Here is a 72,089-nt window from a genome sequence, read left to right as displayed (position 1 = left end):
CTCGATTTTTGTCATAACTGAGTTTAAGGTAGTAATTTTATACAGTCACAGAAGAAGACGCGTATGAGCTCTAAGTACTCCAACCCTATTACGTACACAAAGTTAAGCTGGAGTAACGTTGTGGTTGATATTCGAATATCACAGAGAGAGGAACGTGGGCAAGCTTTCCAGTAGATATTTCAGTTACAGTGGCATGTAGAATAATTATTAAACTGTATTTTTATGTTACTTTAAACTGGATAAAACTGACGAATCACAGAAGATGATAATACTGCTTCACATTACCATAACCACTATAGCAGAGCAGCTGCTGTAAGCCAGCATATAACAATCACACCTAAATATTACAAAGTTTGATTCGTGAGGTATGTGATCAAACATTCTAATCTCTAATGCATGCTTTACTGGACTATCCAATGCTGATGTACCCAGATAGGACCATGTATTCTTGTTAGATACGAATGCATGAAATGGAGTCATGTTATTATAGTTATAAGATGGATAAATACGCACCATCATGTATGCTAGCTTTGTAATAATGGCTCATGAATGCAAGATGAAGCTCATCTAGCCTAGCTAGAGGACTATAGGTTGATGCTAACCTATGATAGTGATATTCTAAGATATTGGAGTCAATAGCTACTTCACATAGTGAACTAAGGCTTCCACATTTGCCAGAAGAATGATACATTCTAACACTGAACTTTAGTGCAAGGTTTGTTTATTTATTTGTCTAATTTCACACAAAACTACTTCAGGGTTATGCTAAACAACTTTGTTTCAGAACAATCAGGAAAAACTGCTGAATGATAGAAAAGGAAGTAAAGGACATGATGTACCTGTGTAAAGATTGGGCCTAGTTTAAGTGTATAATACCACGATGGATACAGTTTGAACTTGACTGAATTGTTCAACCCCACATGTGCCGGCAGTTTGATCTCTTGACGTACAGGTTACAGTAAATGCAAGATGCTTGAAGAGCATATCAATATGCTATCCCTATGAAACACTGATGAACCCTTGAAACATTGGATTGACCAGGAGATTTTATGTGACACCAATTAGTCAAAGAAGGGCAGGATGCAATCTCAAGCTCTACTTACTCGTCAAATATAGGAAAAGAACTATATGGTTCTCAGAGCATGCCAGATGAGAAAATTCTAGAGTTAGTGATCAAAATCAGTGATGTTGATCTTATTAATGTAGGTGGGACTAACCAAAACAAGAACTAGGAAAATTGCTGAGTGGATCGTTGAAAAAAAGAAATGTTTTTTCTATTTTATTTTCAGAGTTACTAGGTGGTACGATAAGATACAATTTATACACACTGTTGTGTTGTTAACATTCAGTTACTTACTTTGAACACAGCTGAAAGGAATATATCAACAGGTTGTACAACTGAAGATGGAAACTAAAAATTAAAAATTTAGTTAAATGAACGTTGCACCTTATAATATAGACTACATTTTTCCGTTTTTTATTTATTTTTCATCTTTTTATATTTATCTTTTCTTATTCTTATTTTAACTTGTGAGAGTCGTCACCTTCCCACAACTGCCTGCAGGCAGTGAAGGGTTGTGGGCTTTAGCACCCACATATCGCTCATCTTATTTCTAATTTTCTAATGTCAGACTAGCGAAGTTTTTTTGGAGGTAAGAAGCTTCATTTGTGGTGACAAAAGAGAGAGCTACATATAACATCATCAATGAATTTCATTGAGATGTATTCAGTATAGTTATATAGTTGCTATATATTTGATTTTCTTTGTTATTGAACAGTTTCTGCTTACATTGATATTTCTAACATATATTTAATTCTGAGTGTTAATTTTGTGTCAAATTAAATTATTTTATCTCACGCCCATAGGATTTTATTTTAACACTGGTTAAAGATGAAAGAAATATACGAAGAGGTATAGAAAACTGTGGCAGGTGAAACACTATTGAATAAATTGTGAAATAATTGGTTTGTACTTAATACATGACCGATTATTTTCTAAATATCATGTTTAAATAAGAAATCATATTTCCATATCCTCCGTTTTTAATAACGCTTTACGTTTGTTTTAATGTTTGAATATTTCTGACATGGTACGTAATTTTAGTTTAATATTCAAATACGGTTTTGTGTTCTGTTCTAAATCTTCTGTACAACGTTTGACGTATAGAGCAGATGTATATCTAATGTAGAAGTACTTTAATCCTCCTTTTTGTTCACAACTTTCCAAACAACTTGTTTTACGAGTCAGTGTACCATTTGTTGCCTTAATATAATAAAAGTTTACTGGTATTTCAATTCCATAGCTCTGTGCATATATTCAGCAAAGTATGAAATGCAGGTGTTCGTGTGGCTTACGTATAGAGACGCTATTCTATGAATTAACTATAGTTCTAATGACAAAATAAACAGTCACATATGATGTTTGTTTCCAATATTTCCTTTAGGTTCGTTTTTTGTGTAAGCCTCTAAAGCTGTGAAAGTACAATTTTTTGACATATTAAGTTATGACCAATTAAATAACACTCTAAACGTGAAATTTGCCTATTTCATTTAATACAAATCATGGTTTGTTCTGGTTGCACACAAAACCTCCTCTTGCTCTGAATCATATGGAAGCTAAGCAGTACTCGAATTGTACTATCTATACCGATTCGCTTAATACTCTGCTAGCCCTAGAATAGTTTGACGCTAGTTCACACCCTGTTCTCTCCAATATTCAAAACCGACTGGCCAATTTCTCTTTAAATCTACTTTTATCAAGTTCCACTAGAAACCAGCCACGTTGGCACTTTGGATAACAAGTTCGCTGACACCGCAATTAAGTCTATCTACACTAGCACTGTCACTGCTGTGTGCTGTGCCTGTTCCATATATGGATTATCTTCCTGTATTCAAGGCTCAGCTTCGTGCCAGTGTGCAGTCGACTTGAAATGAGCAACGTGAAATTAGTCTTTTCCAGATAAAAGCCTCTTTTAAACTTTACCCGTCTTCTCCCGAAAGTATCAGAAAGAGGAATTTGTCCTAACTTGACTGCTCATTGGCCATAATTTTTTAACTCATCGTTTTCTTTTCTCTGGGAGTTATGCACCAATATGTAGTTTGTGTAGTCATGACATAATAGTGCACATTTAACTATCATGCCGTCGTTACGATTCTCAACAACAGCACCATTTTAGACATGATTTGTCCCAAAGTTTACCTTTGACACTGGATTGTGTTATTGGCGATGGTGACACTGTCCACCCTACAAATGTTTTTAGTTTTGAAGGGCCATTGGCCTTTTTAACGCTACATAAATTTTCTAACCAAAGATTAGGCTTCGTTTTGTTGTAACATGATTCCTTTTTACGAATGTTAATTTTACTTTACTTTGAATATTTAATCGGTTTGTAGGCAAAGATAGCCTAGTTGCTTTGCTCCAAACAACCAAACATCTAACTGCAACGTTACTTACAATCCTGTACACGTTTACACTCTCATCCCCAAGACATGTATCCGGCACGGTAATTTGAAAACTCTCTCTTTTGTAATTCAAAACGTTTTTAGCTGCATTTATAAACTGAAATTCTTGATTGGAATTCAGTAGAAAAACTAAAATGTTAAGTTTTATTTGTAGTAATGGTGCTTTCAGGAAAAAGCATTGCACTTGCCGTATATCATGTTTTGTTCAAACAATTAATAATTAAACCATATTTAAATATCTTTTTGAAACTGTTCACACAATTTTATATAACTAAACTGTAATTTGACCTGTCATCTTAATGTAACGCCCTCTTTTTCCTGTTTCAGTTTACATTCTCGTCCTTAACCTGAAGACGACCTAACAAGATCAAAATGTTGTTCTCTGCTTTTATTTTATAAAAGTGTTAATACCCGTCCTAGCCGTTTTGAGAATGGATATTTAATCGTAGTTGGTATTAATATTGAATGTTATTGAAAATCCACTCAATAGAAAACAAAATTAATCTTCGGTAACTAAATACCTTATCAAGAAAATGAATTATTAAATGTTAAATGAAACCAACCATACTATTTTCTGCATCAGTTGAAATCAAAACACCACCTATTACAAAATATGTAAGAGAAGTTAAATGGTCACACTTATTACTACTTCTGCTGCACCATGTTGTGCTTCAGGATTACTAGTATTTTCCAATAGGTGTTAAATTTATGATTATATATGTACGAATTTTGATTAATGTTTAAAAGGAATGTCAATAGATATTACCTTAGAGATACAGCCACAAGTCAGGTATCAAAACGAAGCAACACGCAACTATCAATCATTTTCTCATACTTCACTATTTGTAAATAATTTGCTTGTCACTTGACCTCTGAACCCTCCATTTTGACAGTGATATGTCAGAAGTTTTATACGGCTAAAACCCGTGTTTCTATACCTGTGACGTAAATAACACAAATACCCTTTTTCTAGTTCTGTGTTTAATAAAAACAACAACTTGACCTCTGAGTTTCTGCGTATACCTTTATTTTGTATTTTATTTCTAAGTAAAATACATATTAAACAATAATAAATTCAAAGTTATTACTACTTAGTTTAGCAGAAATTTACGTAGCAGTTTATAATAAAACGCTCTAAATTCAAAACGATATAACTAAAGGAAAGATTGGAAACACACGCCGTATGTGACTGTTTATGTGGACAGGGTAGGCAATACATTATTTACACCCGCATCAGACATCTTGACTCGAATATCTTAGAAGAATCGCTATCATAGGTTTGCATCAACTTTGGGTACTACCTGTGCTATAGTCTTCTGGCAATGCTAGATGAGCTTCATCTTGCATTCATGAACCAATATTACAAGGTGTAATGATGCGTATTAATCCAATTCATAACTGCCGTAACTTGACTTCACTTCAGGTATCACACGCATTCGTATCCAACAAGAATGCATAGTCCTGTCTTGGGTACATCAGCATTGGATAGTCCAGTGAAACATGCATCAGAGATAAGAAGGTTTGATCACATACTTCATGTGTCAAACTTTGTACAATTTAGGTGCTATTGTTATATGCTGGCTTATAGTAGCTGCTCTGCCACAGTGGCTATGTAATCATGAGCATTCTAATCCTCTGTGATTCGACAGTTTTATAAAAGATATAGTTTATTAATTATTCTACATTCCACTGTAACTAAAATGTCTACTGTAAAGCTTACTCACGTTTCTCACTCTGTGTTATCCGAATAAACTAGCCAGAATCATCCAGACATCCAAGTCATTTCTTGCCTATCACCCTTTATAACTCTTGGTTAGGTCATCATCTTTAAACTCGCTCAATTTTTTGTGTTTTTTTTACCTTACCATTGACAATCTTGTACAGTATTAGAAATATCCAATATGAAAAGAAAGCTGTTAGTAGTTTAAATAACTGTATCTTAAGTTATAATTTTGAGGTATCTGAAACTTCTACAGTTTTTATGTAACTGTGGTATGACGTGTTTTCTTTCACCTCATTCAATGCCTTTAAAATTAATGTTACCACAAATAGAAAATTTAGCTTTTAAAATAATAAACAACAAATAGAAAAAAAGTTTATTCATGTTGTTCTTATGAACTTCAGGAGAAACTGTATATTACTATAGATTATCATGAAGTACAGGTTCCTACTCTCTCATATAATTATCCATTAAAGTAAAACTAAATACTCCTGTTAAAGCACTTGAATTCATAAATAGAAACATAAACTGGACGTAATATAAAGTATAAAGTACTTTATTATAACAAGAAAAACAAACACAGTGTTCGTACTTGCTTGCATGATAGACTGACACTTATATTTGATTGGAACTGTTTTCTTAAAACCCTCCTCAATGACAACTTCCACAAAACAATTTTAATTTAGCATTTCTTACTTAACAGATAATGTAGGATTGACCCAGAACAACTAATGCTACTCATGTGTTGCTAATTATTATATAAACATTCATTTAAAGCTATATACTTGAGATATCACCTGACCTACCACTTTCTGGCACAGTTATTTACTTTGTTACACGATGTTCAACATTAAAGCCGTAAAAGTCAAAAGAGCTTAACTGTTGTTATCTCTAAAGGACAATGAAGAAATTTAAAACAAATTTAATGAATTCTCTGAACAAGTTATATGTGCAAATTTCACATACTAGAATAAATAACTACCGTATTTTTCTGGTTATATGACGCGTCATTATTTTCAAAACTATCTTTATGGAAATAAATGTTTTCCAGTTATCATTATTTATTTGTTAAGCATCAGCATAATCTTTTATTATTCTTTAGAATACCTCAAAAGTGGTGTCCTTAATAAATAAAATATGGTTGTTTCATACTTTTACATCAAAACATTGTTCATTCATTGTGAAAAATTCCCAAATCTTCTTTTCTATCACTGAATTCACTGAAAACGAGCTCTGAAAGTTCACTCTAGACCAGCAGTCATCTTGGTGTGTGTACTCGTGTTAGCTGCCCATAAACAATTACTATCAATTTACAAATTTATATGTTTTTATTGCCTTATTTATGGATATGACTCTTCTATTGTTCTACAGTCATTTCTCATGATGACCCATTTTCTTTAGCCTATGAAAGAAAACAAGCACAGAGAAGTGAAGAGGTTGATCACGCTAGTTACTAGTCCATGCTGTACAAGATGCGCTATTCCTAGGCATAAGATTTATTACTTTCGGTGCATAGCATGCAGGGTGTTTTGGTATTTCTTTTTTAGAAAAAAAAGCCTCTCCTCACCGAAAAATACGGTAATTCAAAAATAATATTATATGGAAATATATACGTTTGTTTGTTTAGAATTAAATACAAAGTTATAGAATGGGCTATGTATGCTCCACCTACCGCGAGTATCAAAACCAACTTTTTAGCGATGTGAGTTTGCACACATACCACTCTGCCCCTGGAAAACATTGAAATTTGTTGTTTGAAAATATTTTATACGTTTATATACCACAATACTCAAGGTTAACTTTATATTTCACGTGGGAACATAAGTTCAATTTTTTATCCATAAATTCAATAACACCAATTTGTTAACACAACCATTTTCCGGTAGTAAGAGGGCATTTATCTCATGTATACTTGAAATATTAGTGTGTAGAAAGAGCTTATATTGATTTGACCTTGCAGATATAACTGATATTTATAATGTGCCCATTACAAAATTCTATTTTAAGTCATGTAATAAGTCATTTTGGTTCATAATTTCAAATCGTAATTACACCAAAAAAGTCTTAACTATGAGGATTATCGAATTTTGAGTAAATTTTAATTATTATAAATTTGGACGAAAAGCCTAAATATCTACAAATATAAGTAAGAAGAATATTATGTCAGAGAACAGGATATGTTCAAATGAAAATCGAGTGATCGTAAAATCTCTTAAGGGAAATGTTATTTTAAATACAGCTTAAATCGGGAGTTTTCTCACTGTGTGACTTGCATTAAGTGTGTTTAAGAAAACTATTAAATCAAAATGGTCAAAATAAAAAAAATCATTTTTTGTGACAAAACTGATTTTGTGAAACAGTTACAAATCTGACGACTTGAGGACCTAAATTACAAATATGTATAGTAGAAATGAAGATATATATCTATCAAAAATAAAACTAATTAAATCTCATTATTATGTTATGTATGCTGTTTCTTCTCTTCATAAAATAGTTGTGAAGTTACATTGTTTCACTTTGTACGGCCCCCAAGGTAGCTTTGTACTTAAGCAAAAACACAAATATGTACATACTATCAGGCATGTATTTTTGTGGTAATTATTGGGCATCTCCTTATGAGGGAGGACCATTATTCACATCAATGGTGAATAGTAAATATTACAAAAACATAAGCTTGGCATATGGCAAGTGATAATTACATTTAGGATCAAATATAATTAGTAAGTACACGCTTGGGAGCCTAGCTTACATTTTATGCTAAATTATGTGACTGGAGGTGAAAAGGCAAAGTGTGAAGCTTCACCACATATAACACATTACAACATTCATAGAATAATTGATTGATGAAATTAGCTTTCTGGTCCTTCTGATTATCTTCTAAAACTTCAATCTATATTATATAGTGCTCAATTAGAACTTCAGTGATATACGGTACCAATCTATTATACAAATGAGTTAGCCTCAGACCACTTCATGAACTAGCCAACATCAACAAACATGTGCCAGTGACCTCTTTCAGTCTCCAGGAGTGGGCCCAAGACTTCCTATGAGACTCAATAATTTTATAGGCTGGTTTTTCCTCTGGACAGCACTGATCATACACTACTCACGCTAGAAATGGGCATCTTGAGTTGAATGTACCAGTAGAACCACTCTTATTGTTTTATTTAAAGAATTGAGAACCTAAAATCTTTGAAGACTGCTATTTCAGCAAAGTCATTAACATTTTCTCACTTATCATATAGATGGATAGTTACAAATCCTTAAAAATACTGGCATCTATGTATAATTTGAAGTGAGAAACTTCCAATTTTCGTTTCAAAATCAAATAGAAATATCTGAAAGTTTAAATTTAAACAAAACATAAATAATATTATATTAGGCATTTAAAACTATGTTGAACAATTAAAACCGAGATATTATTTTTGCCTGTTGAAAACACTTCATTGAAATTTAGAATAAAGTTTTTTGTAAAATATAATCTAATAACAATAGTAATGATTCAGATAAAAACATAAGCAGTCTGTTACAAACACATTTCGTTATAATTTACTTTTACTATGTTTTCAATGTGTAGAAAGTTTACCTTTCTGAAATAATTGCACTCAGAAATTATGAGATTGGAAAAAGTTAAGCCAATATCAGATCTGTTATTTGAAATTGGTTGTCACTAGAGTCACGGTATGTACTATTTTTTGATTACATACAATTTTACTCAGCACAATACTTATCGTATGTGTGATAGCCAGAATAATGTTAAAAGAACCTATTGGTTTATTGCAAGCTGTGTCAGCAGTACTAACTGTAATAAGCGTTGCTCTTGTATCAAAGCTTCCTTTAGAACTTCAACAGACTAATGAGTTAAAGAGTGTAACTTTATTGAATCTGATTGAAGGAGTTTTGTTGCCCTTCAGTTTACAATATTCTGTGTCTTAAAGACAACTTCTACCTGCAGTATGAAATACAATATTATTTCTGTGATTTTGTTCAATAATGGATGAACTGTGTTACTATTAATTTAATCATTATACTGTGTGAAGAGTCATTTTTTTGTTATTTAATTGTTTTTTGTTCCTGTTCCCTGACTGCGACAACTGGATCAGCTTTAACCTATAAAGGCCTACAAACTGTAAGAGCCAGAGGAGTTTACACTGTTCAAACTTCCTCGTGTTATTTTTCTTTTCATCTAACAACTGTTTTTCTTCAGAGAAATTCCAAGCACTTCAAGTATATCAAGAGTAACAATAATTATTTTTTGGTATTTTTTGTATTATTTTGAGCAAATACTTCATTTCACTACCAATAGATGCACCAGTGTGGAAAATATTCGTGTTTCATATAAATATAGCTTTCAAAACTTTTCACTCGTATTGTATTTTCCATTATGATATTGATTAAATTGATGATAATGCTTTGAGATTATTTCAAGTTAATATCTAGAAATGTTTTAAATAATACGAAAGCATAATTACACTATCAGAGAAATTGTCTTGCTATTTCTTAATTTACACATAGAATGTCACATATTTTTAAGTATTCAAAACGTTTTAGAAATATCATAGTCAAATTTCTCTTTTCCTTCTAAAGTTATTTTTTGTAATATATATTTTATTTTATTTTTCTCTGGTAACCTTTCCCAATGTGGTGTGTCTTCGATCACACTCCCCATAAAGTTCGCTGATGATATAGCAATTTGGGAAAGTGCCCCTACACCAGGAATAGCGGCCACTAACTTACAACCACAACTAAACAGATTAATTGAATACTGCCAAAAACATTGAATTAAAATAAACACAGCGAAGACACAATTAGTGATATTTTCAAAATCAACAAAACATCAAAAAGTTCTACCCTAGATCTACATGAACGGAGAGCTTTTCCATACTGCTACATCTGCAGAATATTAAGAGTTAACATATGATTCTAAACTTACCTGGATACAACATGTAAATAAAATAAAAACAAAAATTTGGCGAAGAATAAACTATGCTAGGAGTTTAACTGGTAAAAGGTATGGAACAATACCAGAAAACATGATTAAAATATACATGACATACATTAGACCAGTAATAGACTATGCAGCTCCTGCATGGATTAATGTAAGTGAAAAATAATTACAAACCAAACTCTAAACATTACAGAATACACTAATTACATCAGCCACCTCCTCAAAGTTCATGCATAAATACTTAAATACACAAACAATACCAGATAGACTTCTACCCAGTACAAAAAAATATTTTGATAAAATTGGCGAAAAAAATGAGTTGTTATGCGAACTAGACAGATATTGCATATATGATAAATATAGACCTAAACACCTCTCCCTGTTAAACTTGTACATCAGATCTTTAAGATAAAATCAAATTTAAAATAATAATAACAATAAAATAGTGCTAAAATAAAACAGGCTTCCTACGTTCTAGACTTAATAAAACAAAAAATTGAAAAAACAATATAAATGGACATTGCCCTGAAAATGACCAGATTTAAAGTTATGCTATTACTCCAGCTCTTTGTATTTACTCTAAATGGATTAACGAGTCCATTCAAACAAAGTAATGAAAGGAGGAAGAGGTCTAGTGTACCTCACCCTCCTGGGTATACAAATATATATACCCAAATACCTAGAGAGAGAATAAGATCGCGTGGCTCAAACCTCTACACTGAAGTTTCATTCCTTGTGGAAGCTTCACTCTGTTATATTACATTATACATATTATAGGCCAGAAGCGTTGTTTGAAGATACGTCAACTAGAAGAAGTTAATACAGGCAACGGTGTAGTATTGTGGAAATGCGTTCCCATCTGTATACATATATATATTATTTTATCAGAGACGGAAAGCTGTTCCCTGATTATTTCGAGCAAACCCACCTTTACAAATCTCTAACTTCATAAAGTTTTTCCAACCCTTAGAAGAAAGAAAACAAATAATCATAAACTCTTTCATCCAAGCTGTAGGCAAGAAATCGAAGTATAATGACAGCAAAGTTTGCAAAGTATAACGGATACTTCTACTAATATTGAGTAAAAAGGTCCAAAAAAACTTATGGTCAGAGCTTATACTCTTCAATTTTCACAATAATTTTCTGTAGTCATGTTGTTCAGAGCTGACTTACAAACTCGAAGAAATAAAATGAACCGTATTGTTGAAAGTTTTGTGAGTACAGACGATGAACTTCCAAAGCAAATCTTTTGAGAATTTCCACTTCTAATTTTTTCACACCTCTTTTCTAGGTTTATTTTACATTAAGAGGCTGAACTAGAAACCTTTTCAAAATAAAGCAGTGAAATGCCACTACTTGATAGCAAATGAACTCATGCTGTTCAATTTCCGTCATCAGGTGGGGCAATGTTTATGAGCGTATTTGTAGCAAAGTGACTGTAATGAAAATTGTCTAAAGTACTATTTCTATATTTAATTAATCTGCGTTACTGATCCAGTTACATTTCTAGGCCCCCAGCTAGTACAGCGGTATGTATCCGGATTTACAACGCTAAAATCAGGGTTCGATTCCCTCGGTGGGCTGAGCAGGTAGCCCTTTGTGGCTTTGCTGTAAGAAAACACACATACATTTCTCGATTTCCGTCTATTGCCACTATTTTTCTGTAATTACACAGTTTCAAGTTCTGAAGGTATTATTATTTCTGTAAATTTGTTTTTTCTTTCAATTATTATATATTTACTAAATGAAGTAGTTTCAAAAAATAGTTTGTTAATTTTATATATAAGATTTGTAAAATCAAAGATTTCATGGTTATTGTTTTCTTGTTTTGAATTTCCCGCAAAGCTACTCGAGGGTTATCTGCACTAGCTGTCCCTAATTTAGCAGTGTAAGACTAGAGAGAAGGCAGCTAGTCATCACCACCCACCGCCAACTCTTGGGTTACTCTTTTACCAACGAAGAGTAGGATTCACGTCACATTATAACGCACGCACGACTGAAATGGCGGGCATGTTTGATGTAACCGGAATTCCATCCCGCGACCCTCGGATTACGAGGGTAACGCCTTAACACACTTGGCCATGCCGGGCTTTCATAGTTATAAATTCTGTTTGCAGATTCCTAAAATCGCATAAAATTTTTGTTACTTTAGCTTCCAATTCAGTAGAAACTCCTGCGAAACGTATTGCTGTTGTTTTATTTAAACTACGTTTCCTACATGCGGTAGTTATACATGTATGCCAGATTATAAAGAATAATAAAACTTAGGGTCATATTAGTTTTAAAATAATTTTACTGGTATGAGATACTTTTAAATATACATTACCTTACAATTATTAAATTTAACTAGTGTAATTATGTAGATATTAGACTCTTATTCCAGATTTTTTAACATTATCAGTTGCAGTTAGAGTTTTATTTAAGCAACTAACATCAGAGCAGGCTTCTATCTATCTATTTACCCACTCGATTCCATCAAGGAACATAGGGCCGCAATCTCTTGCGGCTTCATGAGCAAGTATTTAAGTGAGCAGGTTCTTAGCCCTTAGTACCGAGCCGTCCCTAATTTAGTTGTGTAAGATTAGAGGGAAGGCAGCTAGTCATCACCACTCACTACCAACTCTTGGGCTACTCTTTGTACCAACGAATAGTGGGATTGACCATTACATTATAACGCCCCCACGGCTGAGAGGGCGAGCATGTTTGGCACGACTTAGGCGCGAACCCGCCACCCTCAGATTACGAAACGCACGCCTTAACGCGTTAGGCCCTCAGAGCATGCTTGATTTGGTTTTATTCCCAACTGATTATGGGACGAAGCTGTGCAAGCAAATTTTCTGAATTTAAAACCACTGTACATCAATGTTTACATTTAAACTCCTTCAATGCTGGTCTTTTTACCACACATACTTTCTTAATAGGAGACAACAGCCCTGCCAATTCATGAAAATACTAATAAACACTTTAATAACATGATTTTAACAGTTTACTTTTATATTGATGAGTGTGTTTGTGTTTTAAGCCACATTAGGCTTCTATCTTCTGAGCCCACCGAGGGGAATCGAACCCCTGATTTTAGCGTTGCAAATTCGAAGATTTACCGCTACACTAGCGAGGGGCGTATTGCTGAGACCAATACATATATATACAATGCCATAGGTGATCTAACTTCTGTTATAGATGTGTGAGATGCTTTGATGTTGAAAGTAAATTAGTAATATCTAACCTTCTCTTTTAAAAATTGAAATTCGTATTAAGCTCAATAAATTTCAACAGGATAAAAGTCGTCTACAAGTTCTACGTTATTTATACGTCTCATGGAAAATGCACGAAAAATATTGTTTCCAAGCAACCGAAAACAAAAAAAGCATAAGCACGGTCTTACAAATATTTAATTTATAAAACTGTAGAGATTTGTCTATTAATGTGTTTAAAAGCAATACTTTAAGTATGATATATTAAACAAATCTGTTAAGGATGATATGGGCTGCAACGTTACTGCAGTGATGAAATACCTCGCTATATCTTGTATTTCAAGTAGGTAATTACTGTATTATTTATTTAATGAAAACAATGGGAAAATTCATGTTTCGCGTGCGATGTATTTTTATTATTCTGATATTTTGTATTTAAATGCATAAAATAAATGAAATATAAAGCAATGCTGTGTATTTGAAGTAATCAAAACAGTTAAATAACTTGCCTAAATTATTTACGTAACAGGTTAGATTTTATTTAGAGTTTTGAAGGAATTTGATGGCCGTGCGGGGCATCTCAATGATTGCGAAATAAACCATATTCCATCACATGTGATAACTATGAAACATCTCTTCTTTAAACTACACCTTGAGTCGAATCATGTGATGATAAAATAACAAACTGATGACACGTATAGTGAGAGACATCATAATTATATCAGTAGAATGTATTCTAGTATTATATCTATGAAATTACGTTTGATTGGTTTACTTAAATTGATTTCTTACGTTGTTAACATATTCATTGTTTTACAGCCAGATGGTATATTTAGACTTACTGCAGCAGCTGAATGTTCAGACCTACTCTAATATTTAAGCTCTAATAGGGAACTGAGAATTTTAAATCCAAAACAAAACACAAGTTTTTTTTATGTCACGTTAAACAGAATTAGAAAAATGCAATCTTACTTTCATTTTAATGAAGTATGGCGGTGATCAATAGTGTATTTGACTATTTTAATAACACTGCTGATACCTTGGATACCAGGATGTACCTATATGATTACAATGGGACGTCATCACTGTTCAATGTCTTTAACTAAACACTTGTACAATCAAAGTGTAGATTTCCATATTCAAACCACAAACAATTTATTAATATTTTGTATATTGTGTACTTACGGTTCAAATAAATTGTCAAGGAGAGAGTATGTTCTCTTTGGAGAAAAGGTAAGTTAATGTACTCCTTGATCAAGTCGTAAAAGTAAAAGCAACTTGCGTCAAATTTAAATTTAATTATGAGCTTGAGAACAAGACAGAAACAGAAGAAGGAGAAAAATTGTAACATACAAATATATGTTTTCTAATCGCTTTTAGTAATAAATCATTTTTTGACTTTTCGTTTTAAATAGTTTGCCCTTAATGTGTATTCTTGTATATAATGAGTTATTGTCTCAAGAAAGGTTCTCTCTTTTCATTTTACCTCCACAGAAATCCAAACACCCATTCAAGTGTTCGTCGATATTGGAATCTTCTGAAGAGAATAAGAGGATACTGTGAACTGATCACAATTCGACACATCACTTTGGCCTATAATTCTCGTAAATGAGAGTCTTTGGAGTGTCTTCTGTTGGTAAGGTTTAACTAAGGTGTTGATTTTGGGTACAGTACCAATGAATCCTAATGTAACTACAATGTCATTGTAGGAGTTCATCATATATTATGAATCAATAGTAGATTGAGCCAATGGCACTGAATGTTCTCCATTTTGTTGGGATTATATATTCAATTATCCCAAATAAAATGAAATAAACATATTTATAAGAAAGTGACTACGCGTAGAAGACTGATGAGCAGCCATCACCTCAATACTTTCCTTCATCTCGTTGTTTCCATTCTCCATACTTTGTTTGAGAAAGCATTATGACAAATGTCGCCCTTCTTCATGTAGATGGAATTGGAAGTGTATGCTGACACTCCAAAGTCAGTTAAGAAACAAATCTCTGGAATAATCTTGGTGGAAGCATCACTGCCAACATAGAGGCCATTGGGGATAAAACAATTAAAGACACTCCCCTCGTGGGAGGATAACAAAAGGTACAACCTTTATGTACTGTAAACAAGATTGTTTCTTTTAAGACCAGGAACTTCCTGATTCCACTTCAATTTCAGACATATACTATTATATTCCATTGTACTGCTAAAGTAGTAGTGCAGACAATTTTTCTTTGGTTCAATGAGACTATTTCCCACATTATATGAAGAACTTTTGTCCTCTGGAACTGCTATACCTGCTAAGTCTATATTCACTCCTGTGTCTGTCCACACTATTGAATTGCAGCGATTGCTCTGTCCACTTTCTTTAATACTGAGGTGCAGATCAGTTACTTGTCTCTCAGTTGACTTTTTCCTCTGACAGACACGTTCCATGGAGATAGACATACCTCTTTTTACTTAAGAGAAGGGTCGTGGTCGCAAACAAAAGGCTTCTGCACTCAGTCGTCCTTCTTCTAAGTGAAAATGGCCCCACTGGTACAGTGGAACTCTCGATGCTTTTGTTCTGATAAGAATTATATTAAGGCCTTCATCAATTATATCATCCTATATGCGTTTTTCCTTAGAAAATCATTCCTCAGACCTGCCAGTGATGTAATCTTTCAATAGGTTTCTTCATATTAGAGTGAAAGGTTGTATGATGGACGAGTTTATAGAAGAGTGCCACTGCTGTTTGATCAACATATACCTACCCAGTCTATGCCATTGATAAGCTATAACTCCAAGCTTGTCACCACCACATTTGTGACTTTTCTTTGATCTTTCTGAAAGATACAGAAACTTCTGACTGAAAGTATTGTGTTATTTTTTAACATCTTTCAAACCGTTCTTCAGGTACCATTTTTATGGGTGATTCGAAATAAGGTGACTCTGTGAACTCTGTCATGGTTTGCTGTGGCTCTGTCATTATATACAGGATATCATTTACATTTTGTATGTTCACTGCCAAATTGTATGCCATATTGCTTGCTTACGACCTATAAAGGCTAAGGAGTAAACTAACTGTACTTTCAACAATAAATACCGTAGTTCTATAACGGTTCTGATTTCTTTTCACGCGAGTTTTCGCCTTTTTCTCTAACAAATTCAGAAAAGACTTGTCTAGTTTTGTGAGCCATCGATTTCTATCTAGCTTTTATGGATACTTGGTGTTATTGTCATTCCAGGGAACAAGCTGCTGATACTGAAGCTAATTTTGTCTGCTCTGGTGCTGTGAGAGCTGTGCCTGTCCTGAATATGGACAATGGCCTCGTGAACAAAGCACTTCTTTCCAGTTGGTACTCGACTTTGCATGAACATATTCATAACAAAATTTTCTAAGTCAAGTCTGCAGTTGCTATTTCGTCATCTAGTTTCATTAAGATCTATGGGAAAATGTCATCTTGTCTATGCTACACATTTTACAGTTTTCTTACTCGTCCTTTTCTCCTACCTCGGTCTGATCCACAAACTTTTACCATTTGTGATGATAATCACGTCTCAACTGGTTACGTTTTGCTTTCGTTCTTCGTTGCTATTGTGATCAACAGCACTACTTTAGGCATGTTTTTTCTTCAGGTTTACCTTTAACGTTGGAAAATGTCATTGACGATGGTGACAGTGTTTGTACTGATCGTATTTTTAGCTTTCTGGAGACATTGTTCTTTTTTATTCTGTTTTTGTACTTTGTTTCGCTTTTTTATTACTTTTATAGTTTTGTGTTTTCTACATTTTTAACGGATGTTTCGCACAGATAGTGTAGGCTTTGTGCAATAATTAGTGAAACAAACACACAGTTAAAAACTCTTCCATTTGGTAATATCTAGAATGTAACACGACAAAGTGAAGCTTCCACAAGTAATGAAATTGTGGGGGAATAGACGTGAGTTACGTGATATTATTTCATGAAAGGAAGTCTCCTGTGTTTATATGTATTTGAGGGCGACTGGTATGGGTATCAGGTATTAGTTTTTGCCAAACGCAATTTTTCCAATTCGAAACGCGTAAACGCAATGATTCGTAAATATATTAAGAAACATATGTTAATTTTAGAGTAGGTCCAAATTGGTCCAAATTACTTTCTCTAGCCTGTTGGAGTATACTATAAAAATGTTTTTGCTAACCAGAAACCTTCATAAAAACAGCAAAATTTCTCAACATGAAAGTTTTATTTGCAGCTGTTGTTGTGCTCATAAGCCTGACGTTGACGAAAAGCAGAACTGTCGATGTAGATTATCAAATGTTATAGAGTAAGCTCATTTTCTAAATGTATTGTTGTATTAAATATTTGGTGATAATATTACTGAAATAAATGTTCTGTTTCCGTATCTATGTTTGAGCAGTATAGAAATAACGCAGTAAAAAACCAGAGGAAAATACAGATTTATCATACATACAGTTGCAGTTATGTACTCAAACAAATGCCTTATTTTGATGCTATTTTCATCAACTATACTAAGTAGAAAGATAATTTTAAAAGTTTAACAAACATCTTTTATTTGGGTTATACATTAACTTCAAAAATAACATGACTACTCATAGAATACGCTCTTATAAACAACTATGATTTATGATATGTTACATAGCAACATAGGACAAATTTTTCTTTTGATTAAATAATATATTTCTTCAAAAATTGGTTCGTAACATGAGAAAAATATCCAGTTTAAGTAAATCAAAGATGTTTTCTTTGATGCAAAGATGAAACTAGAGAAGCCTGAAAAACTGAACGAGCTGAGAAAATGCACTGAATCAATTTGGGAATATATGTAATATCATAATTGTTTCGATAATTCATTGTAATTTGAAAACAATGTATCACTAACGTGAATATCTTAACATTAGAAATAAATTATGATTAGAACGATGTAATTTTATTTTAATTTTACTTATTTGAATTATAATTTCAATTCTCTGACTGTGTCACAAATGTTACATACCTTCTGTTTATAAGCAGTTTTCCATGTTTAAAGAAACATGTCAAATTAACTGGAAACAAAGAGAAGTAAAAATGTATTAGAAAGTAGTTATGATAGAATTTAGGACAATTATATGGTTCTTGACACAAAAATTTAATTATACAATTAATTGTCATGAAAGTGTAATTGTAAGATATAATATAAATGTTGGTTTCTTAGAACGTATTTTTCATTTGAAGCTTTTAGATGAAATAAGAGGGTGTGAATTTGCAAAACGTCCTTACTAGAATTATAAATAGTTCTTCAATGACATGTGTACTGAAGAAAAAAGATGCAGATATACAGGTGATGATGAACTATTATATATATATATTATTTATTTTACATAAGTAATCTGTGAAAATTTTATTTATCTTAAATTGTTCTATTATGAATTATTACCAGAAAAGTTCCTTTTATAGCTATATTTGCAGCTCAGAAAAATAACATATCAGTACCCTACAGAAACGTTGACTAACGACTTCGTACTATGTGTTTTTCCTTTTGATATTTGGCTTTGAGAAATTACTCCACTAGATTTACTTGCAGTTTAGATGCCTCACAAAAGTTAAATAAGAATTTCAAACAATACATGAAATTCAATAATGAATGTTTTACTGAGATATACTTTATAGTTTGGGAATTGTGAAGATAGGGATGTATTATGTAACTTTATAGTCACCCAGGACACTACAGGAGAATGTTAAATGTAGTATCATACAATAGAACTATAACTCAGTTCTTAAGCTTTAAACACATACATTATATGCTTGTACAAACGTACAATCTTGTAATATCTTATGTAATATTAAATGTTACTTCTTTGTGCTCACTGGATCTCAAACAATATGTCACTTGTAGATTTGAAGCAGTTTATGAGGATCCAGAAAATACACTCTCTGAAGTGATTAAAAATGTTTCTAAAGAAATGCGTTCATAAGGTTAAACAAACAACAAAACTGGGAGTACATTAAAGGACTATTTCTGGAATTTCAAATAACGTAACGTGTTATATAATGGTTAGACCTTGCAGTAATTATTCATGTATCATAGCTTCTAGATGAAGTAAAAAATGCTGTCTCAATTAGTGTTACATTGTAATCTAATAAAGTATTCGGCCATGCTCGGAAGAAAATGGCTTTAAATATCCTGAGATATTTTGAATTAATCATTCATGTTAATCGTGATTTCTTTATCTAACTAGATATTTTTTATTGAAATCAGTAAAAATAACACTTGTGGAAAAATAATTATTTGCTAAAGTTATTTTTATCAAAGAAAACCAGAAAACATTGCTTCTACTTCTAATGTGTACTTTGCATGATTTTAAAGTTTGTAAGACAAAATTTCCTACTTTTTGAATCATGTTTATAATGGTAGTGTGCTATTAAAGAACTTGCTTGTTTGATGTTAGATATACTTCTAAGCAATGTGCTATTTGCCAACAAAAGTAATGGAACTTGAGTTATGGCGATATAAAGTTAGTTAGAAATTATAGTTAAAATTATTACAAATAAACAGAGTTGTTAACACTTTTGTTAGAAGAAGGTTATTATTATAGTTAAATAAACAAACAGCTCAAGAAATGAAGACATGAAAAAATTATTTTTAACTTGACATGTGAAAATTTCACAACTTCAGAGGCTATTAGAAAGGGGTAAGATGTTTTGAGTAGAAACTATTTGCATATTTCTCCATGCCTTGACTGATTTGGGATCTAATTAAAGCTGCGTCATTTGAGAATTTCTTGTTTTAAATTATGTTGATTACTAGGTGCCTTCCTTCTAATTTTTTTTCAATTTTAAATTAGGGAAGTCTAACACAGCTAACTCTTGTTTAGCTTTGCGTGAAATTCAAAAACAAACAAACATTCCATTGATAATGCCACGTCACATTTCATGTCATATATTTCAACCACAGTTATCACAATTCTGGTTGTTTTCCCAAGTGGTACCAAAATGAAAGTTTGATTGTCATCATTTGCATTATATTGGCCATACGAAAAGCGTGGGCTCTGAGCATCGAAATGAAATCTATCAGCCAAAGTACTAAATATTCTATTGCTAGTACACCACGAAACTCCGCTGGTGCAAAGGAAAATCTACGTATTTACAACACTAAAACCAGATGTTCAATTCCCCTCGATGGACTCAGCAGATAGCCCGAAGACCTTATCCGCTACAGAAAAATACTTAATGTTACGTAAGATACCACAAGATTGGTAGTCTGTACAAGCATAAAATATATTTGTTTAAAACTTTAAAATGTATTATAGTTCTGTGGTAGTTTTATCTCACTCTCTTATAATAAGGCCTTGCATGGCGAGATGGTTAAGGCACTAGACCCCATAACCCTAGTGTCATGGGTACGAATTTCTGTCACACTTCTCGCCCTTTCAGCGGTGAGGATGTTAAAATGTGACGGTCAATCCCACTATTCGTTTGTAAAAGAGTAGCCCAAGAATTATCAGTGGGTGGGGATGACTAGCTGCCTTCCCTCTAGTCTTACACTGCTAAATTAGGGACGGCTAGTGCAGATAGTCCTCGTGTAGTTTAAACCTTCTTAGGTCATCTTCAGATTAGCAAAGAGAGTTTACAACTGACGGCTGCCAGGAACTTCTCTTAGGGTCGAGAGCGATAACTTATGCGGGATTGTACAGGGCGTTGCAGTTAGAAGTTACGTTATTAATTACTATAGGTGTAAAAGAGTTCCTTTATGTTGATTTAATTTTCTTTTAGTTGTTGTATAAGTAGAGCTTCGTTTGTTTTGGTTTAAAGAAGTTAACATCTGTATATTTGGTAGTGAAAATAATTTTATTAAATAACATGTACGAAGTAAGTTAGTGTGGTCTAGAGCAGAAGTCAATGTCACTGTTTAAACAATATCATCAATATTTATTTTCACGGTCTTTGTTACACCGTTGATACAATATGCCTGACCTAACATAACGACTGTTTGTAATTGAGCGCAAAGCTACACATTTGGCTGTCTGTGCTCTACCCACCACAGGTATCGAAACCCGGGTTCTAGCGGAGTGGGAGAGGAGACATTCTGCTGTGCCACTAGGGTCAATATCCTGGAGAAAAAAGGGCTAACGGTGAAAAGCAAATACGTACACTACAGTTTATGTCTACTTCCTTTTTGCCGCCTTTGTCTTGCTTTGCGTTATAACCCGACATTTTCAAACTGCCCCACCTCACTTCATTACCTCAAACAAGCCAAATTAAAATACTGGAAAACTTTTACGAATAGATAAAGCGGCGATCATGAGAAAATACAACGCTCCTAAACACCCCTGTTGGGCCCGGCATTACCAGGTGGGTTAAGGCATTCAAGACGTAATCTGAGAGTCGCGGGTTCGAATCACCGTCGCACTAAACATGCTCGCCCTTCTAGCCGTGCGAGCGTTATAATGTGACGGTCAATGACAGTATTCGTTGGTAAAAGTGTAGCCCAATAGTTGGCGGTGGGTGGTGAAGACTAACTGCCTTCCCTTTAGTCTTACACTGCTAAATTAGGGACAGCTTGCGCAGACAGCCCTCGTGTAGCTTTGCGCGAAATTCAAAAACAAAAAACAAAACCTTATTAAGGAAAAAATTCCTCAGACTTCTCTCAATCTATCTCAGCCCCTGCCAAGGTTTCGTTTAGTTTATGTCTCCACAGATATAAATTTTAATATTCGTTTTAAAGGTGTGTTGACGTGATAATGGTTACTTTTTATAATATTCCGATAATATATACATATACATTTTTGTTTTTTTACACGCAGTAAACTTCACAATGGTATAATTAGTTGTTGCATCTGTATATCGACAGTGAAAATTCTTAGAACCATATGTTTAACTTTCTTTCACCATTATAGTTATTATTTAAGTTTATAACCATGTACGAAACCCACTGTTTTATATGTGTAAAATCTAAAAGTCATTTTATAGAATGATTTAAGCTTATTTTCATTTTATTTTATTTTTTACGTGTGTATTTCCGAGAACAGCAGCTAATTTAATATGATATTTAAAATTGTTTTTATTTGTAATAATTTTAACTATAAGTTTGGACTATTTTCAATTTGCAAGTACTCAAGTTTCATTACATTGTGGCCCGGCATGGCCAGGTGGTTTAAGGTATTCGAATCCCCGTCGCTCCAAATATGCTTGCCTTTTCAGCCATGAGGCATTATTTGCTTATTTATTACTAACTTTACATGTTCCAAGAAATAGGTACTGTTATGTTTTGTTCATTTAATTATGTTAAAATTGTGTATCTTAGGTTTAAAGAAAACTATTTTGCAAATAACAAGTAGTCTTGTAGAATCGATATAAGTCCATGCAATTTCTTTATTTAATTCTAGATTTATTTATAGATAGCACTTTGTTTAATACTGTGTACCAGAGCTATCTTAATTGTGTTTCTGTTAATGTTGCAGTCTTTATCAGTGTTCTGTAGTTGAAGGTTTTTGCAAAGTTTTTTATTGGAGTCAAATTTCCTCTATGTGGCTGCTTTGGTTATAATTGTTTGCAGTTTGTTTGTGATATTTATGTACTTTATGTTGTATGTTCTTCTTACTTTATGGCTAAAAGAGGCCTTCCTTTTATTTTTTATTTTTATTATATACCTATTCTTTTTTAAGCATTTCTCTATTTAATTAATTATTTTAGATGATATCTAATTACCTTTAGTACATTTTCTCATTTCTGTATTTCATACAGATTACTAGAAAAGAATTTATCTACGTGGAATGCATTTTAATATTGTATACAATGAGTTAAGGCTTCAGTTACTATATTTTGCTCACAAAGGATTTACACAAACCAAAAATTATTACAATAGTTTGAGCTTTATTATAATTTAAATACAGTATTTGAGTTATAATGACCACAGGGAACCATGTTTCATTTTATTATGCAATTAATTGCAGTTAATTCCACGTAATTTTTATTTTACCACCTACTTTCACCTAGCTTGCCATTTCATCGTTGCATTTTGTACATACACTGTAAATTGCTTTAAAAATTCACGCTAATCCATTATAAATGTTGTTTATCAGTACTGCAGTGACTCATTTCTCAGCATTCCTTCATTTATTTTTTAAAATCAGTTTCTTTTAATATAAATCAACTCTGTATAATATTTCTTGAACTAATATATTTAATATTTGTTCACCGTCATTCTAGAACTATTTTTACTGAATGTATTTTGAACACGTTGTTTTATTTCTCTTCTTTTCTCACACGGTTTTTGCTATAAAAGTACCTCCATCCCACATCTATTTAGCATATTAAGGATTCTGGGAAACTCTCATATTATAAATTGTTTTAGTTGGAAATTCCTTATAGATGGTAGGATATTGTAAGTTTTGTCACCAGGTATCATCATGTCGTTTTTTTCTACAAAGGTATTTATAATATTACTTGTATCAGCTAACATTCTAAATCTTTCTTCATTTTGTAGAATAAGGATATAGCATAAAACACATCGGACCACAACATCAATTCTAATAACAAATATAATCTTTTGTGTGTGTCGTAAAGCATTGCTTCTAAATATGTTTATGTTTTAGTATTTCATACATACAGTATCAACTACAACTTCACTTTTTAAGGTTTTTCTGTCTGAAAACATTGATCAGTAAAAGTAATTATGATAGTATTGAGTGAAAACACTGAGAAATGTTTCACTGGACTATCCAATGCTGATGTACCCAAGACAGGACTATGCATTCTTGTTGGATACGAATGCGTGTGATACCTGAAGTGAAATCAAGTTACTGCAGTTATGGAATGGATTAATACGCATCATTACACCTTGTAATATTGGTTCATGAATGCAAGATGAAGCTCATCTAGCATTGCTAGAAGACTATAGCACAGGTAGTACCCAAAGTTGATGTTAACCTATGATAGCGATTCTTCGAGTCAAGATGTCTGATGCGGGTGTAAATAATGTATTGCGTACCCTGTCCACATAAACAGTCACATACGGCGTGTGTTTCCAATCTTTCTTTAGTTATATCATTTTACGTTCAGAGCGTTTTATTATAAACTGCTACGTAAATATGTCCTAAACTAAGTAGTAATAATTTTAAATTTATTATTGTTTAATATGTATTTTACTTAGAAATAAAATACAAAATAAATGTATACCGAGAAACTCAGAGGTCCAGTTGTTGTTTTTTATTAAACACAGAACTAGAAAAAGGGTATTTGTGTTATTTACGTCACAGGTATCGAAACACGGGTTTTAGCCGTCTAAGTCTTCTGACATACCACTGTCAAAATGGAGGGTTCAGAGGTAAAGTGACAAGCAAATTATTTACAAATAGTAAAGTAGGAGAAAATGATTGATAGTTGCGTGCTGCTTCGTTTTGATACCTGACTTGTGGCTGTATCTCTAAGGTAATATCTATTGACATTCCTTTTAAACATCAATCAAAATTCGTACATATATAATCATAAATTTAACAACTATTGGAAAATACAAGTAGTGATTACTTATTTTGCATGAATGAATAATAATTTTGATAAAGTTTGCTAACGTGAATCCGCTCGCTCTTTCTGATCTTTTCTTATTGAAAATCTTTCTTGATAATTTTTAATTGTTATCTACAAATTTTAAATGTTATAATTAGGGATAGTTTCACCCAATAAAGAAGGATGCTAAGTATCGCAGAATAGTATTTCAGTTTTTTCTTTATTCATAATTTCTCAATCGGGAAAATTATTCATAAAACGTTTAAACTTTAATTTGTTACGTTGAGAGATAAAACACTAGATTTATAAGTGGTATTTTAGAAAAAGATTAAAGTGGTTAAAAGAATTTCTTCCATTGCAGTTTTAGTTACCTAAAACTATTTATAAATATTTTTACGTATTCTTTTCTTCAGACATAACTTTCAGCTCGAAAACTATATATTGTTCACTTTATATTCCTTCTTTTAGTTAAGTTTATCATTTTCTTGTTCAAGAATGTTGCACATTTTCAGTTTATAATCAGTAGTTTATGGCTGAATAAACATAAAGTTGATTGTAAACAAACACAAAATAACACTATGAACAAAATTTTCACTTTTCTTTGTTCCTGGGCAGAAAGTGTTATTTCCCAATTGCTTACACCTAAAGTAAAGGGAAAAGATCTATTTTTTTATCTTCAAACTTTACTTTTGTGACCTGGGTAGTGAAATTTTCAAATTTACCCATTTTCCAAAACATTCCAGATAAATTCAGTGCTGTAATTAGGTAAGAGAGAATCTTACAAGAATTTAAGAATGTTGTAAAACTTTCGAGAACTATCAAAAACCTTTTAGAATTCTTTTGAACTTTTCATAGTGATATATAGATAGGGGCTCACCACATTAGTTGAGCTCTAGCTGCCTAAGTGAACACGTAGACCTATGTGATTTCATCAGAGATGGCATCAGAAAGCTGCAAGTATTCTCCAGATGCATTCTGCAATGTATGTGGCTAATTTATCAAGACAAAAGCAAAAAAGGTACTCTGTAACAGCATCTGCCTTGAAGTATTATGAGTATGGCTGGGAGGTTATCCAAGACTTGAAAATGGCGGCATTACTGATGGGTCTCTAAGAAAGCTTTACCAAATGTACCTGTTCTCTTTGTCTTTGAAACAGTATGGACCCCGCAGCGCACTATAACAGGAAGCACTAGCCACACGAACAAAGTTATCTGTAGGGAAGCACAATGTCAAGTGTGAGCCACTAGTGGACCTCCAGAAGGTGTTGTTTCCACTATTGCACATAAAATTGGGTCTTATGAAACAATTTGTCACAGCTCTTGATAAGGAGTCTGCAACCTTCAAGTACCTTCGAGATTTCTTTCCTAAGCTGTCTGAGGCAAAGGCCATAGCTGGTTTCTTCATTGGACCACAAATAAAGAAGATACTAGAGCACATATAATTCTCCAAAACGCTCAGTCGGAAGAATACAAAAGGTTGGGTAGCTTTGTATTTGTCACAGTGGTGAGGGGCTTCTTGGACAGTTGCAAGGCCAAAAATTATGTGGAACTGGTTGAGGCTCTCGTGAAGAACTACGGCAAAATGGGCTGCAGGATGTCCCTAAAAAGTCCATATCCTTGACATTCTTCTTGATAAGTCCAAGGAGAACATAAGAGCATACTCAGAGGATCTAGGCGAACGCTTCAACCAAAATATACTGGACTTTGAACGCCGTTACCAAGACGTATATAACGAAAACATGATGGGAGACTATATTTGGGGTTTGATACGTGAAAGTAATTTACATTGCAGTCGCAAATCTGGGAAAAACTACTCACTTCTAATCATTTTTCTTCCTTTCCTATAACTTTAGTATAAATACATGTAAATCTTGATTCATATGTTGGTTTGTTCAGACCTTATTTAAATGAAAATGTGCAAATTTGCCAGATTTTACATAGAAAATGGATTAATTTCTAAATTTCATTACCCAGGTCATAAAAGCAAAGTTTAAAGGGAATAATGGTCATTTTTTGTACTTTTACAACATAAGCAATTATGAAATAACACATACTATCCAGGAACAAAATTTGTGTTACATGGTGTAATCATGTTTTCAAACACTTTCTAATACAGTTTAGGACAAGTATTTAATTCTTGAGACAGAAATGTAGTAATTAAATATCACGAAGTTAAAGTGACAGAATGTTATGTAAAAGGAGATGTATCAAAACATAATTTTCATCAAGTTTCTAAGTACAGTCAGCCGTTCGAAAAATTCAAACTTTTGTCGTCAGTTGGAAAAGGTCTTGAATAAGAGATGCAAAGAAGAAAGTAAAACAGAGTAAGTCGTGATTAACTATGATATCAGTTTGTGTTTAATCTGAGCATGGGTAATCTAACTAAGGTTTTTGTATACATTTAAATCTCTCTATCTATCTCTGTCTTTATCTATCTATACATATATAAGTTAAAACCATATTTTTTTTTAAATTCAAGACAAAGCACACTAAAATTAAAAATATTAAACAAAATACGGTGAATTAAAAAAGATTCTAGGGTACAAGCTATAATGTGGTGATGAGAATTATCCAACAGATAATTGGCTTACTACATGGATATTTTATCCAACTTAACTACAACACCTCGAATAAAATGCGACGCTGATATCACACAAGAAGTTTGACCTAACATAGATGTATCTTCAACTAACGGTTCAGGTCCATGTCTTGTTCATTTTAGTCCTTGTTATTCTGAAAAACAAAATCGATACGCTGTTGGTTTAGATCAGTTTAAAACTAAATTAGATTATATTTTACAATAATTGTTTTATTTCACAAATATGATAAGTTCTTTGTTAATGTACAGATCTGTCTGTGATATATGTAAAAATTAACTAGTCGTATCTTTCTAACCAGAATTAATCTCTGCATTTCCTAGTGTTTTTATGATTTTGTGATGTCGATATTTGAAATACGTTTTAAAAATTAATCATTTACCTAACTCTAATTGATTAGTAATTTGGTAATAAAAATATAACTATGGTATTATAATGATAAACGTAATACCCAGGTACATGATATACACAACAAGTATTATTCGGGTTATTATTGTTCTTCACAGCGAATCGAACCCCAGATTTAATAGTTATAAGCTCTCAGCTTTAATGTACAACTAAAAACTGACTGACTGATAATTGAACGTAGAGTTAAGAAATAAAATGAAATCAGTTAACCTGAAAAATATACAAAATAAGCTATAGCTGACCTATTGGCAAACTGCATATACAATTATAAGTGTAAATATAAAACGTGCTTGAAATAAAGTAGAACATAACTATCTCTGGAAACAGTCTAAAGCATTCGTGGTTGGACCCTATCTCAGAAATTTCACGTAGGGCGAAATTTACAACAAATTAGTCACACCGTACATTGGATGAACGTGACATATTTCTACGACACAACTATAAACCAGTCGTGAAGCTGTTAACAAATACATTTCATGTTTGTTGAAATTTTCAATATTGTGATATCTTTAATGAAATTAAGTACAATTAATCTATACATGCAGGACGTTAAAAGCAATACCAATATCAACTGCAATACTAAAGACAACACCAAACGCAACAAAAACGACAACGGCAATTCCTTCAAAGAAATGAGAAATTTGTAGCAGTCCGTGAGGATACAAAATTTTCTCTGTTTCCGACGGCGTAAGTTGATAAAATATTCCAATATGTTAACAATACTTAAACAACTATTTCTGATCTTGAACCTCTATCTTTGTTGAATAGTGTATAAACATTATTATTTAAAATAACATTTAAAATTAACGATTATATCTTTAATTATTAATTAATTAATTATTCATGCATCACAAGTTTCAGTTTATTTAGAAAATATTATCACAATTAAATATATAATGTAAAATTATTAATTAATTAATTTGTTTTATTTTGCGTTAATATTAATTTTCTGTTTAACACAGACTAGTGCTTTAGAGACTCTATTATTTTCCGAATGTGTTAATATTATGAACGTATGTGGTTATTTATTAATCTTTTCAACTTTGGATTTTATTTTAAGAAGGCCAAAACACATTACACGAAATCGACATTTTCTTAAATGGACTGATAAAACACATTACATTTGAAATATGTAACTAAATATCACCATTTCAATAAAATTAGATTGTTAAATTTCTTCACTGTTTTCACTTCATACATCTCAAACTTTCTAATTTCATTAAAATGTACTTTTCAAATGAATAACACCAAAATACATCACGTTCATGATGACAAGAAACATACGCAAAGTAAAAATGTTGTCTAAAGACGACTGGTATGGGTATTAAAACTTTAATTAAAACAAAGTTAGTCGAAATGTTGTTCTGCACTTTATTTAATTAAAGTTCTCTTATCCATAACAGAGATCTTCAGAATACATCACCGTCACCATAGCTTTTTCCCTTCTAATGAAAATGCAATACCTAGTCATATATTTCTTACTTATTGTTACCAGTTGAAAACAAAATATGACTCCATATTATTCAACAAAAAGGTAGTTACACTTTTAACTGTTATAGATATACTGATACTTTCCAGAGAACCCAGTCAGAATTGTAATTACACGAGGTATTTACATCAAATGATACAATTAACCATCATTATAAACTTTCAACCTCACTACAATTTATATAAATTGTCATCTGCAACAGCTTGGAAAGGTGTAAAAACTTAGCAAATGAATCCCCATGATTTGACAGAAGCCAACCTCAGAACAAGAGTGGACATTTGCATTTCTCAACACTCTCATGAACGTAACTCACCTGTTTTGGACAGGTTAGTGGCTGGAGATGAAAAATTGATAAATTATAAAAGTGTTAAGCGCCACAGACAATCGCTCAGTACATGTAAACTAGCTAATCCTCAGACTAAAATGAACCTCCACTCTAGAAAAGTCTTGTTAAGCGTTTGACGGGTGTTGTGGATGTGATACACTTTGAGTTGCTGCCGCTCAATGTTATGATTACGTCGGATTACTATTGTCAACAGTTAGAGCGCTTCAATGTTACACTGAGAAAAAAAAGGCCTGCTTTGATCAATGTGTTGTGTTACACGGCCCCATATAGCAAGGGTCACATCTGCAAAGATCGAGGAACTAAATTGGAGAAAACTTCAACATCCTCCTTATTTTACTGACCTTGCCCCATCTGATTATCATCTATTCCGAAAGTTGGAGAACTATTTAAAAAACAACAACTTATATTAAAAGAAATAATTTTAACTTACGTTTTTTTCCGTAAATCTATGGACTGTTAGAAGTAGGCCTGTCAGAATCATACATTTATAAGCCCACAATTTATCAGTAATACTACTACTAGCAGTACTAGTAGAGCAAGGCCTATCGGTAATAACAGACTTAATGTCCCACGAAGCAATTATATTGTTAAACATTTGGAATATAGGTTTTATTATTATGGCTTAGAACACAACAGAAATTGTTAATATAAGGTTTTCATCATATGCAATAAATACCATATCTTGAAATATACTAAGTCAAAATAATATCGGCACATTGTACCAACTCATCAAACAACTTTGTCACACACAACACTGAAAACTGATTCACAAACAGCCTGGTACCTGGATTCAAATTTATAAGCTCATGACCTATACGAGGGAATGGCTCGTACTCGGCGTTCCTCTTCCTCCATACTTCAAAAGTTGCTTTTTTGTACTATTTAATTGCTGCTTTCCTCGCGTTATAATAATGTATTGGCAATCGTCTGTTGATATTTTAATTCACGATCCCATTCAACCCTGTCTATTTATTGGTTGCTACTATCTTGTACACTTATAACATACTTATTTTATGTAAGAATGCAAATACAGTTCTGATCACTATTTAGTTCCCTATTTTGCATATGTGTATGCACAATAAAACTTATTTAATATAAATATGACTAAAACTGTACTAAATAATAAGTTTGTCTAATACAAAGAAGTCTTTGTAAAAATAAAGGTAATGTAGACTAGGTTTGTCAGTAATACAGCTGTATAAGTTGCTTGAGTATATTTTTCTTTTTTATGTTTCTTGAAGTATTTCACGTGATATTTTAATGGTTATGTAAGAATGTTTTGTTTGTTTATCCTGGAATACTGTAAGCCTTTGTTAGTGTATAATTACTTTTATTTTGTTATTTTTGTATTTATGTTTTTTCTTACGTATTACCACGATGCACTGGAATATTCTATTATACAACAAAATTGTAAATATTTTGGCAATTCAGCTCCTATTTTTTTTATACACGTAGTATCGGTAAAAGGAACATCAGTATTTTGAAACTGCTTAAAATTTTGAAAATACACTGATGTTTTGGTATCATTATGAAATCAAGTGATTTGTCATAAGATGTAAAGAAAACTGTAATTAACTTACCTTTCTACACAGTCTTATTCATTATTTATTTGGGCAGCACATTAAAATAACTACTCCCAATCTGCAGCTTCAGTTTCGGAACCACTTGATCGAAAATTTTCGTCTTTTCAGCTATGTCGGTGGTATACTTTCATTATCAATCCCAATACTTAGTGATAAAGAGTATATCATTAATGACGGTGTTCATTAGCTGGTTTTCCCCCTTGGTTAAGGAGAGCTAACGCAGATAACCCTCTAGCAGTTTTATGAGGAATTCAACAAATAAATGTCAGCAACTCGTTACTTGCATTGTAAGTTTGATATTTATCATGCTGGTTTGTAATCATGTTTGAAAGCGATGATTGGTAGATTGATTGGTCTTTTCTCTCTTTGTCGTGGTAGCAATCTTAATAGATTTGACATGTGAAAACGAAATGATAATTTTCTAAAATGATTTAAGTTTAATATTGACTTCTTATATATTTCCACAACTTTTATATGTGCATTTCTGAAAATTGAAGCTTTTTAATATAATGTTCAATGATGTGTTTATTTGTAATAATATGTTTATCAGTAAGTTTAAATTACTTATGACTCTCTCCTCTTGTAAAGTCCAAGGTTGTGAATCTGTTACTATTTTAGAAATATTTTATTCACCAATCATTTCATTTGTGTTAAATGAATTAACTTAAATGAATTAATTAGTTAATTACCTACGTGAGATTGTAATAACCAAACATTTCACAGTTGTTAAGATTATTTTCAGATTCTCCAAAACCCAATCTTTTTTCTCCTTTCTGTAAATAATGAATGGTTAAAACTAAGAACTTTCTGTAAGTGACGAATGTTTCAGAAATAAAAAAACGGAATACATTGTTTATCTTCTGACATAAACAAAGCTAAACAATGTATTCTGTTGATATCTGAATAACTTATAATTTATTATTAAACAATTAATATCATATACACTAAACCACTATATGAAGCATTATCTTCTTCATTCGATTTTCTTTTGTTCAGGGTTACTGTCCAACCAAGAATTCCTCGAAACCTGCATTATGCATTGAAGAAAAGTAAATTCAATTATATATCAAATTTCATATTTATTTTCTGATAATTTTTAAGTTCTCTAAATGCCCACTGATTTCCATTGTTGGTGTAAAATCACATATGAATAAATGAGATTAGGAGAGCTTTTTTCCAAGAATTTCTTTTGCACTAATTTTTTTTTTGGAAATATATCTTTCAGGCCATGTTTCACCTACGATGCAGGGTCAGAAAATACAAACTACTAAACAGACTAGTATATAAAATACATAGTACATCAGGACCAATATTTGATAAGTGCAATGCAAGTGGCAGCAAAATGAGTGAGAGCTTCTTATATGAACGAATTTGGATAGAAATTACAGTTTGTGAACTTTCCAGAAAGAAGAAGACAACTGTGGATGCTTAAAAGCTGTCTGCATCCCTCTAGTAAAGGGCTAATTTGTGGTGCTGATGGGAGTGCAAGGAAGTGTCAAGAAAAGATATGATCGGTTGTTAGTAATCTTACAGGTTTCGAAGTTGTGATGTGAAGGCGAATATAGCAGGTCGGATCAAGACAAGGGAGATGCAAACAAGTTCTAGAGAGAGAGAGGAAAAATGCAAATTAAAATGATAGTAATTGTAATTTTATACTTAGTTCGGACCATGTTGGTTAAAAGAATATTTTGTTAAAATACGTATAAACAAACATTATAATAGCGACGAAATAAACGATCTTATTTTTCTCATAAGACTTTATTCTTTATTTCTTTGGTTCACTGCAGTTCTTCGAGAAGGAAACTGTACAATAACTATAACTATTTCTTCAAATTATGCTTATAATAAAATGTTCTTCAAGTTGTTGGAAACTGTTTTCCAAATTTATTCCCTGTATGATGTAATCTTCGGTTCCGTCTGGCAGCTGGATATTTTATAATAACATCTTGTTTAGCCCTGAGAGCTGAACCCTACTGTATTCTTTAGGCCACTCACGATAAATTATTTATTTATTTATTATTAATCACATAGCTACTCAATAGAGTTCCTTTGCGGTGCTAAACAAGGGTATCTAAACCCAATTAGTAGCGTCATAATTACTCATTTTCATTTCAAATTTCACCGATACTCATCTAATGCAGTTTCAATTTTCTCTGTTTTTGAATGCAGCTGTTAGACTAGTAGGTACTATTAGTGAACTTTTATAATATACAAAAATGGATAAAATCATATGTTTCAAATGCATTATGTTTATACTTACTATATACATTTTAACACTTTCACACATATATATACAAAATGAATACATTTATTTTATAATACAGTACAATGTACTTTAAGACACAAAGTTATGAATTGAAAATACTATTCAACTTCATTCACGACAGAAAATCCAACAGAGCAAAAAGGAAATCAATTGGTTTTAACTTCTCGTCCTGTGTTCTATTAGGTTCTCCTATTTGCAAAACCAAGTACCTCAGAACATTAAAAGTATATAATCCTTATTTTTTCAGAGAAAATATTAGTTTCAAAGGACCAGTTTAATTGTAAAAAAAAGGAAATGCTTCATATTGACCAAATTCATTTAAAACCATATTTCTTCCTTTCAATTGTGATATTTCAATTCAATATTTTCACATTTTTGTTAGAAATTTTGTAGATAGTTTCAACATATATTTTACTGATTAAAATACAGATGTACCCAACAGAATGACGTTGTTTGTTTTTTGTTTGTTTGGAATTTCGCACAAAGCTACTCGAAGGCTATCTGTGCTAGCCGTCCCTAATTTAGCAGTGTAAGACTAGAGGGAAGGCAGCTAGTCATCACCACCCACCGTCAACTCTTGGGCTACTCTTTTACCAACGAATAGTGGGATTGACCGTCACATTATAACGCCCCCACGGCTGGGAGGGCGAGCATGTTTGGCGCGACTCGGGCGCGATCGCGCCACCCTCGGATTACGAAGCACACGCCTTAACGCGCTTGGCCATGCCGGGCCGAATGACGTTGCAAAAATTATAATTACGATTTTTATTATTCACATTTAATCGTCGTAATAAAAACAAATACGTGAGAATAATTGTACGAATTACCGTTAAAAATTTCAGATATCATTGTTGAAAATACTTTGCTAAGGCATAGAGCTTGGGAAATGTTCAGTTAAAGCTTAGATGAAAAAATAAGTGATGTCATTTCTACATCTATGAATTAGAATGTAATAGTTTATGTGTGGGCAAGAATCTGAAAAAATATGTACCAAACGCACTCAAATATTTAACTTTCTTACAACAAATCTTGCATCATTGAAAATTAAAGTTAAATATATTTCATGGTAAAAATTGCTTTATCTTACAAACTGGATTAGATATGGTTATATTAGGTATTTCACGATAAGTACCAAGAAATAAAAACAATATATACTTAAATCATTTCAGAAATTTTGTTTCATTATCAGCAGATATAAGAGATTCTGCACATTTTTTCTTATGGGCTTTATTGAAACCATGTTAGTTTTTGTTTAATTTATAAATCTAAACCATAAAATCTATACTTTGTTTCCATTTCAAATAAAACATAACCATGTTAACGTTTCGTGTGTCAGCTTAACTTCAATATAATAATTTAGACTACCAAGAAAAATAAATTTAGCCTCAATAATAATTTATAGAAATGATAACACTTGATTCAGCAGAAGATTCTTTTAATAGATGACAAGTGCAAAAATTCGACCCTCAATTCTATGAGTCATTCAAAATTACTTTAAAATTTATGTAATGTTCCCTATTTAAATTGCTATAAAAAACAATTTTGAGTAACATGACAACATTCATCTAGATTATTTGGTTGGTTTGGTGTTTTATGGCAGAAATCAACGACGCTATATGCACCAAACATACAGTAAAAAGTTAAAATTAAAGTAAAATTATCAATATTTATAAAAGAAAAAGTTAAGGCAAAACAAAGCAAAGTTTAATTGTTGAACTAAAAATATTACTAGCATTAAATCCAATTTTTACATCTAATATAAAGTAGTAAGAGAAAAACTACAGTAATAGAAGTTGTAAAAGAATTTCTGCAGAATAATTGTAATTACCATAACTCGCCATGATGACTGACGGGTAAGTTCAAAAACCAGCATTAGTCACCTGAAGTTAGCCTTTACAGTATTGGTTTTGAGTTATCTGACGTTACGGCCATTTTTTAGTTTCAAGTCGATCTAGATGTAATTTGATTCTTAAAAGGGAATCACATTATAAATGATCTAACATATGAATTTAAAAATTTAAGTAGCATTAAAAAGATTAATGACCTTTAAAAATCTAAAACATTTCTAAGGTATACAGTGTCACCATTGCTAATAACACTGTCTAACGTTACGAATAAACGTTGGGACAAAATACGCTTAAAATGGTGCCGTCATTGAGAGTCGTAACGACGACATGACAGTAAAATGTGGCTTACTGTTACCTGAGTGTTACACAGACAGCACATTGGTGCATCAGCCCCAGATAAAAAAAAGGACGATTAATTAAAAACTGTGACCAATGCGTCGTCTAGTTAGAACAACTTCCACTTTCTGATCCTTGCGTAAGCAAGACGGCCAAAGTCAAATAAGGGTTATATTTGGAAAGGCTTGTTTTCACGTTGCTTACTCAAAGTTGACTGCCAACTGGCATGGAATCGAGTCTTGAATGCAGGACCCTAGTCCATGTATGGAACAGGCACAGCTGTGATAGTGCCAGAGCAACTGTGAATACCAACGTGGCCTGGTATCCAGAAAAACTGGATAGAAGAAGTATTAAAGAGAAACAGGCCAATCAGTTTTGAATATTGGTGAGAACTGAGTGAGAACTAACGCGAAGCGATTCCAGGGCAAGTAGAGAACTGAGCGAGTCGGAATAAATAGTGCAATTTGAGTGCTTCTGAACTTTTATGTGATCCAGGGAAAGAGAAAATGCGGACAGTTCAGCAGTAAATAGAGAATTTGTAGAGGGGATTCTGTGCACAACCACTGAACCACAACAATCTATGACAGAGCCAACACAGTCATCTGATTTCGAACCATCTGTATAAATAGGAATGAAAGGATGGTTCGAAAGATGTTCAGCAAATAACAGATAATATTTCCAATTGGGATTGTCTGTTTTTCTCAGATGACTTAAAAATAGGTTACATTTTGAGACTGCAGTAAGCCGTAGTGGGATGGGTTGTCCAGTGGATACAGAACCAATTTATCCAACTGTACCTGGATACGAACGCTAGAAGGAACAATGACAGATCATCTGTTCTGAAAAAGCATGGTCTATCCAGGAAGGAAAGTTCAACCCCCGGTGGGATGCTTTAATAAGGAATGAAGTTTCGAAGCACATAGTAGAGACAGTTACGAATGGCGGAGGTGCAAAGGAAGTTCATGAGACTGTGTATTAGCTCTGAACTGGGGAAGTGCAGAATGCCCAAATGCAGAGCTGAAACTCCTAATGATGAACAGGGTCAAGCGTCTTTAAGGCCGAGGTCCTGGCAGATCCATAGACCAGTGATCCATAGTCTAGTTTTATCGAATAGGAGCGCGATATATCTTTAGCATAAAACTTTCATCCGCTTCCCAAGTGTTAAAAGAGAGAAAACAGAGGAGGGTCAGTGCTCTTGTACATTTGATCCATTGCTGTTTGATGTGTGGTATAAAGGTCAGCTTCCATTCAAAGCTAAGCCCCAAAACTCTGTCTCAGGGACTACAGGCAGCACAACTTTACCGATACAAAGCTCAGGATCAAAGTGAATACCCTGTTGGGGCAAAAGTGCATGCAAATGGTCTTAGAGAGAGAGAAATTAAATCCGTTTGCTGTGGTCCACTTCAGTAAACGATTGAAAGCAGTCTGTAGCTGCCGCTCCATATACCTCATGTTCGACGACTGACATGAGATTTGAAAGTCGTTGACACAGAGCCCCTTTGCAATTGTAAAAGGGAGTTACTCAGTGATGGCATTAATCTTTATACTGAAAAGTTTGACACTCAAAACACAGCCCTAAGGGACTTCAGGTTTTGTGGAAAAGAACGAGATAGTGTCTAACCACACAAACTTGGAATCGCCTGTCCATTAATTTTTTTTAAAATAAAAATTGGAAAATGGCTATGTAACCTATATATATGGATATCTCAAAAAATGCAACACCTCCTTGTTCTATCATAGGCTTTTTCAATATAATAAATAATCATACAAGATGTTGCTGGAGAAAGACTCCTCTGATCGACGATTCAAGTCTTATCAGCTGCTCCATGGTGGAGCACTCTCATCAGAACCCACACTGGGTGGGCGAGAGGAGGATGTTTGATTCAAGTAACCAAACAAGATAAACATTAATCATCATCTCTGAGGTCTTACAGATACAGCTCGTCAAAGCAGTTGGAGGGTAGTTTTAAGAAATCTTGGTATTCTTCCCAGGCTTATATAAAGGTAGGACAATAGCCTAGTGTCAGGCATCAGAAAGAACATTATCCTGCCAGATCCAGTGGAGGATGAAGCAAGAGTGCTAGATACCTGACAAAATCTTTCACTTAGAGTATCGGCAATGCTCCAGATATCAGCTACTTCCTGGCCATGATAGAGCAAGATCGAGGAGGGGACGGAATTATATTCTCCACTGACCTTTCGATTCTTGTCCCATATGACTTTGGAGCAGGTGGTAGAATATATGTTGGTTATGAACTTAATCAAAGAGTTGATCCTTCTGGCTTTCACGTCTTACCCACTGAGCACGTCCACGGGCCTGCTGGAAAGTGATGCAATAGGAGAATGTGGGATACCTATGAAAAGTATTCAAGGCCCGTTTTCAAGCCTTCTGTGCCATGTGGCAGGCAGGATATTCTTTTCAAAGTCATCGAGTTCTCAAACAGACAATCGGGAGATTTATGAAACGTAGTATTGTTCTGTCTTTTGGTGAAAAAACATGTCAAAAAACAACGTCAGAAAAAAATAACGACATTTCATGAAGGACAAAGGATATGGGAAGGTTATGTCGATGTGGATTGAAAACTTAAAAATCTGCGAAATTTACATCAAGCGGTAGAATACGCCTGCTCAGTATGATTAAAGGCAACCAAATCATACATACAAAATTTACAAACAACACGAAATTCAGTATTCACTAAAACACACAGAGCTTCCAGATACACTCTCACACTATTATTGCAAAGTAACGAAAATGTTTCCTCGTTGTTACACATACTCAGTATGTAAAATATATATCAGTAAATTACATCTGCGCCCCCAAGTAGCACAGTGTTATGTCTGCGAACTTATAACGCTAGAATCTGGGTTTTGATATCCAATGTGGTAAACTTCAAACAAACATAGAAACAAAAGCTTACTTCTTCAAAACGTCTTAACAAAATTGCATCACTAAGAACACTGAAAACGAAAGAACAACGAAGAAAAGGACGTATATACAAGAAAAGACTTGTATATTTCTGATACAATCTGTTCTTCCGCTAATTTTTAACGTCTTTAGTGTAAAGTGATTTGCTTATTTGCATATTCCAAATCATTTAAGCATAACGTAATCATTGCAATTTATTAATGTGTATTCAATACAACACGATTCATCTTTGTATAACTGTTTTATGTTCTTCTCGTTTGGTTTAATCAATTGCAGCTACACGTATCTTTCCAACACTTGTTAAATTTACGATTATATATAAATAAGTATTTTGATTTGGTTTGAATATTTTTTAAGTAATTCCTCCCAAAAATATTTATGGTTTTCAATTGTAATAATAATTATATATTTGAGAATACCTTCATGAATAATTGACGTGTCTCTGTGTTTTCTTATAGTAAATCCAAATCGGGCTGTCTGCTGTGTCCATTGATGAGAATTGAACCCCTGCTTCTAGTGTTGTAAATCCGTAGGCCAAATGCTGTCCCAGAATGGGATAAATAATTCATAAACTTCTTCTTTTTTTAATAATTTGAAATATAGTTCGAGCTATCCTGAAGACGAGAGATTTAAGGGTATCTATAACGTCGCCAATTCTAATCGACGTACAGTTGTAGATTAGTCCTCTAAGACTTCATACATGAGCATATGAGATATTTTTCATGATAAATCAGGAACAAGTTAGCGTTGGACGAGAATAATCGAGATGTCTTACCAACACATTAACTTAGTCACATACATTATTACTGGAAAAAGAAAGAAATAGAGATTGATTATTTGGTGGCAAAATTCACGAGTTTCAGAAAGAAAATCTTTAGGAAATCCCCATCTCTAATGAAATGGATAAATTTATGTTGTTATCTAACATCACTTCAATGTATGTAAATAAAATTTTCAAAATCTACACTATATTCATCAATATTAAAATTATCTTTTTTTACATATTGAGACAACATAATAAATTATAAGCAGTGGTTCTAAAATCTTGAGCCGAAAATTATATATATCTTTGCAAAACATGACCAAACTATGTAACAATCTTTATGAACCTTAGGAACTTAATGCATGATATTAGAATAAAAAACAATTTATTTTATTTCAAGACAATCAGTTTCAGTCAATAAATTTTCATTTTAATAAAAGTCTTTTTTAATTTACATTGTGTATTTCTACTTGGATCCATATCTAATTTCTAAATTTTTACCTTTATTAATAAAATCAGTTTTATTTGTGTGTGTAGGTCCAGGGACTAATAATTTTCATGGGTTCTACATCCTATGTGATTTTATATAGAATGAAACTATCAAGGAGCCCACATTAAGACCATGTGCACCAGGGTTGAGTACCCAAGCACTTACCTAAATACGCCATAAGTGGTCAGGTGGCAGATAGCTCATTGTTCAGAAGTTTACTTAACAACAAACAAACAAAGTTAATCAATAACACTTGGTTCTATAATTTGTTAAGAACGTTCTAGAAATACATAAAAAAGTTCTAAGAACGAATTCCAAAAACATGATTTCCAGAAGTATTTTCTTTCTTCATTGTAATATTATGTTTAACACATGTTTAGGAAACATTTTTATTTTATTGAAAAAAGAAAGATCGGATATTCTTTCTCTAAACAACACACCGAACAAACAATATATATTTAATTAAAAACACAAACTCAGCAGTTGTATTGCTTTAAAGTAGTTTTATTTTCGTAAAAGGTATTTAAGAGTTAAACATAATCGAACACGAAGGAAACCACAACAGATTTAGATTATTATATTATAGGTAATATATATAGATGCTGGTCTCACAGGCTGTTAAGTGATCCGTTGAGGCTATAAGTATAAATAACATTGAAATACATAAATGTTGTTGTCAGTTCAGTTACAACAGATCCACTAACATTTCATTAAATATATTAGTCAAATTATTGAATAACAATTGTAGTATAAACCAACAACATATTGTCAGTGTTCTATAATGGGGACACAATGAGTTATCTATGCTCTCCTCACAGGTATCAAACCTCGGATTCAAGCTGTGTGAGTCCCTAAACTTACCAACGTGTCACTGTATGGATTAGAGCGTTTTATAGATATATAGTGACAAATATGGATTTCTATTAAATGTAGTTTTGGCATTATTTTAAAAAATAACGTATTAAAAGAAAAAGGTAGAGTGTCACCTTAAAATTAGCCACACATTTGGAAAATATGTGAATAATTAAGTGCCAGTCTATTTTACCAAAAAAATAAAAATAAATGTCAGAATAAAATTAAATATACTAACTAATAACACCATTTCTAGTACATTTTAGTTGTCATGGTATTGCTTATACAAAGTGAAATAGTATAACTGTATAACGACTGTAGAACTATTGTAAGACAGTTATGTTATATGGAACATTTTTTACGATATTGTAAATAATAAGTTTATACACTTTCTAGCACATATAATGTTCAAATTTCAAGATATTTATTTCATTTATTGCTGATGAATTGATATATTCTGATCTTCTCACCTAACATCCTCAGAAACAGTTCTTAACAGCCTCAGACATTGCTTCGTCCAGATCCTCTCCAGTTTTTACAATTTCATTAGCGATACATTCCTTTACTTCCTGCATGAAGAGGTAAATACGATGAATATTATGGGATATGTTAAAAAATTGAGAGTTTGAGAAAAACAAAGAAATAATACAAAATAACAGAGACTCCATAACCTGAGAAGTTTACCTTTCTTCTTTAGGGGTGAGCTGGAAATGGTTACTATATTCATTCCGTTTGTTATAACTAACAAATTGTTACAAATATTGTAGGAAAATAATATACAAAAGTAGAAAAAGTCATAGGGACACACCTTCAAAAATATATTACTTTTTACATAAATTTTGCCAAATTCAGACCTACGTAGTGTCCACTTTCTACTCTTTCATGATATAAATATCCGTATTGCGTTTTACCTTATTTTATAGGTGGAGGACAACACTATAACTGTTGCGTGAAGTGACGATATTTCAAGATTACTGTCATCCAACTCTTAATGGTCAGCTGTAGGAAGAAGAAGACTTAAAAGAGTCCAGAATTTTGTTTGGTTTGTTTTAACTTTTCGCGCAAAGCTACACGAGGGCTATCTGCGCTAGCCATCATTAATTTAGCAGTGTAAAACTAGAGGAAAGGCAGCTAGTTATTACCACCCACCGCTAACTCTTGAGCTATTCTTTTACCAAAGAATAGTGGGATTCACCATAACATTATAACATCCACAGGGATAAAAGGGGCGAGCATGTTTGGTGTGATGGTAATTCGAACCCGTGACCCTCAGTGTCTTATACACCTGGCCATACCGGCCCATTTTGTTTGGTGTCTTGTTGCTTTGTTTATTTTTTTAATTGTTGCTTCTACTTGTATGTGAACAAGAACAGTTTTAATGTTTATTTCAAGTACAAATAATATTTAAACTTTCAGTATTTAATGTACAGTCCTTATGCTTTTTAATTTTTTGCAATTTATTTTAATTTCAAATACATCTCCAACCAAAGAGTTATTTCGTAGCTTGGCAATAAACTTGTGGTCGTTAAACTTTAGAGTTCGATTCCCAACAGATGACAGAAGCTTTATTATGAACAATAAAACCAACTACTTTATCAGCCAGATTTCTGCTTATTGATAATTTAGAAATTGTTTGTTTTTTATCTCTTCACACATACTTTCATCTGTAACAAATCACTGCATGTGTCCTTCATATCAGGCCTTCAAACCACTATTGTGAATATCAGGTAACTGTATTCAACTTTTCTTTATAATATCGTATTCCTCTATTGCTGCGTCTATTTAAGGAAAGGTTATAATAAGGGAGTAGATTAATATCTCTGAACTTAACAACTCTTCAGAAAATTGAATGTGAATGAGGTACTTAAAGTTGTAATATTGTTTATGCCTCATTTTTTTCATCTTAAATCATGGCAATGGTAAGAGTAGGGGAACAAATATACATTTTCTCACGGTAGAAATAACCTACAACTTAGTCAGTTTTGATTTCTTAACAGCTTGGTTGTCCTTGGAACTGTTTTCCTTCAGGTTTCGGAGATGCAATTAATTTACAACAAAAGGTAATAAATATTTACCGATAAAGGATGGTTTCGAAATGTTTAGGTTATAAGGTAATTTAGTAGCTTGCGTAGCCCAGATGGACCAGAATATTTGTTATTGTCATGTAAGAATGGATTGAACATTAAAAAATTCCTTCCTACTGCAATAAAAATAATTTATTTTACTTAAATAAAATAATTAAAATTACTTTACCGGGATGCAAAACATATAATTTCTAGAAGGTCTGTGGTCATGTAATAACCCATAAGAAAGCTTTTGAGGATTTAAAACTGTGAAATTAAATCTTGAGTCATTTTTAATATATAAGTTGCAGCTATACATAACATTGCCCGATTGCGCAATCGGTTCCTGTGGCTCTAATAATATGTTAATAGCTTTCTTATAATACCATAGATTTATACATCTGCATCTATTCCCAGGCACATCAAAATTTATATAGTAATATTATAGTTATGTATTGCATTTAATGATGCTGTGTATACGTATTTTTAATCAAGTACTTCTAGTAATTACGTTGTATTAACATAGTTCTGTATTTTTGTGTACATTTCGAATTTAATTAGTAGATACCTTATAGTACCATATTGTTGCCTCTTTCCTTCTACACATAAGTAGTTAAGTATAGTTATATAAATAACTGGGTTTAAACTTAATCTTTAAAGATGCATTTAACGCAGTATCCTCATAAATCTTAAAAAACACTAGCAAATGTCAAAATTAATTATCTAGTATGTAAGTAAGCCTTTAAAATATACTACTAAGAGGCTTTTAAACAATTAAATTTTAAAATAACAATTACTTGATACCATCCTAGTATAAGGTAAAACTGATCTAAACCAAATAAAGTATAACAAATGATAATAAATAATAAATTGAAACTTCTAGATGAAAACATTTTTCAGCTTATTTTGTGTGGTTTTGAGCAGACGTACTTCATCAGACACTAATGATCTTTAATGACTGAAAATATTTTCATTTAGACGTATCGAATTATTCTTTACTTAATTTATCCAAGTTTTTCGTCTCATGTTTTGCGGAATAATATTCATAAATAAGCCTGTCCAGTTAGTTTTTAAAACAGGATAGCTTGAAACAGACTAAGTATGAGCCCTAACCCGTGATTGAAGATACACCTACTTACGCTGTATCCAAGATATCGAGTGGCATCAGCCTCAAATTCTATTTGAAACATTTGGGATTACAAAAGGAAACATTTCGTGCGATAGTTAATTATACAACAAAATTAAATAAATAAAGATATTTTAGAAACTAGTGATATTAACGAAAATTGAATATAAAGTTATATATTAGATAAACATCACCTTCATATCCGCTTCTTTTTCTGCATTGCACATTTCTCTCACGAACTCTTCAAAATTACCATAAGAAAATTTTGAATATTCACATTTTGTAATTGCATCTGGAAGCTTGAAATGAAAAATAATTTCTGATTAATCAACTTTAATATTACGTTCTACAACTTTGTATTCATAAAAGTTAATTGTATAACTGTATCCATGTAGCAGAAAACATATGATTCTTATAAACTCTATTATAACCACCTTTAAATATATTTCGTTTCTCTTTGATAATGAATTTGATATATTTATTTATACATAAACAACCACTTATGAATTGAAATAAAACAATATTTCGAAGGAAAGACAGAGGATGGAAAACAAAATTAAAAGAAACAAAATCACATTGTTCTAGATCTGTGAATTGTGTCTAAGTATAATAATACATTTATTGTGTAATCATTTACACAATAAAAAGTTAAAGTAGAATGAAAATTACATGCGTCAAACGAACGTTATTTATATCATAACCACAAATATTTTAAAAATTATTCGCGTAGTCTTCGTTTTAACCTCTCGTCCCAAGGAAAACAAAACAACGAGTTCATAAAATAAATAAAACAGTCAGCAAATAGATAGCTTAAAGCAAACAGGATCACAGTAGACACGTAAAACAGACCCTGTGACATAACGATACGTCTGCGGACCTACTACGCTAGAAACAAGGTTTCTATACTCATGTTGAGAGGAGCACAAATAGCCCATTGTGTATCTTTGTGTTCAACTACGAACATATATATGTGGAATATCAGCAATAATTGCTAGGTTTTAACAGAAACATGTGCATCAGATGAAGGCCATACAAACTTGAAGTAAGCCAATAAGTTTTATTCTTTATTTTTTTCTTAATTTCGCTGAAAGCTACTCGAGGGCAATCTGCGCTAGCCGTTCCTAATTTAGCAGTGTAAGATTAGAGGGAAAACAGCTAGTCTTCACCACCCACCGTCAACCTTTGGGCTACTCTTTCAACAACGAATAGTGGGATTGACATCACATGATAACGCCCCCACGGCTGAAAAGACGAGCATGTTTTGCAACGGTATGCGAACCCGCGACCCTTAGATTACGAGTCGCACGCCTTAACCCACATGGCCTGGCCGGTCCTTGCTGTATTGTAGTAATTATTTCTGTACAACGCGTGTTATAAATGTGGATTCACGTGCAGGCAATATGGGAATTAATTACACAAGTTAAAGTAAGGTGTAACACTTAATAATCTTGGATAGGTCAAAATAGTGTTAACACTTTTAAATTTAGCTGATTACGTTTTCAAGATGTGTAAAACATCGAGACCTACCGAAAGGTGATCTATAAACCTACAACACTGAGAATTGTAATTCCGTAAACTTATCGCTAACACACGAGACCTTGATTCATATAGTTATTTTTTAGAACTATAACTGAAGACAAAAATATGTTAAGACAGAAGATTCATGTCAGTAACACATTATTTCAAAAATGTTTTTGTTTGTTTGTTTAGAATTAAGCACAAAGATACACAATGGCTTGTCTGTGATCAGCCCACCACGAACATCGAAACCCGGTTTTTACCGGTGTGAGTTCGCAGACATGCCGCTGGGTTAATGGAGGGCGTTTCCAAAATTACACTGACTTAACGATGTATGATTAATTATAACAAAAACACCTACCCATTCTGCTCGTTGTTTATTACATTCTCCCATGCACACTCTCAGATGATTCACTTTTGCAGAATCGTTTTTAATACCTACATAAAATAAAAACATGTCTGATCTATTTAGTGGGGTAGATTTTAATTTTACGAACCAATGTTAGTAAAACTATTTTATTAAACGTAAGTTTTCTGTTTCGATTACTTACAATACATAATACTAGATATATTACAACAGATTCTTTGAAGTACGAAGTGAGTTGTTGAGATGAATCCTTCCTTATATAAACTATCAGAAAAACCCGCAGGTACAACTGCTAGTTCCTTCGGAAGGTTATAAAGCCTAAAGTCTTTTCTGGTAAAACTTAACATTCAATAATGTTTATGAGTTATGAGAAAAATAATTTTATTTAAACTTAATTTTAAAATGAGCTATCATTACTGTATTACATCACAGAGTAGATTTTGTTGAGGCATGTCTTTGCAGGTGCAGTTATCAATGAAAGTGTTTTCTTTTCTGATACACAATTTTTACTGAAGAAAAAAAATAATGGTTTAGTTTTTCTTTTGATAGTTTTATATTTGAAACTTACTACATCTTTGTGATTTTTATAACTTAAGTCTGAAACTTGCCAACTTTTAATGGTTAAATCTGAAACTTTCCAGTTTTTGTTTCTAATGTTTAGTGGTTTAATCTGAAATATGTAATTTTTTTTGCAAATCTCAATTGTTCTGCTTTTGCTGAGCTATAAAAATGCTCCAGAAGTGGATGATACAACCTAAATAGAAGATATCAGTTAAAATTTTTAAAACCGACACTGAAATCTTCAGATTGATTGAAAATTGCAACGGTCCGAATGCGACAATTTCAGATTTTATAAGTTTTATAAAATAGCTATGTACATGACAAAATATGCTCTAATAATATTTCGTTACAGTTTTGAGATTCTTTGTGTTTCTCCTGATCTAATGAAGATATTAATTAAGAACATTTACTTCCATAGAACGATTACTTAACATTTTATAGAATAATAAACTTTGAAAATGAACTTACTGCACATCAATTTCCACATCATGTCTATAGAATTGCCGTTCGTCATTGTCAGGCTTACGACCACAACAAAAGCTGCAAACAGAACTTTCATGTTGAATGTTGAGAACTTTGTTCTTTTGATGAATATTTCAAGTTGAAAAATCTACTTTTATATCATTCATTCAATAGCTTTGAGCCAATAATTGCAACTATATTGTCATTACCGTAAAATTATCTGAACTTTTGTTGCTATATTTACCTATCATTGCGCAGCTCTTTCCGGATTGGAGAAATTGTATTTGGATTTAACTAATGACGATGTGACTGTACCAAAGAGAGGTGCTTCCTCCCAACAATAAGATCATGTGACTCAAACCTATTTGCTACAGTTTCATTCCTTGTGGAAATTTCACTCTGTTATATTACGTTATACGTATTACAGGCTAAGGGATTTGTTTGTAGTTACATCCACTAGAAGAAGGTAATACAGGCAAGATGTAGCGTTGTGGAAATGCGTTCCCATTTATACATATATATTTTTATGTCATAGGTAGAATATTGTTCCCTGATTATTTCAAACAAACCCACCTTTACAAACCACTATCTTCATGAAGTTTTGATTACCCTTAGAATAAAGACAAAGAATCATAAACTCTTTCATCCAAACTGTAGTCAAGTAATCAAAGTATAATGACAAGAAAGATTGCAAAATATAATGTGTGCTTCCGCTTATTATGGTTACAAAACAAGTCATGGTCAGAGTTTATAGTTTTCAATTTTCACACTTGTTTCAGAGCTGATTTAGAAACTCGAAGAAAGTAAATGAACGTTATTCTTGAGATTTTTAGTACAAACAATGAAATTTTAGTGTAAATCTCCTGACCTTTTCTACTTTTAATTTTTTACACCTGTTTTCTATGTTTACTTTCCACTCAGAGGAAAATAAGCATTAAATTGCTATTACTAAAGAGCAAATATACTCATAATGTTTAACTCCCGTCTTTAGGTGGGGCAGTGTTTAATAGCTTATTTGTAGCATAGTTATTGCAGTGGACATTGTCTAAAGTATTGGGTAAAAGTGAAAGAAAATGTTTACGACATGGCTCTGTAGAAAGACTGATCCAGTCTAATAATCTTGTTTGGTGTTTGATTGTCAGTTATCCTTCAGTGTTGGTCGGCATTTAGTGATAATAGGTGTTTAGAAACATCCCATTTCTTATTTTACCACTCTTAACTAGTAACCAATAAATGTTAAGTTTCTAGTAATACAAATATGGTCCGTTTTGGTTCGGTTACTGTTAATTATCATATGTCCTCCCACAAATGGTTCCTGTCCACTGACAATGACAGACATATGCACAGATTTTCGTATTTGTTAAAGACCGAAGACCATCAACGCTACATGGCAGATGTATGTACTCTTCACAGTGCCCCTTTGGTTTCAACTTCAAGGTTTCGTAAAATATTATTTCTTCTGGGCATATAAGATACAAAAAGAATGTTTGTAATGTAAGAAGTTTTTTATACTGTGACATAGGTATTTTAAAATGGATAACACTTTTATTGTGGGATATCTCGATTTATTTTATCTCCTTTACTGATCTAGTTCCATTTATTTTTCAATATGTTTCTTTAATTCCACATTTTAAAATGTTGAAAATGTTTAAAACTATCAGTTCAAGTTAGAGATTTGTTTAAGCAACTAACATCAGAGCAGTTTACTGACTTGATAGTCACTGTACATCAATGTATTCAATGAAACATCTTTAAAATTGGTCTTTTTATCACAAATGATTTCTTAGCAGGAGACAACACCCATGCCAAATCATAAAAATACTGATAAAAACTTAAATTACATCACTCTGAGCAGTTTATGTTTATATTACCAATAGTTTATAACTTCATGTCAACTACAATACCAGAGATTATCTTTCTAGTTAAGTTATAGATGTGTGGAATGTTGCTTTAAGGTTGAAAGTTCTTAGGTAATATCTAAGCTTCTCTTTTAAACGTTAAAATCCACATCTAGCTGAATAAATGTCTACAGGGTAAATGCCATCTACAAGTTATAGGTAATTTGTATTGATATATCTTATAGAAGATGTATGAATATCATAGTTTAATAGACAGCCTAAAACAAACAAGGTGTAGGTAAGGACTTCCAAGAAGTTAATTTACAAATTTGTTAGAATTTATCTGTTAATGTCTTCAAAAATATACTTTAACTATATTAAACAAATCAGTTTAAGTTAGATATGTAGAGTTTTGTACGAAAGTGATGGCCGCACGGGGCATCTCATGATTGCGAGTTCAGTCCTATTCCATAACACGTGATACCCATGAAACATCTCTACTAAAAACCACACTTTGAGTCGAATGATGTGATGAAAAATATGACAAACTGATCAACTAATCTAGTAAGAGACATTAGATTTAGTAATGCTTTCAATACCTAGGTATCGTGGACAACTCTTAAAACTGAACAAGTTGATGATATAGTGTCTATAGAGAAATAAAGAAATTGATACACAAAAACAAAAAAAACAAGTTTATTTTTATTTATTCAATGCAAAGTGATACAAGACACTATCTGATCACGTTGACCTCAAGAAATCAAACCCCAGGTTTGAGTTTTCTAGATACGTAAACGTAAAGTTATCACATTTTATAATCACTTATCTTCATTTGTACTTAATTTTTCTCTGGCCTGAAATACCATCATATTTATAACAGTAGAATGTATCCTACTATTGTAGCTATTAAACTACGTTTAATTAGTTTAATTAAACTTGTTCCTTGAGTTGTTAAAAGATTCATTGTTTTACGGTCAGACCATATATTTAGACCATTACTTCAGCAGCTGAACATTCAGACCAAATCAAACCTGCTCTGATGTTAGTAGCTTAAATAAAACTCTAACTGCAAATGATGATGTTAAAAAATCTGGAATAATAGTCTAATATTTACATAAAAAACAAAATTACACGAGATACATTTAATAATTGTAAGGTAATGTATATTTAAAGGTATCTCATACTAGTAAAATTATTTTAGAACTAATATGACCCTGAATTTTATTATTCTTTATAATCTATCATACATGTATAACTACCGTATCTAGAACACGTGATTTAAATAAAACAACAGCAATACGTTTCGCAGGAGTTTCTACTGAATTGGAAGCTAGAGTAACAGGATTTGTATGTGATTTTAGGAATCTGCAAATAGCATTTATAACCATAAAATCTTTGGTTTTTACAAATCTTATATACAAAATTAAATTATTTTTTTAAACTACTTCATTTAGTGAATATATAATGATTGAAGAACACAAATTTACAGAAGTAATAATACCTTCAGAACTTCAAACTGTGGAATTAACTAAAAATATTGGCAATAGTCGGAAATCTAGAAATGTAGCTAAATCAGTAACGCAGATTAATTAAATATAGAGATATCCTGCCAAGTAGAAGTTGCCCATTTTCAAAGACCTCTTTTTATGTCTCATATGCCCAAGACAAATAGTATCTAAACGAAAACTTCAGTTTGAAAATGGAAGAACCCTCAGAAGAATACATACATCTGTCATGCAGAGTTGATCGTCTTCGACCCTTGACAAACACGAAAATCCATCAATATGTCCATCGTTTGCAGTGGACACGAACCATTTCTGGAAGGACTGACGACAAATAATAGTAGCCGGCCCAAAAAGGGCCGTATTTTTATTAATATAGACTTAACATTTATTGGTTACCGGTTAAGTATGGTAATTGCAGTTTCCTATTACCACAAAATCCCAACTAACACGGGAGGATAACTAACAATCAAATACTTAACAAGTTTATTGGACTGGGTCAGACTTTGTAGAGAGCCATGTTGTAAACATTTTCTTTCACTTTTACATACCTAGTACTTTAGACAATTTTCATAACAGTCACTGTGCTACAAATACACTGATAAACATTGCCCCACCTGATGACGGAAATTGAACAGCATGAGTTCATTTGCTATCAAGTAGTGGCAATTTACTGATTTATTTTGAGAAAAGGTTTCTAGTTCAGTTTCTGAGTGTAAAATAAACCTAGGAAAGAGGTGTGAAAAAATTAGAAGTAGAAATTCTCGAAAGATTTACTTTGGAATTTCATTATTCATACTCACAAAAATCTCAACAATACGGTTCATTTTGTTTCTTCGAGTTTCTAAGTCAGCTCTGAGCAACATGACAACAGAAAATTAGTGTGAAAATTGAAGAGTATAAGCTCTGACCATAAGTTGTTTGGTCATATTTAATCAATATTAGTAGAAGTACACGTTATATTTTGCAATCTTTCCTGTCATTATACTTTGATTACTTGCCTACAGCTTGGATGAAAGACTTTATGATACATTGTCTTCTTACTTTTAACGGTAGGCAAAACTTCATGAAGTTAGAGATTTGTAAAGGTGGGTTTGCTCGAAATAATCAGAAAACAGCGTTCCGTCTCTGAAATATATATGTATATATATGTATACAGATGGAAACGCATTTCCACAATACTACACCATTGCCTGTATTAATTTCTTCTAGTGGAAGTATCTTCAAACAACACTTTTGGCCTGTAATATGTATATCGTAATATAACAGAGTGAAACATCCACAAGGAATGAAAGTGTAGCGAACAGGTATAAGTCACGTGATCTTATTCTCTCTCTCTCTCTCTCTAGGTGTTTGGTATATATATTTCTATACCCAGGAGGGTGAGGTACACTAGACCTCTTCCTCCTTCCATTACTTTGTTTGAATGGACTCATTAATACATTTAGAGTAAATACAAAGAGCTGGAGTAATAGCATAGCCTTAAATCTGATCCTTTTTCTGGGCAATGTCCATTTATATTGTTCTTTCATTTTTTTGTTTTATTAAGTCTAGAACGCAGGTGGCCTGTTTTATTTTAGCGCTATTTGTTTATTATTATTATTTTAAATTTGATTTTAACTTAAAGATCTGATGTACAAGTTTAACGGGGAGAGGTGTTTAGGTTTAGTTAGTGTCAGAAACGAGTGTTTTAAATTTTCTTTACGAACCAGAAGAATAAATATTAATATTAAATTTCCAATATACGTGGCCTGGCATAGCCAGGTGGTTAAGGCACTCGACTCGTAATTTGAGGTTCGGAGGTTCAAATTCCCCGCGCACCAGACATGCTCGCCCTTTCAGCGGTGGTGGCGTTATAATGTCATGGTGAAACCCACTATTCTTTGGCGGTGTGTGGTGATGACTATTTGCCTTCCCTCTAGCCTTACACTGCTAAATTAGGGTGGCTGACGCAGATAACTCTCGTGTAGCTTTGCGCGAAATTCAAATCAAACCAAACCAATATACTTCATAAGTTGATGACGTTTGTTTGTTAAATCTCACGTAAAAGCACTAGAGAGTTTACGTTCGTAATTTTGAAGTAATGAAAGAAAAGACCAGCTTGTGAATTCCACAAATCTCGGTCTACTCTTTATCAATATACAGCGAGGTTGACTTTCAAACTGTGATGCTCACACTGCTGAAAGCGAACGTTTAATGACGAAATTTTAAAGTAACACCCGAAAGCTGAGAATGGAGGGCCGGGACATAATAGTTGATATCGTAAGAAACCTAAACTTTGTGGCATTTAATCTTTATTGCTGGTTCAAGGTTTTGGATGTATTGATAATTACATGCATTACGAGTCAGGTTCATGCCTTTATCACTGAGAATGGGATAACTTTTGCCAATTACATTTCTCTTTATCATGTGATTCAAGTTCAGAATTCTGTGGGTCTTATCTTTTCGATCTGTGATTTAGCAAAGAATTGTAAAGGCATTAAAATTACTTTTTACTCGATGTTGTATAAATTTACAAAGATACTGGGTTGAGGCATCCAAACCTTCTCTACTCATTGATTGTACTATGAAGAAAGGCTTTCTTTCAACTATGATTTTACTGTGCAATGCTCTGATGAAGGAATATGTACTTTCTGCAGACATCAGATTTACACTAAATTAAAGCAGCTGGATTTCATTCCTAGATCATTCTACACTTATTTATATATCTGAAGATCAGTCACTACCCATGCAGTTTCTTCTCTTGAAGAAAGAGATTCTTTTACTTTTGTGAATAGCTTGGTTACTACAACCATTAGTATACAGCATATACTGCATTTTGTTATTCTTATTTTCCATTATATCTATGCATTTTGTCAATCTTTCATTCTGTATGACATAAAATATGGATTAAACTTCTCTTTAAAATCAATTTCGTTGCAAGATATACCTGGCTAAATTCCAATTGGCCAGATCTGACAGAAACAGGTTGTTGAGCTTTTTTGTAGAATTCCATTTCATTTGTTTCTTAAAGCAAAGCTATAATACGCTATATGTCCAAAGTGGGAATTGAACCCTGGATATCAGTCTTGTAAATAATGGATGAAGTAGGTAGGTAGGCATTTATTTTATATATAAGTAAAACATGAAGTAGATGAGTGTGTATTTTATATATAAATTATAGATAGACTGGTTGAGTGGGTAAGTATTTTAAAATAAATTTATTCCATCACTACTTAATTTTTCTTATCGGAGAACCAAGAAAGAAACTGTTGAACTTTATTTATACAAATATGTAGCTAAAAATTATTTACTTGGATATATCTTTATGAAGGTATTTTATCATGGCAAGTCTATCAGTTAAGTGGTTTTAACACAAGTCTAAAAATGTTTTTGGTTATTGTGTATGCATATCTCAAAAGTAACCATAATCAACTCATGATGTTTTTTATCAAATTGGAAAAATAGCATAATATATCAGAATAACTTTTTTACAAAGCACTGTTTTATCCCATGGTTATGAAAAGTTCACTTACATAATTATTACATCTTAACATATAATTCATATACTACACGCACACATACATGAAAAAAACAACATGTGAGGCACATTTTGTCATATAATGAAAACACATTTTACTGTCCAAATGAAAATTATATACGTAAAACTCTAAGGTAACACACATTATGAAATAAGAGGAGGAGCCCCAGATTTTAATTCACAAAATAAAATGCAAATAAATGTAAAGAACATTAAACACCTGTGCTTGTACACATGCAAAATAAAGTTTATTTTAATTTAGAACTATTCCTATAGGAAATACTACATTATTATGTTAAAACTTTGATGCAAATATAGAAGATATGTAGCATACATATATGTAAAAAATTGATAACTATACACAAATAAATAAATAAATTACAGTATCGAAGAATGCCTTCTCATAAACATTTATGGAATCAAAATGATGTTCTAACCGTTATAGATATTCACCGTTTTTGATAAATAGAGACTCTAGACTGTTTCTCAATACAAACCATAAACAGTAGTTTATGAAATACACAATGACATGGCTGAGAGTACAATTAGCATCCCTGATCATCCTACAGTACAAAATCTCACAACATGCAGATAAATCAAGATATTCCAGCATATGTAGAATGATCCATCAAATGCAAGAAACACTGCAGACATCTGAATATCTAAATGTGAAGAATCGATTAAAACTGTACTTTAAACCTTCAAGGGCCATTGTTAACCTTTGTCAACAATTCAATATGAATATGTTGTTGTATGTCGTGCAAATTTACCAAGCATTTTCAGAGCTGACTGTCTCTTACTTTGAAGTACTATTACACAAGAAAGTCAGTCAGTAACACCATCCTGGGCTATTGTAATTGTAAAGTACACCCATAATGCATCAAAGGAAACAAATAGAAGAGTGCAATTTTAATATAATGTTTTTGGCAACAGGGCACAAACTTTGGATCCATAATTAGCCCTGTTTGAAATCTAGAAAATTCAGTTGACACCAAATGTTGGTATATTTTTAACTTATTTTTGTTATTGATAAGTTCACAAACAAGATTTATTTGTGGACCTGTCCAAATGGTATAAGTAGTAGTCTGGAGTTACAGTCTCCTACCATGCTCTTCCAGTTTGTGCTTTGAATCTTCATTGGAAAATTTAGTTAATGAATAGACCGTCCTTTATCAGTTTGACTAGATACATTAGCTACAACCACTGCAGTTCATTCAATAAAATACCTTCCAAGTTTAGAATTATTTGTTTCTTTGAAGTTAAGCACAAAACTACCCATTGGGCTATTGGCTATCCGTTTCAACTACCCGTTAGTCGTCCTGGCGAGTTAGTATTACAATTTTGCTATATGTCTTTTAATACTTTACTTTTAGATACTGGCCATAATGACACATAACCCGGAACCAGGCCTGGAAAGGCCAACTTCAGGTAACTGACGGTGGTTCTTGTACTTACCTGTTATTCTTCCTGGTTATGATCATTACCATTATGCTACAGAAAGTTTTTTACAACTTCTCTTACTCTGATTTCTCTCTTCACATTGTAGAATAGATGTCAACATTGGTTTTATGCTTTTTTCTGTTTTTCAATGCTGGTTTGATTTACCTTCATTTCCTATTATGACTTTTACTACATTTACTTTATTTTTGCCTTTTTACTGGATGTTTGGCGCAGATTGCGTAGCTGCTTTGTCCCATAAAACACTAAATCAACCAACCAACCACTTGTCATATGCCAAGCTTATATTTTGGTGGTATTTACTATTAACCACTGATGTGATGTATGGTCACATCTCATAAGGAGATGCCCAATAATTACCACAAAAATACATGCCTGATATTATGTATATATTTATGTTTTTGTTTAGGTACAAAGCTACCTTACATATGTAAATCGACCTAACTTAACAACTATTTTGTAAAGAGGACAAACAGCACACATGACATAATATTGAGATTTAATTAGTTTTATTTTTGGCTGATATATATATTCATTTCTAGTATACATATTTGTAATTTATATCCTCAAGTAGTAAGATTTGTAACTAGTTTCACAAGATCAGTTTTGTCACGTAAAGATTATTTTTATTTTGACCATTTTTGTTCCATCCTTCTCTTAATCACAATTAACGCAAGCCACGCAGTGAAAAACCTTTGATTTAAGCTATATATAAAATAACAATTTCCTCATGAGATTTTACGATCAACTCCATTTTCATTTGGAGTTAACCTTTTCTCTGACATAACATTTTTCTTACTTGTATTTGTATAAATTTAGGCTTTTGTCAAAATTTGTAATAATTAAAATTTAATCAAAATTCAATAATCCTCTTAGTTAAGACTTTTTTGATGCAATTACGATTTGAAACAATGAACCAGCATGTTTTATTACATCATTTAAAATAGAGATTTTTGATGAACACATTATAAACATTAGTTATATCTCCAAAGTCTGATCAAAATAAGTTCTTTCTACACACGAAGATTCTAAATACACATGAGATGAATGCTCTGTTACTAATGGAAAATGGTGATGTTAACAAATTGGTGTTATTGAATTTATGGATAAAAAATTGACCAATGTTCGCACATAAAATATTTACTTAACTTTACTATTGTGGTATATAAACGTATAAAATATTTTCAAACAACATTTTAAATGTCTTCCAGGGGCAGACTGGTATGTGCGCGAACTCACATCACTAAAAAGTGGGTTTCGATACTCGTGGTAGGTGGAGCACACATAGCTCATTCCATAACTTTGTATTTAATTCTAAACAATCAAATTTTCATTTAATATTGTTTTTGAATTACCGTATTTTGCGGTGAATAAAACTTCTTTTTTTCAAAAAAAGGAGAACCAAAACCCCCTTCATGCTATACACTGAAAGCAAGAAATCTTATGCCTAGGAATACCGTATTTTGTACAGCAAGGACTACAAACTACCGTGATCAACCTCTGCACTTCTCTGGGCTTTTTGTCTTTCATAAGCTAAAGAAAATAGGTCATCGTGAGAAATGACTGTAGTACTATACAAAACTATACAAGTTCTATAGCTTTAAACACATACATCATATGTTTGCACAAACTTCCAATCTTGTAATACATTGCATAACATTTAGTGTTACTTCTCCTTGCTTACTGGATCTAAAACAATGTGTCACTGGTAGATTTCCAGCAGCTCATGAGGATCCAGAAAATACACTCTCTAAAGTGATTGACAAATGTTCTTAAAGAGGTACGTTCATAAGGTTAAACATACAACTGTATCGGGCGTACATTAAACGACTATTTCTGGACTTGAACATCTTGTGTGCTGAAGTGTATAAACATTATCATTTACAAGAAAATCTAAAAATATTTGTTATTTCAAATAATATAAAGTGTTATATAACGATTAGACCTTGTAGTAACTACTCATGTATCATAACTTTCAGATTAAGGAAAAAACGCCGACATATTTAGAGTAGTTAGATTGTAAACTACCAGAGAACTTGGCGATGCTAGGATGAAAATGGCATTATATATACTAAGGTGTTTTGAATACGTCATAAATGTTACTTGTAATTTGTTTATCCAAAATAACAACTTGTGGAAAAAAATAATAATTTGCTGAAGTTTATTTTTTATCTTATAAATTTGTTTGTTTTTGTTTGTTTTGGAATTGCGCACAAAGCTACTCGAGGGCTGTCTCTGCTAGCCGTCCCTAATTTAGCAGTGTAAGACTAGAGGGAAGGCAGCTAGTCATCACCACCCACCGCTAACTCTTGGGCTACTCTTTTACCAACGAATAGTGGGATTGACCGTAACATTATAACGCCCCCACGGCTGAAAAGGCGAGCATGTTTGGTGTGACGGGGATCTTAACAGTTTATAAGGACCAGCATCTATAGATAACATATAATATAATAACCTCTCGGGGTTTCCTCCTTTTTGGGATATGATTACTCTCAAGTATCTTTACTCGAAATAAAGTTGTTATAAAAGAATAACACTATTTAATTTGTAGTAATTTATTTAATATTATTTTCAGTTGTTGTTCCACCGCCAACTCTTCGGCTTCTCTTTTGACAACTAATAGTGGGATTGACAACTACATTATCACGCCCCTACGGCTGAAAGAGCGAGCATGTTTGGTGTGATGGGAATCCGAACACGCGACTCTCGGATTACGAGTCGAGTGCCTTAATCACCTGGCTATGCCAGGTCGTATTAAATAAGCTCTGAACTCCTTAAAACATATATGAAAGTTGTGAAAATATCAATTTATAAGAAGTTAAAGATAAGTTTAACATGTGGTATGAAAATATATTTTTGGTTTTGAGTTAAAAAAACATTAGTGTTTGATATTAGCAACAGAACTAGGAACAACATATTCTACTTCTTTACTACACATAATGAAATATATGTGTCTATAGTAGAACAACTTGTGTTAGTGCGATAAAAAATCAACGAGTATCGCAATATTTGGTTTCATACTTGATTACAAAAAAGAAATATTCAACTTCAAGAGAAAGTGATGAGGTCATATTTATATAAAGCTATATATGTAGGATAATATTGTTTTTAATTTCAGAAACGTTTAACAGAAAATTTTCTGGTACAAGAGTAAGAATTTTGAAGAGTTATGCAATTATTAGTTAAATAATACATTAATATATGTTTATACTTTTATCTTGTTTTAACCCATCCTATCCTTAACAAAACATATATTTATTTTAGTGTTTTTCTTCATTCTTATAAATATTCTCTAAGAAATATGTCTGCTTAAGATAAAATAGTTATTATAAAAATTTATATACACAGCTTAGTCTACAGTACATAAAATACCAAGATATTCTTCGATGAAACGGTGAAAAATAAAACCTATCGATTTCTTTTCAACGTTTATATTATTTAACTGTTTTGTCAGAAAAAGGTTATTATTATAATTAAATAAACAAATGGCTTTAGAGATGAAGATAAGAAAGAAAATGATTTTCTCTTTTTTAATTTGATAGGTCATTAGGTATTAGAAAAGGAAAATAAATGTTGTTATTTTTAAACTGGTTGTTTTAGATTTTCTACTCTGTAGATATTACGTTTGCTATAAAGAAAGATTAAATAAATTACTGACCTAAATGTTGTTTTCATCTTATCGATTTTATTAAGTAAAAAAGCCTTGGCCCGGGATGGCCAAGTGGGGTAACGAGTGTTACTCATAATCTGAAGATCACGAGTTCACATCCCCGTCGTACCAAACATGCTTGCCTTTTCAGCCATGGGGCGTTATAATGTGACTTACTCTCATTGAGAGAGTAGCCCAAGAGTTGGCGTTGGGTGGTGATGACTAGCTGCCTTTCCTCTAGACTTACACTACAAAATTAGGGACGGCTAGCGCAGTTAGCCCAGGAGTAGCTTTGCGCGAAATTCAAAAAACAAACAAAAAAGCCTACTGCAAATTTGAATATATTATATTTGTTAGTTTTTACTTACTCCTGATATATTACCTTCATTAAAGCTTTATCCTAACGATAAGGGAAAATGGATGAATTGTTATTGATATATATATACAGACTGATGGGCAAAATTTTAAGGCCATTGAACAGAGATAAAAAATATGCATTAAATGTTTAACATGTTTTTTATTTTTATTTTTCCTTTTCTTATTTTCTTCTTTCGAAGTTCTACTCAAATAAGTGGTTGTATCTAAGAACGCAAAATGCGTATGTTTTCTTAATGTTTATTGGCCTTAAAATTTTGTCCAGCTGTATATATTATTTAAAAGGAATATATATTACTTAAACTTGTCACAAAATGGTAAATTTTAATAATCAGATCTTAACCAAATCATTGGCAAATTCTAATCAGTAAAGTATAAAAAAATATATGACAACGAATTTTGAAATAATACTTGGATATTTCTATTAGTTTGATTCCACTACTATATCGGTGACCCAGTAAACCGTTTTATAATGTTGCGTATAATACAGTATTTGATTAATACACAGGTTTGTAAAAGTAAGAAATTTCTTGAAGGACGCTATTAGAGTAACTTTTGTGTGTTTGTAAGTTTTCGTTGGAAACAGTTTCTTATAAGTATCCAGTAATAAAATTAAATAGCTTATTTTCGTGGTTTGGATAAAATATATCAATAACTGAGGAATTAAAAAAATCAATGAGTTTTACGTGTATTCGAAATTAAGGTATTTTTTATTAGTTTATTATTTATGCATATATTATTTTACTTTTATTCGAGGCTTATCGTAATACATAGATACCCATAAAACAAGTAACATTCGTTTAAACACGTGTTAGCTCAGAAAAGACTTAACATTCTTTGAAAAGATAACAAAAATGGCTCATCAGCATTTCTCTAAAATCAATTCCATAATGTATCATTTATTCATGGAAAAAAAAACACTAAACATATAATTTATTAATTTAACATGATTTGTATTAAATGGAATAAGCAAATTTCACTTCTAGTGTGTTATTTAATTGGTCATAACTTGACATGTCTAATAATTGTAATTTCAAAGCTTTAGAGGCTTATATAATGAGTGGAGTCTTTTTTTAAGTAAACAATTTTAACTTATGACCCCATCTTTTGACTGATTTTAGGTCTAATTAAAGCTGCAGCAGTTGATAATTTCTTATTGTTTTTAAATTGGTCAAAGTACCCAGCTTGGCTCAAGTGATTAGATTGATATTTTACTGGTCTACTGGGTCTCTAGGGTTATTTTAAACTTATTTTGGATATAATATCTATCTAAAAATATTTTCAAAGATTTTGTTTTCCCTAGAAACCTATAGAAATCATCAATTTCACTATGTAATAATAATTTCTACTGTATCTTAAGAATTATTTATGTACATATTAATATTTTTTCATTGGATTGAAGATGCTTCACTCAGTCTGATGGTCATGGGTTCGAATTCCCGTCCAACCAAACAGCTGTGGAGACGTTAGAACGTCACAGTGCATCTCACTATTCGTTGGTAGAAGACTCGACCAAGAATTGTCGGTGAGTGTTGATGACTATCTTCCTTTCTTCTAGCCCTTCAATCATAAATTAGGGATGGCTGACGAAGATAAATCTACTTAAGCTTTGCGCGAAATCAAAAAACTTAGATAGACTTAATTGCGGTGTCAGTGAGCTCGTTTTCGAGAGTGCCAACGTGGCCTGGTATCCAGAGGAACTTGATAAAAGTAGATTTTAAAGATAAATAGGCCAGTAGGTTTTGAATATCAGATAAAACAGGTTGTGAACTAAAGTGAAACTATTCTAGGGATAGTAGAGTATAAAGTGAATCGGTATAAATAGTACAATTCAAACACTGCCTAGTTTCTATATGATCCAGAGCAAGAGAAATCTGTGTACAGTTCGTCAGTAAACAGAGAAACTACAGAGGGGATTTTGTGTCCAACCAGAACAAACCATGACAGAGCCCACAGAGTCAACTGATTTCGAACCATCTGTATAAATGGGAATGAAAGAATGGTTAGAAAGATATTCAACAAATAAAAGACGGTACTTCTAATCGAGAGTATCCGCTTTTATCAGATAACTTAAAGAAAGGTCACATTTGTGGATTGTAATAAGCCATGGTGGGATGGGCTGACCAATTAATACAGCAGTGTTATCCAAGGACAGACTCAATTCATCGTCTCTTCTGAAAAAAAGTATGGCCCACTGACAAAGAAAAAAGGGACCCTAAGTGAGACGCTGAGGTAAGGATCGAATTTATAAAACATACAGTGAATATAGTTGCAAACTAATGTGGAAGTAGTCGACATAGAGCCTGTTTGCAACAGTTAAAGGGAGTTCTTCATAGATGGCATTGATCTTTATACTGAAAAGTGTTACACTCAAGACACAGCTCTGAGGGATTCTAAGCTCCTGTAGTAAATAACAGGAAAGTGTTAAACCCACACAAACATGGAATCCCTTACTCATTTAAAAATGTTTAAGAAAAATGGGCAAATGGCGACGCAACACATACAAGTGGAGGTCTCGGAAAATTCTATACTTCCGCGTAGTATCATAAGCTTTCTCAAGGTCAAAGAATACTGACACAAGATGATGTCGCTTGAGAAAGGCTTCTCTGATCGACGATTGAAGTCGAATCAGGTGGTCCAACGTGGAGTGCTTCCATCAAATCCGACACTAGGTGGCGAGAGGAGGTTGTTTGATTCGAGGAACCAAACAAGACAAGCATTAATCATCCTTTCTCAGGTCTTACAAAGACAGCTAGTTAAAGCAATTGGACAGTAGTTTGACGGAATATTGAAACCCTTCCCAGGTTTAGGAAAAGGGAGAACAATAACATTTCGCCAAGTGTCTTGAAAAACATTCTCCTGCCAGATCTGATTAAAAATAATTAGAAGAAGAGCAATAGAAGCTGGAGAGAGATGGGGTAGCATCTCTTAGTGTACTGAAAGGAAAGAGGGAATCGCTCAGCCTAAGTCTTGAAGGCTAATAAGGTGTAGGATTAGGCAGAAGTGATAGATACCTATCAAAAGCTTTCGCAGAGACGCTCCAGTCATCAGCTACTTATTGGCCATCAGGGAGCAAAATTGAACGGGAAACAGAAGTATACTTCCTACTGACTTCTCGAATCTTATCCCATAGGACATTGGGCTAGTGATGAAAGAGATGCTGGTTGTGAATTTAATCCAATGTTCCTTCTGTGTTTGACATCTTACTTGCCGAACATGGGTATGGTCCCGCCGACAAATATGCGGTATAAAAGTGTGGGATATCTACGAAAGGTGTCCCAGGTCCATTTTCGAGGCTTCCATGCCATGTGGCAAGTAGGATTCTACTACGGACGAGGATACCATAAAAACGTGTTGAGATTTGAGGAATACATTCAGCAACTGCCCGGATAATACAGTCACTCTCTGTTGCCACGCAGTCGTCTATCGATGGCAGGATCAAGTTCCACGAGAATAGTGAAAGTGAGCCAGTTGACCTGAACCAGCTTCCACCAGGGCACGCGGATCGGGTGGCATCGATCACTGTTAGTCTCTCTCAAAATGATGAGAAAATTATCACTACCCCGTGGGTTGCTGTCAACCCTCCATCAAAAGTGGAAGAATAGTGAAGGAAAGCAGACTGAAAGATAAATAGCAGTAAAAGACTGACCAGGTGCATGAAAAGAAGTGTAAGAACCAGTATAAAAGAGAGAAAGGTTGTGATATGTGAGAGGACTATATCCATTAAAGTCCCTCAGGATTAAAACGAGCGTCATCAATTGTTGAAAGAGAGCATCAAGGTCTGACTGATCATACGTCTCTCTAGGACAGGCAGAGAGAGAAACAATGATGGTATGGCGCAATGAAACTCGGATGGGTACTTTCAAGCCTCGGGGTAAGAAATGTTGTGAATCGTTTTCAAATGCTGTACCTCCTTTTCCTCCACCCACCTAGTGTATAAATGAAAGTGAGATGAGTGAGAGCTACAGGAATTAACGCAATAAGAGTCTATTTCAAATTCATAGGCATCGTGGCTCTTGCCAATGTAACAAGTACACATTAAGGTGGGTGGCTTTTCTTATAGCAAAGCCACATCGGGCCATCTTCTGAGTTCACAATGGGACCCATGACATGATGTCTTCGGGTGACCAAACCGCTGAGATTGGAAACATCCCAGAGGGTTCGGAATATATTACCTAACCTTGTAGTAAAGATAAGCTGCCTTGATGCGGCAAGTGGAGGTGGTGATGTGAACGTCAAATTATGACATTGTTCGGTATCATAATTCCATCTTTCCGAGTGAAGATACGCCTCACTGCAGAAACCCCTTAGGTGAAAATACCAGCGAGGATCTCTGACTCGAGGATGTTCTTGAAATCCATCTCAACAAGAACACCTTGTTACGAATTCAAAGTAGTATGGGGTGTAACCTCAGTGGGGATATCACCAATGGCCTTCGAATGAAAAAGGAGTTCACTGTGTTTAGGAGTGGATGTTTTTACTAATATGTCACCACAATGAAACTTTCTGACTGATTTAGGAGAGCCATTAAGTCCTTGTAGACCTTTCTGAATAAAAAGGTTCACGTTTGCCCTAAAGATTTGTCTCATAAAGAGTGTAATATTAGATAAATGAGGTACAGGTGTTGAAAGAATTAAAGATTGTTGTTTAGAATCTTCAAAACGTGGACGTTTATCAATGGTGTATTTTCGTTATTTGTTTTTGAATTTGATTAGAGAATACATTACAAAGAATTAATGTTTTGGTACCCACTGACCACACCCACCATGGAGTCTTATGAGTGGATGTATTACAGTGCCAAATAAGGACACTGCAACAACACCAGGGTTTCATGAGCACTGTACCCATGAACCAGTATCAGACACAATATCCACAACACCCGTTGAGAACATCCAAAAGAAGTACTTGGTTATTCCTAGCCCAAGTGGACCAGTCGATTGACCCTGAGGGGGACCGCCCTTCTACAGAAATTCAAGTCCATAATGATGTTTAAAGCGTTGGACCATTCAACCACCAGAATCACCTCTTTCATTTCACAGGTTTCCACGCACGACAAATACGTGGGTGGATGTTCAAAATTTAGAGAAGATAAACAGAAATAACATAAACTACTCTGGAAGGTCCCCTCACAAGGTACAGAAATCCACACCGAGAGGAGGTGTTAGGTTACTCTTAAGTATAGGTTTAAATATGTTCTTTTATATTGGTTTAATTTTAGTGTTAGTTGTTGTATAAGTAGGACTTTTTTTGATTTTGCGTTTATTTATATTTGTTTCCCAAGTTAATATCTAGGTATTTTCTATGGTCATGTAATGTTTACTTGGTTTGCAATGTGCAAAACGTTTGAAGGTGTTTTTATGCTCTTTGAATATGATTTCCATTTTTCTACTTGTTTCTTTAATATAGAAGACGTGGTAGTTGTTGCATTGTATTTTAGAAATGATGTTGATGTTGTGTTTCTCAATCTAAGTGGCCTTTTACGTAACCTTTTATGTTATTTGTAAGTAAGATTTTAAAAACAGAATATTTCTATTAGATGTATTCACTTACCAGGTTATTTTTATTCTGTCTTAAAGTAAGTAGCTTCATGTAATTGGAAATTAGTGTAAAATGAAGTACAAGGTGTACAGAGAGAAAACAAATGTTTTCCAAAAATTTTATTTCTCAAATATACTTTGCAGAAAAACAAGAATGTTAAGTTTTATTTGTAGTAATGGTGCTTTCAGGAAAAAGCGCTGCACTTGCCGTAACATGTATGTCATGTTTTGTTCAAACAATTAATATTTAAACCATATTTAAATATCTTTATGAAACTGTTCATAAAATTTATAAATCTAAACTGTAATTTGACCTATCATCTTACTGCAACGCCCTCTTTTGTCATGTTCTTGTTTACACTCTCGTCCTTAAAACATACGCCCGGCAACAGTCAGTTTCAAACTCTCTTGTTAACCTGAAGACGACCTAACAAGATCAAAATGTTGTTCTCTGCTGTTTTTGATAAAAGTGTTAATACCCATTCTAGCCGTTTTGAGAATGGATATTTAATCGAAGTATGTAATAGTATTGAATGATATTGAAAAACCAGTCGATAGAGAACAAAATTACTGTTAAGTGACGAAATAAAATATCTAGAAAATGAATTATTAAATATTAAATAAAACCAACCATACTATTATCTGCAACAGTTCAAAAAACTGAAATCAAAATACCACTTATTACAAAATATGTAAGAGAAGTTAACTGGTCACACTTATTACTACTTCTGCTGCGCCACGTTGTGCTTCAGGAATACTAGTATCTTTCGAACAGCCGTTAAATTTATGATTAAATATATACGAATTTTAATTAATGTTTAAAAGGAATGTCAATAGATATCACCTTAGAGATACACCTACAAGTCAGGTCTCAAAACGAAGCAACATGCAACTAACAATTATTTTCTCACACTTCACTGTTTGTAAATAATTTGCTTCTCAGTTGACCTATGGACTCTCCAGTTAAACAGTAATACGTCAGCAAACTTATACGGCTAGAAACCAGGTTTCGGTACCTGTGACGGGCATAACACAAATACCCTTTTTCTAGTTCTGTGTTTCATAACAAACAACTTGATCTCTGAGTTTCTCTATATACTTCACATTTTTGTATTTTATTTCTAAATAAAATACTTAATAACCAATAATAGATTCAAAGTGATTAGTACTTGTTTTAGCAGAAATTTACGTAGCAGTTTATAATAAAACGCTATGAACCCAAAACGATATAATTGAAGAAAAGATTGGAAACACACGCCGTATGTGACTGTTTATTTTCTCATTGGAACTGTAGTTAATTCACAGAATAGCGTCTCTATACTTAAGCCATATGAACATCTGCATTTAATACTTTGCTGAATATATACACAGAGCTATGGAATTGAAATATCAGTAAACTGTTATTATATTAAAGCAATAATGGCACACTGACTCGTAAAACCAGTTGTTTGGAAAGTTCTGAACTAAAAAGAGGATTAAAGTACATCTACATTAGATATGCACGTGTTCTATACGTCAAATGTTATACAGACTTTCTGGAACAGAACACAAAACCATGTTTGAATATTAAACAAAAATTATGTATCGTGACTGAAAAATTCAAACATTAAAACAAATGTATAGCATTATTAAAAACGTAAGATATGGAAAGATTATTTCTTGTTTTAAAATGATATCTCTAGCAGGATATTTATAAAATAATCGGTCATATATTAAGTACAAACCATTTATTACACAATTTATTCAATAGTGTTTCACCCGACACAGTTTTCTCTATCTCTTCGTAAATTTCTTTCATTTTTACCAGTGTTAAATTTGAATCTCATGAGCATGAGATAAAATAATTTAATTTGACACAACATTAACACTCAGAATTAAATATATGTTAGAAATATCAAAGTAAACAGAAACTGTTCAATAACAAAGAAAATCAAATACATAACAACTATATAACTATACTGAATAAATCTTAATGAAATCCACTGGTGACGTTATATGTGGCTCTCTCTATTGTCCCTACAAATAAAGCTCCTTACCAAGAAAAAAAATCCTTCGCTAGTCTGACATAAGAAAATTAGAAATTAGGAGAGCGAGATGTGGATGCTAAAGCTCACAAACCTTTACTGCCTGCAGACAGCTGTGGGAAGATGACGACTTTCACAAGTTAAAATAAGAATAAGAAAAGATAAATATGAAAAGATGAAAAATAAAAAACAATGGAAAGACGTAGTGGATATTATAAGGTGCAACTTTCATTTAACTAAATTTTTAGTTTTCATCTGCAGTTGCACAAACTGTTGATGTATTCCTTTCAGCTATGTTCAAAGTAAGTAACTGAATGGTAAGAACATAACAGAGTGTAAGAATTGTATCTTATTATACCACCTAGTAACTCTGAAAATAAAATAAAAAAAAACATTTCTTTCTTTCAACGAGCAACTCAGCAATTCTCCTAGTTCTGGTTTTGGTTAGTCCCACCTACATTAGTAAGATCAACATCACTGATTTTGATCACTAACTCTAGAATATTCTCATCTGTCATGCTTTGAGAACCATATAGCTATTTTCCTATATTTGGTAAGTAGAGCTTGATATTACATCCTGTCCTTCTTTGACTAATCGATGTCACATAAAATCTTCTGGTCAATCCAGTGTTTCAGGGGTTTATCAGTGATTTATAGGGATAGCATACTGATGTGCTCTTCAAGCATCTTGCATCCACTGTACCCTATACATAAAGAGATCAACCTGCCAGCATATGTGGGGTTGAACAATTTAGTTAAGTTTAACTGTGTCCATGCTGGTATTATACACCTAAACCAGGCCCAATCTTCACACAGATACATCATGTCCTTTACTACATTGTAAAAGTCCTTCATTAATCATTCAGCAGTCTTTTTGGTTGTTCTCAAACAAAGTTGTTTAGCATAACCCTCAAGCAGTTTTGTGTGAAGTCAGACAAATAAATTAACAAATCTTGCAGTAAAATTCAGTGATACACTGTATCAACCTGCTGGCAATTGTAGAAGCCTGAGTTCTCTATGGAAGTAGCTAATAGACATAAATATATATTGGCGACTCCTTTCAGTCTCTTGGGAGATGACTAAGATTATTTAAATCAATTAGCTTAAGCTGAAGTCCAATACCCCTATTTTGGTGTTTACCCCATCTTTGCTAGTTGTTTTTTTTGGACAAGGAACGCAATAAATTATTTACACCAGCATCAGACACCTTGACTCGAATATTTTAGAAGAATCGCTATCATAGGTTAGCCCTCTAGCTAGACTAGATGAGCTTCAGCTTGCATTCATGAGCCATTATTACAAAGCTAGCATACATGATGATGCATATTAATCCATCCTATAACAATAATAACATGACACAATTTCATGCATTCGTATCTAATAAGAATGCATAGTTTTATCTTGGGTACATCAGCACTGGATAGTCCAGTAAAGTATGCATTAGAGATTAGAATGTTTGATCACATACCTCACGAATCAAACTTTGTAATGTTTAGGTGCGATTGTTATATGCTGGCATACAGTAGTTGCTCTGCTACAGTGGTTATGGTAATGTGAAGCAGTATTCTTATCTTCTGTGATTCGTCAGTTTTATTCAGTGTTAAGAAACATAAAAATACAGTTTATTAATTATTCTACATGCCACTATAACTAATAAGTTTATTTATCTGATGATGATATAAGTTTCTTAAAACATTCTACATTTGTCGACCTTTATCTTTAAAACTGCTTAAGGCAAACTAATAGTTCCCACAGTAAGAGAAGCCTTAAGATTGTCCATATTGTTGATTGCTTGTTCGTATATTTATGAATGATCCCTCAGTGGAACAGCGGTAGCTTTAACGTAAAGCAACATATGATACACAACATTCCCGTGGTGTACAGAGCGATGATTTACAACAAAACAAACAACTGCGACAGATGCATAATCGGCACGACGTGTTAACTTGATGAAACTAAGCACCATCTTGAAGTTCCAAGTAAAGAACGTATGGGAATATTGATTAAAACACGAAGAGAAGTCAACAGTTCTTGGCAATGTCCAATACTTCAACATAGTTAATAAATAGAACGTAAGAACATGTGAAACTTTGGAATATTTTCTAATACTAAGATGAATATTGAAATTCTGGTAAAAGAAACTTTACTAAGTTAAAAAACGTCTTTTCTTCATTCAACAACTGAAAAATCTCTTTTTTCTATAAGACTGTCCCAGTTTGATTCTGTTCTCATATTTACCAGAAAATACAAAAGAGTGAAGTAATTAAATATTATTTAACAATTTCAAACAATAACAAGTACTGTACTGTACAGACAAAATAAAAATTCAACCACTTGCTGTGTCCTACAAAATCGTAAGCCATACAAGTGACAAGAATATTTCAGATGACAAACAGTACACAGATACATAAAAATCTGCCAACAACGTAATTTTGAAAAATTGTGAACAAAAAGTCCCAAGTCTCTTTTCATTGCGACTGGTGAAGTAAGATTGTCTGCATAGAAAAAGATCAAATGAAAATTGTTCTCAAAAATGTTTGGCCGTGTAGAGGTGTAATATGCGAGTTTACCAATTTAATTAATGGGCGGACGTTTGTGTTTATCTTGTGTACTATATATATTTTACTGTAATTATATTGGTACTCCATTGTAGTAGATTACTGATGGTGGAATCCTTTTTATACATAAACACGCCATTTATGATTAGGATTGTGTTTTATTTAATGCATGGAATTTTGCTTGTTTGCCACAATAGCGCAACAATAAGGTACAATAACATATTGATGATGATTTTAAAAATTAAAACGAGCGTTAATAAATTCTCGGCAATTAGGTGTTTTTGGTAAAACATAAAATACACATGTAACTGAGGTAAAGTATATTAAATAATCTATTTCCTCTCCGAACTATTTTTTGAAAACTGTATGTCAAGTGAAAATGATGTATTGCAAGAACCTATCGTTTTCTAATTACTGTTCTGATCTTGTGATGACGGACAAAAACTTTTATTATTTGAGAGTACTTTCATTAAAAAAAAATGTAGAAAAATTGGATTTTATGTAAACAGCTTGTGAATTTTAGAAGTATTTAGATATGTTTTATTTACATTTTATTTTTATGGGTATTAAGTGATGTAACTATATTTCTATTACAATGTTACGCTGTTTATGAATTCCAAGTAACATAATAGTTATTTACATCTTTGTTAAAGTATTTTTAGTTGGAGGTATTTGTTGTTTAAACATATTTATTTACCTACCAAGTATTATGTATTATATTTAAATAGGCTTGTTGAAATGTAATGCAAAATGTGAAAACACTTCCAGTCAACTAAAAATATTAGAAATACAGTATTTTGAAACAAGTGGTCCTTTTAAAATTTTTGATGTATATGTATTTAGAAATGAGTTACATATTTCAATGAGCCATACGCAGGTAACGGTCAGTAACCTACGCAAAAGAAAGTTTGCCATATTCTAGATTAATTTTATATCTTAACTGAGGAAATATTTCTCTTTTTATTAAACTATAAACGCTGTGATGCAATATTAAATTATCGCTATTATTTCACGGTAAATTATAGTTTGCTCTCCTTATAGGTTCTCACAGTAAAAATATTTTGAACTATCTGACAGAACGTATTAAGCCTTTTCACAGACGAAGTTTGAAGGTTTGTTTTTGAACAAGAACCTCCAAGGTGACTCAGCAATATGTAATCGGACTGTAACGCTAGATTTATCACAGGCACACCACCGATTTTCAAGCAACTGATGGTCCGTCACATCCTTTGATCCGAACAAAATTACGAGATCGTGCGTGAAATTCATGCGAACACCAGACTTGTTCCCTGGGAGGAAACAGATAGCATTCTATATGGCGCGCGCGCTCTTTCAGGACAGAGTATTTACTGACTTCACGGGATTTAATATATAAAACGCAAATCAGTCATTCCTCGGTTATTTGAGTAATCAAAAAACGTTTACGGGACCTGCTGCTAAGGGTATAGCAGAAAGCGTAACGAACAAAGCCCGAGTTAATGAATGCTGACAAAGAAACGCCTGCTGTTCACTGCAAGAGGGCTCTCTGGCGTGTCCATTCCGGAGGTCCATTGCTAGGACACGGTAAGTCTTCGGATTTACAACGTTAAAATCAGGAGTTCAACTCCCCTCGGTAGACACAGCAGACTTGCCCCCCAGTGGTACAATGGTATATCTGCGGACTTACACACTAAAAACCAGGTTTCAATACCCGTGGTGGGCAGAGCACAGATAGCCTATTGTGCGGCTTTCTGCTTATTTCAAAACAAACAAACAATCATGACTATACTGACTCTGAAGTTCTGGATATTTTTTCTGATTCCTGATAGAAACATGCAGGGGTACTTTTACTGGGTCAAAAGTGTACGGTAGAATTATTATAACGTGTCCTCTATTGGTCTGGCAAAACGCATAATTCGGCAAAGCTCTGGAAACAAGGGTGTCGGAAAATTGGTGGTGTACATGTGTAAGCTGTCGCAAGGCTCGGGCACATGAAGGTGCATGTTCTGAATATCCATTTGGTGTCTTAGAAAATCAGAATAGAAGACCAAGGTCGATAATACACTGAAACGCCGAAAATTCCTACCCATATGTCCCCGAGCCTGTACACTTTTAATCACCTACTGACACCTAAGGTCTCAAGATATTACACAGTTGGTAATTAATTAAATTATAAAGTCATTCGCCAATACTTATTAAGTGCGAATAACAATGGCTTATTAAATAAACTATCTGGCCCGGCATGGCCTGGTGGTTAAGTCACTAGACTCATAATCTGAAAGACGCGGATTCAAATCCCCATCACACCAAACATGCTCGCCCTCTCACCATGGGGGAATTATAATATAACGATCAATCCCACTATTCTTTGGTAAAAGGGTAATTCAAGAGTTGGCGGTTGGTGGTGATGACTATCTGCCTTTTATCTAATCTTGTGTTTTTCTTATAGCAAAGCCACAGAGGGCTATCTGCTCAGCCCACCGAGGGGAATCGAACCCCAGATTTTAGCGTTGTAAATCCGGAGACATACCGCTGTACTAGCGGGGGGCTTTATCTAGTCTTACAATGCAAAATTAGGGACGGCTAGCGCCGATGGCCATCGAGTATCTCTGCGCTAAATTCATAACAAATCAATATAAACTTCCTGTTTATACATATCTGTTTAATACATACAATACCAGTACTGAGATTTACTTCTCTATATGTAAGAAGTAACGAGTGTCTTTACAAAGATTTAGCTATTAAGATTGGATGTCAAATTTTTTTAATTGTTTAAAAATCATTTTATGTTTTAGAGTGACAGGAGGAAGTTAATTATCACAACAATTGAAGATATTAAAAAGTTATGACTTATATTTATAG

General features: G+C 32.8%; 1 protein-coding gene across 1 annotated transcript; it reads right to left on the bottom strand.

Annotated features, from left to right (window-relative positions):
* Nucleotides 1–40,334: 40,334 nt before the first annotated feature.
* LOC143227084 (uncharacterized) lies at nucleotides 40,335–46,923 on the bottom strand. Its single transcript, XM_076458614.1, has 5 exons — nucleotides 46,794–46,923; nucleotides 45,759–45,835; nucleotides 44,074–44,178; nucleotides 41,161–41,259; nucleotides 40,335–40,474 (listed from the first exon to the last, which is right to left on the bottom strand). The coding sequence occupies exons 1-4, from the start codon at nucleotides 46,882–46,884 to the stop codon at nucleotides 41,170–41,172; spliced, it is 363 nt and encodes a 120-aa protein (XP_076314729.1). The 5' UTR covers nucleotides 46,885–46,923; the 3' UTR covers nucleotides 40,335–40,474; nucleotides 41,161–41,169.
* Nucleotides 46,924–72,089: the final 25,166 nt, after the last annotated feature.

Source organism: Tachypleus tridentatus, chromosome 9, assembly GCF_004210375.1.
Source record: "Tachypleus tridentatus isolate NWPU-2018 chromosome 9, ASM421037v1, whole genome shotgun sequence".
NCBI lineage: Eukaryota > Metazoa > Arthropoda > Merostomata > Xiphosura > Limulidae > Tachypleus > Tachypleus tridentatus.
Note: the sequence above shows the minus strand (reverse complement) of the source record. Positions and strands in the feature narration are given on the sequence as shown.

Excerpts from the sequence above, each read along its gene's own strand:
- LOC143227084 (XM_076458614.1), bottom strand. The coding sequence starts at position 46,884 with ATGAAAGTTCTGTTTGCAGCTTTTGTTGTGGTCGTAAGCCTGACAATG. Across the intron at positions 45,836-46,793 it reads GATGTGGAAATTGATGTGCA|GTATTAAAAACGATTCTGCA; the intron begins GTAAGTTCATTT and ends TATTTTATGTAG. Across the intron at positions 44,179-45,758 it reads ATAAACAACGAGCAGAATGG|CTTCCAGATGCAATTACAAA; the intron begins GTAGGTGTTTTT and ends TTTCATTTCAAG.